The sequence below is a fragment of the Perca flavescens genome, chromosome 6 (assembly GCF_004354835.1).
Source record: "Perca flavescens isolate YP-PL-M2 chromosome 6, PFLA_1.0, whole genome shotgun sequence".
NCBI classification, from domain to species: Eukaryota; Metazoa; Chordata; class Actinopteri; order Perciformes; family Percidae; genus Perca; species Perca flavescens.
In genome coordinates, this window is record NC_041336.1 from 18,453,795 (window position 1) to 18,513,662 (window position 59,868).

Genomic DNA, 59,868 nt, shown 5'->3' on the forward strand with positions numbered 1-59,868 from the left:
CCAGGGAGGGGGGCAGCGAACCCCCTGGGGAGGAGATGGGAGTGAGGGGGTCCTGAGTCGAGTTTCTACTGCCCCACAATCAGAGATGGGTTCAGAGGAGAGGTGCAGGGAGAGATTGATCAGTGTGTGGTTTATTAAAAGAGGTTGCGGTAAGGGTGTAAGAGGAACTGGGGATTGAGGGCGATAGGTAAGCATTCAGACAGGGGGATCTTTCACAACAGTTTTCAAGACATCAATGGTTTCATTATGTACTGTATTTGATTTTGTAACCATGTTACATAATCATGGGAATTGGTAAAGTCAGTGTGTGACTCACTTGACATTGACATTGGTACAGATGATATACTCAATGTCCTCTGAAAACGGGTTCTGGAAGGTGAAGGAGCTGGTTCTCATCCAGATCCATTCTCTCGATTTGGAGCGAAACCGAAACATCACTGACAGAACCTGCCCCTTCAGCTTCACCACCTGTGGACAATAATCCAGCATGCCAAAGTTATAATTAGGCGTTTTCATAATCAATGAGCAGTAGGTTTACATGCACACGAGAAACACAGTTATAGGTAGATATCAGCTAACACACCGGTAATTGAATTTTACCAATAGTCAACTTTTTAGCTGTAGAAAGTGGCTGATTTAGACTTATAGGAAGCTACTTTTAGTCTCATTTATTCTGATTACAAAATTGCTACATGTAGTCATCTATTCTTTTATTCTTGTAAGTGCATGTAAACACATTCACATGGTAGTACAAACACAAGAGACAAACAGAAATAAAAATCCTCAAAAAGCTGCACTTTTAGATAGTCCTACCTGTTGGAAGCTGTCTCTCAGTAAGCCCTGGTCTTCAGGGTGGGCAAGCTCGAGAATATTTTTCCCCAATAATTCCTGCAACACACAGCAGATAATAAAAGCACCACCATTACTTCTGGTGCAAAGATTTTTAGAGGATGCTGTCTGTCCCCGACATCTGCGCCAGCTGGGAGTCTTACCTGGGGCTGGTAGTCGACAGCAGCCACGCAGCGGTGGTCTACGAAGGTGAACATGCCCTGGCAGTTATGCCGTGAGATGAACTCCACTGGAACACTGATACTGTTGATGTCTGTGTCACCTGGGCAACAAGTCACCTAAAAAGGAGAAGAAAAAAAAAAAAAAGAAAATGAAACCCAATTTTTAGCATAAGCATTATAAGCTACCATCATAATGGTTAATGGGTCAAAACAAATTAGCTACTTTAAAAGCTGCATTGTGCATGAATCACATTAATTTATATTTTTATATGTTCAACTTCAACTGGTTATCTATGTATGAGTGTTCCTTACTCAAAAGTCATGACTATTATCAATGTTCTACAACCAACTGCTAACAGCAAAAATAATTTCAAAACTCACTGTAACAGTGCAAACGTGAGCCATAATCCACTTCAGATAAAACTGTAGATTGTGACCATGAAATACTGCCTTGTGGTAGATGTGTTTTCCAAAGAATACAACACCAGTAAAGGTAACTTTATTCTTAGATTGTTAATATAAGGGTGAAATATTACTGCTGTTTGTTGGAGATGAATATACATTTGCAGTTAAGATGTAAAAATCCATACCAAAGGTTACATTTACACAATTACACAACTTTTGTTTTCTTGTATCAAACATATACTACTCAATAATGATCTTCAATAATTAGTTAAAAATGATTGTCGCTGCTCAACTAGCTTCAGTGCAAAAGACACGTGCATATCTCTACACACAAGGCATCCATCATACCTGTAATCTCCCAATTGCAACCAGACAGTAGCGATTCCCCCGAGTGTTTTCCGATTCATCGTCTGTTAAAGATACTCCTGAAACATATTATGAAGCAAACTTAACAGATAGCTGTATAAGGCCAACCATTGGAAAATGACTAGTTTTACCTGAAGGGGGCCAGGACTTGATGTATCCTGTACAGTGGACCACAACATACTGGGGCTCCCCTTCCTTTGCTGTACCCAAACCATTCCTGAGGTGAAGGAAGAAATGACAGCATATGCTGCAACATCAGTCTATGCCAGAAATATTTTTGAAATTACGTGCATCTTATTGCTACTGGGTTACTCCAGGTATGCTTATTTTATGCACAGTAATCCCAATGCAATTAAAAAAATAAAAATAAAAAAGCAAAAGGAAAAACTGTTTGGTTTTGGTCACCTGTTTCTATTCTTAAGGAAGTTCAGTCTGTTCATGGACAACGGTTCCACGGGACAAGAGCCACACCTGCAAATACACACAGGCCACCACATGGAAAATGTATGCATCAAGACATACATCAATATACATAATGAACTAGATAATTGACTGTAGTATGACTCTCACCTCATTCTGCAAATGAATGATCGACGGGCTCCCATACTCATTCTGGCTGACGACTGCTGGCCTTCCTTTTTCACTGTTCCCGTCTTCAAGTCCAACATCCTCCCTTTAAATGTGAACAAAAGACAGAATTGACTCAATCGTGGGTCTAAAAAGGGGATCATTTGTTAAAAAAAAAAAAAAGTAGATTGACAAAAAGAGACGCTTTTGAGATAAATAGTAATAAAACAAATCTACTACTGTCAGCATATTTAGTGTATGTATATGCATCGTACCCGTGTTGTTATTCTCAGCAGTAGAGAGCTGCTCTCTCAGCTTTTCTGTGTCATCTGGGTGAAGCTGATCATAAAGGGAGGAGCCGAGCCAGTCAGACTGCGCCTGGTTGAGGACGGGTGTCAGGGAGTCAGAGACGTAAACAATGCGGCCAGTCTCACATGACACCACGAACAGGAAGCCGTCCGCTGCTTCCAGGATGAGGTGCTTCAGTTCCTATAGACACATGGCAGCAAAGACAAGCTAAGCAGTAAGGACAATGAGCTATCATTTTTTTACTTTTTTGTGACTACCCAAATACGTATATATAAATACCTTCAGGTGCTTATTCTGTATGTTATTAGGGGTGTCAGGTTTCGATTTTATGATCTTTTGATTTCGACTATCGACATCATAAGCAGGATTGGAGATTCCCCTAGTATTTTGTTCTCCCTCCACCCCCGCCTACTTGCTCTGCACACGTAGACAGACACAGCGTAGTTTACCGGCTGGTAGCATCGGAGTTGACGGAGAAACAACAGAACCGGAAAATCCTCCTGCTTCCTTGAAGTCACCGGTGTGGCACCATTTTGCCTTCCCCCGTGAGTAAGTTATGTAAACAAACAAAGCATGTGGGCTCCGACAGGACACAATGGTTCCATCAGGTGCACCTCATTAAACTAATGGTACATTCAATTGCACCCTGTAAACTCTGAGAAACTCAAACTGTTGTTGCAAAGCACCCTTCTGCCATCTAGTGGCTCTTTTTTGTAGCATTGCCACCCTGTTGAAAAATAACAATTTTAAATCGAAAATTGAATAGAATCGTGACCTTAAAATCACAAGTCAAATCGAATCGTCGATTTGGAGAATCGTGACACCCCTATATATTGTCTGCTGAAAGCATTACTTGTAAAAACACTTGTTGAATCCTACACAAGCAGTACGGCCTTGTTCAAAGTTGTTGCCTGCTTTGAACATGCTTTCAGCAAGTTCTAAGATTTCCCCACAATAAATTCAATCAAGTCGGAAAAAAAAATTGATATTACACATCTCATTTTTCTCCCTCTCAGTTGCTCATACCTGGTCAGTGAGAAAGGAAGGTTTGTATGACCCATCTGAGTTGGTATTGCCACTTCCTCTCAGAGACTTCATATGGGACACGGCCATTCGCAGGATGGTTAGTTTGTCTGGTTTCCGTGCTAGTGCACTGCAGGTGGGCACCATGTCCGACAATTCTGTGATGTAGGCAGTCATCTTGTTCCGCCTCCGCCTCTCAATCTCACTGTGGTTCTCCCTGAAGCGAGGAAACGAGGGAGGGAGGGTGGCAGAGGTGGAGAGAATAGGAGGGATCGAGATGGGGGAAACAGACGGGCAGGTGGACAACATGGAATAGAGTTTAGAGTTAATGCTGCAATGTAAGTATGCCAACTGGGAAGAAAAGGTGGGAATGAGAGAAGGTGAGTGAAATAATGGACGCACAAAACTATAAATCAATTATCTATAAAAATGATAATGAGAAAGAAAGAGAGTCTGGTCTTTCGAGCCCAGTTGGTGTGATAAAAGAGAGCAAATGCAGAAAGAGAAAGACCACTGGGATGTCCTGAGTGAGGGGAGAGAAAAGAGAGAAGACAGTTGCTCAAGAGGAAAGGATTACCAAAGTGTAAAAAGTCCCTGAGTCACACACAGCGTAGCAGTTAGTGACACATAAAACAGTGGTGGGCTGAGAGATACAACCAGCTGCCTTGGGCAAAGAAGCATAACATTCTGACAGGCACCAAAACAGATGCATAGAGTGGTGAAATATACCAGTAATTTTGTGCTGGCAAAATGACAATGTGCGGGGGGTCCTAGCAGGACAGGATAGTATTTGATCACTGCATTCAATATTAATATGGATACAAGCAGGAGAGGGAGCCTTCCACAGTGGTACAGGCCATACCTGGCTTGTTTTTCCTTATCTGCACAACTCTGATCTTCTTCCAAAAACCTGGAAATGAAACCAACCCACTAAAACACAGGCCCAAAATCATAACCAAAATAAAAACGTGTAAGAGGAAAAACAAAACTTTGAAAGGAAAGGGAGAGCAGCAGTAGGGGAAACCGTTGTATCAAAAGTGTTGCTCCCCTACACCCCCTTCACACACACACATCTATTTCTCATAATTAACCCTCCTACCTGGCAAAGCGCTCTTTGTCATTACCGCCTCCTGTTTCATCGTCACACCTGAGGAAAAACATTGCTTGTTATTGCAGTAGCCCAGATAATCAAAACACTTGATATACCACCTCATCTTGCTTTATGACCGAACAGACAGACAAATGTACCTGAACAACTTGTTTCCTTCATCATCATCATCGTCATCAAAGTCTGGCCTGTAATAGTGAGACAAGAGACACATCAGTGGTTTCACACAAATAATCTCATAAGAATTTTGACCACAAGTGTCAAAAACAAAACCAGTCAGCAAATTCACATCAGCACAAAGGTGACCACCACACACACTTACGCAGCTCTTCTTTTGTTCCCTTTTGGTACAACAGCACTGCCACTTCCTTGGGTCCCACTTGCCCCCATACCCAGATTTGGGTCTGGTAACTCTATTAATAACACAGAGGCATAGACAGACGAAATGTATCAGAGATTGCAGGAGATTTCCTATTGAGCCTGAAGCACTCAAAAAGAAACTAAAACCACTCACTGGAGCCCATACTCAAAGGCCAAATCAGCATTAACGCACACAACTAACATCGGTTTTATTTCACATCCTGAACCTGTGTATTCAACATTAAGTTAGCTCCACATAAAATATTCTTAATTCGTGTTTGTAGATTGTAGATGCTAAAACAACCACGGCACTAAGCTAACGTTACATATCGCACACATATATCAATCTTGTGAGCCACATAACCTAAAAACAAACACATAAACCGAGCTAGCCAACCGCAACGTGGTAACGTAACTGTTAAGTTAGCTAATTTAGATTTATACATTTAACAGTGAGTTAGCCGCTAATGTAGCTGGCTAGCATTTTAGCAAGCTAACACTTAGCTAAGTTATGCAATAACCAGCTATCAATGCTGTGGCATTAGCTTTGCTACTAAGCTAACTTAGCTGATGCTGTCACGCTATCTTTAGGAAATTGTCCGCTTTAGCTCTGCGTGAGAAAAGCCCATAACCGATTAACAGTTGCGCAGTAACGTACTATGTGACTAAATTGCCACTGTGACTTGTATTGCAATTTACCTGGGTTTGAAGAGGACATGTCCGTTTGGAATAACATAAACAAACAACTTCGGCTGCGGAAAAAAAATAACCCTCAAGCCCCTCTCCTCCCCCTTGCTAGCTGGGTAGAGGCTAACAAGTGCCTTGCCGATTTCCTCACGTATACGCCTTAATTTTGTTATAAACGCCCAAAGACATAACTAAAACTGTTCAAGGGAAACCCGGGAAGATTTAGACACAGACAAAAATAACAGTTTATCTAATCCAATGACCCCTTTTTCTGTTTTCTCACGGTTTAAATCCCCTTTTATATTCAAGATGGCGTTTTGTTTCAGTTTAGAGCAAGCTGTCCGGGTCTACACATTGGGTCTACACTGTTTTCTTGTCTCCTCTTTCTATTGGACCTCACAGGCCAGATACAAATGACGTAAATGTTGGGAAATAAAATGTTTGCTCCGCCCCGCTGTCAGCGGAGGGACCATGGGAGGGACCCATTCATGTGATGTCGGAATAATGGAGTTATTTATCAACCCTGATAACATCTTCTTTGTAGCGGCCATGTTTTGCCCCACATTAAGACTAATTATATTATTATTATTAAGACTAAAAAGCTCGTGAACACACCGAAGTCGAAAGAACGATCTCCCAACTCTGGGACCTGAGTTGGGAGTAATGTGAATGCAGCATTAATACACCCCAGTTTACAGAGGCATATTATGCAAATAGGACAGGCTCTGACTCCTTGGTGGTTTAATGATTAAAGTTAAGTAAAAAAAAATAATTATCTAACAAGCTGGTCTGAAAGGTCATACGGTTAAGACATATTTGGCATTACATGCTTCTAACAGAGGTACTTGTATTTCTGCACTTTGCTTAGTAAAGGATCTGAGAACTTCTTCCAACAGATGGCATTGTTATTATATCTCAGCACTGTTGGAGGAGTTATTGAAATCTTTATCTTTAAGTTATACTAGCAATGTCTCGATGTAAAAACACTGTATTTTCAGGTAAAAGCCCTGTATTCACAACTTCACCTACTTTAAAGTGCACTGGTAAAGACGAGTTGTTCCTTTACTAAAGTATAAGTAACACCACACAATAAAAATACTTGTAACAATAGTAAAAGTCTTCATTTATAAAGTTTATATTGAAGTAACTAGGTACATAATGTATTATCAGGAAAAATCAAAGTATCAAAAGATTTTTTGTGCAGAAAGTAGTAAAAAGGTCAATATTTCTAGCTGAAATGTAGTAGAAAGTTGCAGGAAATATTCAAGTAAAGCACAAATACCTCAACATTGTACTTAAGAACAGTAATTGAGTAAATGTACTGGGTTTCCATTTCAAGTAGAAGTAGATAAGTAATTACAATAAAATGTGAGAGGTCGGATTTTATGGGGTAATCTTCTTAGATGATTTAACAGGATGACCTATTTTCTGCTAAAGGACTGTGTCCATGCTACTGTATTTTAACATTATGCCAGATAAGAGTTTCAAGGGACAAAATAATGTTTTATGGTCTCATGTCTTTTTGCACTGGAATTTATAAACTTAAAGATTTACTGTTTGCAGACATGATGTACAAAAAAGGAAAATAAAAATGCTTTCATTGTGATTCATGATCTTTGTTTTTATTGTTAATAACAATACTTAGGCATCATTGAACAAAAAAAATACAAAATAAGAAACAAATAACACTGTAATTAGGACAGCTGTTTCTTCTATATCACCGGGGGAAAAGAGGTTGCCGGTTGGTCTGGGTTAGTAAAAAAGAACGTGGTGGTGGAATGAGGGTGAGTTTGAAAGGAAGGTAATTTATGAAGAAGAGGAGTGATGGATGAGACAGTGGAGGTAGGAGATACTAGTCTTAGGGTTAGATCTGTCATGTGGAGACAGGAAAGAAAACAAGTGGACATGAAGACAGGACAGAGCTTCCAATACATTACTGATAAGGCACTTGACATACAACCAACTCTAAAGCATAACAACGAAACTGCAACATTCATTTCTTGAATTCCTCATAAGTCTCAAACACTAAATTGCTAAAAATTGATTTCAATATTTTTTAACATCAAAACCCGTTTTATACACACAATCATACCTAAAATCATTCACTTAGATCAACACGTAAATTCTAACCCAGGTTAACAAACATAACCCAGGCTACAAGGCAGTGAATTGAAGAAATCTGGCCCATAATTGTGAAATCCGGAATTGGTTAATCTGTCCCATTCCATTCTATTTAGTAAAACTCCTTTATTTCAACAAAGCATCCCAACTTTGCAATGATTTTGTTGAGTCATTGGTTTTCAGCAGGTGGCAGCATCAGCATGATTCAAGACTCAACTGTATCAAACAGCTTTAGCCAAACCAGAAAGGAAAAACATTCAGCTTTGTCAAAACTAGCAGGAAGCAGTGATTTATATTGCAGTGTTTGTGCTAAGCACTTGGGTATTTCTGCCTGCTCAAACAGCAAAGAACTGAGAATGAAGACCTTTGCAAATCAGAGATCATCTCTTTTGGAAGAATTTATTGTACAATACTAAATTAAGAATTGAACCGAAATTAAAACAAGAAAGCAAGATTTACTCTTTAAACCTTAAACAAGGTAAATTTATAAATAGCACGGGCTGCATTGGAGACCAGAGGCCATAGTCCTACTGTAAGTTATTACAGTATATAAGAGACACTGTGTTTGTGCAAAGACGTTGCAATATCAACACTTACATAATTGCATAGACAAGGAAAAAATTAGGGAATTAAATGCCCTATTATCTCACTTTCACTCTTTTGTTCTTTTATTAGAAAACAAAAAGGTGCAACAAAATAAAGCAACACAAGATTAAAGCAGAAAGCTTTTTAAAAATGGCATTTTACCAGCCATTAGCTGGCTCTAAGGCACAAAGAACAAGGAAAGCTAGAAGCAGTAGAAGCAGCATCACCCCCATCCTCCATCCATTTTCTTCCCTGCCTTATTGAAATTTTGTGACTGACACACTGACAATGATAATTTTTCTCTAATGACAAAGCAAAAAAGCCATGCCACCTAATGTAGTGTATATTATCTGCTGGATCTCTGTGCCCTCTAATAGTACGAATGAACATGTATGAGTGTTTGTGGTGTGCAAAAGTAACTGTCAAATTTCCTCAGGATACCTGCTGTTCTTGGTTTAAAGGGGATGACTTGGCCCCGCCCTAAACCACAATCCCCTCTTCTTTCTCTCGCCATCCCTCCCTCCTGCTCCCCTACAGAGGGATATGAGTCCTTCTCACATTCTTTTGTCCTGACACTTTTACTCTGTCTTGCGGTGGTTGTTGTTGTGGACTGTGTGACCGTTCTGCACTGGTCCATTTTTTTCCATGTACTTTTTATCCTCCTCTTCTTCTGATTCATCTGTTTCCTCTTTGTCACTCCTTTCATCGTCAACTTTTTCCTGAAAATAAAAAAACAACAAAAAACAGGCCGAAACATGTCATTAAATACTCAAACTGTACTGGAGCTCTGACCAGTGTCAGAACAAACCATCCAGTTGCATGCATGAAAGTGTGTGTGTGTGTGTGTGTGTGTGTGTGTGTGTGTGTGTGTGTGTGTGTGTGTGTGTGTGTGTGCAACTGGTTATGCACAAGAGGTCTGTAAAATCACATTTCTTTCATACCTTGTATGTATGTACATATGGAATATATTCTTATATTTCATTACATTACATCAACTGCTACTAGCTTAATGAACCCTAATCTCCAACTCAACTGTCAGCGGTCAAGTTGCATTGTAGGTAATGTAGGCACCAAGTTTTGACAAGTAAGAAGAATGTGTATAATAAAAAAAAAGACTACATCTCTGGTTCTGCTGCATCTATTTTTATCCTTTTTTTAAACTGTTCCCGACAATGTTACAGGACTGCAATGCAATAACTGAGTTCATCTTCTTTCTGTGATTACACCTATAGTGACACCCCAACTCCTTTCAAAGTTTACACTTGAAGGGAGACTCCAACCCCTTTTAGCTCTCAGGTCTTCACCCTTGAACAAAGTGTCTAAAGCCCCTCTAACTACTATTATACACGGCTTGCTCCAACTGCTTTTCAATTCTTGCACTTCAGTTGACACTGACATGGATTTTCTGTTCATACACTTGAACTGGCACTACTTTCTCTCAGGAGTTCCACTTCACTTGACTCTTTCAGCTCAGTTTCACTTTTCAAAACCTGTCAGCACTTTCACTTCAACTTTACTCAGCGCTACACTGAAACTTTAATTTCTTTGAGGACCTTCATTTTAACTTTAACTTCTTTTGGTATTTCAAATGTCTCAACTGCAGATTTTCAGTGTCAAATTTCAAATGTTTATTTCTTTTGCATTTTCTGGTATTTTATTTTATCTTGTTTACCTTTATTTATTGCTATTTGTGTTTTAACCAGTGCTGGAGGATGAAGATGTGAGCGCAGATGTGTCCATGATTCATCCATTAAATCATGGATTTAATGGATGAATTAACTAAATTTGAACTTTAAATTTGATTTTTTTCTTTGCTTACGTTATTGGTGAGGAAGCGGATTGCTATGCGTATGATGAGGATAGCCCAGAAGATATGTAGACACTGCAGAGTCATCAAAAGTCCGTTGAAAAAGTAGTAGCCAAAGAAGGGTTCATAGATGGTCACTGGGTAAACCCACGTACAGTAAATAATCCTGGAATAGAGATAGTGAGGATTAAGGAAAATGTAACTTAAACAACATACAGGTGTATATTGCGATAAGACATTAAAACAATTGCTTAAAACGTGTGTGTGTGTGTGTGTGTGAGCGTGTGAGTGTGTGTACCAGAAGGGGAAGATGACCAGCCGAGTGATAATGAAGATTGCAGCAAATACAATGAAGATGTAGTTACAGGCATTTCGCCACCCAGCATAGTTGAACATCTTTGCAGACTGTCAGATGGAGAAAGAAAGAATAAAGGAAGAAAGAATAAAAGGATAATGTATTTGTTTATATTATAATAAAAATGGAAGCCGGTTTGCCTCTATTCAACTAAAGATGACGTGAAGTTTAGTTTTCTCCACAAGTTGGCAGTGTGTCAGAATTTGTCTTACGGTAGTTGAAGTTGCATTGCAATCATGTGTGAACAAAACTTAAAACTCAGTAGGGATGCAGCATGTTAACACCATTTATTTATACTGACCCCATCTATATGTTTGCTTGCCAAAGTGCGCTAATCAAAATGAATAACTGTATGAATGACATTTACCTCAAGGAAGTAATCTGATGAGTCGTGAACCAGCATGATGAGAGTTCCAGCACGGATGTAATTAACACACCAGGAGAAGCTGATGAGGAGGATGGTCGCCACATGGTGAACTATCTGCTCCTTGAAGTCCTAAAGAGAAGGTGGAAAGACGACATAGAAGTTATGCTGCGAAAAGGAAACTGTTTGGAATATTTATTTGTGTGTTGTATGTTTTGTGTGTGGGTGTATGTGTGTGTGAAGTGGTAAATCCTGTTTAAGAGGCATCTAGGTTAGAATAATTTGTTGGAGGAACACAATGGCCCTCATTTATCATTCTTGCGTAGAAACGGGCGTATATGTTGGCGTAAGATTATGCTTACACTCCTCTCACCGCCTGATTTATGAAGCTGTGCGTACCTTTGAAATCCAGGTGTACGCAATACCTGCCCTTGATAAATGCCGCGGCTGAAAATGATCGTCATTAGAATAACACGCCCCAATATATTCTGGGTTTTGAGGCCTCGCCCCTACAATTCACGACATGGCGAGACGTAATCCGGCTGAGAAGCGGCACTTTTCAGAGGTGGAGATTGAAACCGTGATGTCTCCGTTTCATTTGCATTAAAAAGTGTACTATTTGGCAGCCTGAAAACTGGTATTACAGGCTGTAGAAAGAATGCGGAATGGAAGGAGATCACTGATGCGGTCAACAGTGTTGCCGTGGTAAATCGGACTCCAGCTGAAGTTTAGCCTATTTAATTTATACATCGACACATTTTCTATAGTCCTAATAGTAATATACAGGCTTCTATTGCAATCTCTTAGGCCTAAATATGTAGTTGTACTTATATTTAAATAAACACACGGTAGCAGAGTTTATGCAGGGTTTTTTATTTTACTCGTGTTTTTTTTTCATGAGTCGGAACGAGGCAACAGCTGAGGGAGAGCGCGTGTCCTCCGCCCCCCGTGCTGGACAATGTCTCCTGACAGCAGAGGGCCTGGAAAAACAAGCCAAAATAACTTGGTCAGTGGCAGAAATAAATCATTCACTTGAAAGAGAAACAAAAACCTGAAGAATAAATTAAAAAATATTGTGCATCGTCATGTTTCCTGTATTGAATATCATTGCCAAACATAACACTATAGGCTACCTTTTAAAAGCAAGGAATGATATCCTGTCTCCTTCGTATAGCCCCCAGTTAGGGCTGTTCTGGACACTGCTCTCCGGGCATTGGGTCATCTGGCTCCATCGCTACATTTATGGCACCGTGTTTTCCTGCGAGATGTTGTACAGAACCCCCCCAGGCTAAAACAGTGTTGCATACCGGCGCATAGAGGTCTTCTTTTAGTTTGCGTTTTGTGGTGTTAGGAATTGTTTTTCTGCGCATTTCCGCACTAACTCAAAACGTGCGTACATGTACACCATCTCCTGAGCTGGCGTAGGATTTGAGCGTGCCGTACGCCAACGTCCATATTGATAAATCTCAAAGTCACCGTGGTTTTGGGTGTACGCACTTTTGATAAATGAGGGCTATTGTGCCTCTTTGGCAAGATTTCCCCCCACTGTGCTTAGCTGACCCTGGCTGAGCAAAGTCCACACACACACACACACACACACACACACACACACACGTGTAACAACAGTCTAATGTCCAGCCCACAGTCAATGCCAGATGTCAATCTGATCAGTCAGTAAGAACAGACTTTGTCTTACTTGTGCGTACAGTTAATCATCATATATTAACCATAAAAGTGGTAAACCAAATACTGTTTGTATAAATTATATGTTTTCCATTAACAGCAATTGTTGTGTATATTTGTATTCTGTTCCCATGAAAGTCTTGTTGTTTACATAATACCACCTGAACAAAGGAGGTGAAGAGATCAATTCACTCACTTTGCGTTTCACGTCAGAAGCCACACTGAAGAGCAGAGAGCTGTAGAAACCTAGCTCAATCATGTAGTACCAATACTGAGATGGCAGGAGAGTCTGAAGGAGAGGAAACAGCTTTACTTTCAAAATCCATACACCAATGTGAGCAAATCTATATTCTGAACTAGGGCTGCAACTCAGCATTATCATCACTATTACTGAGTTAATCGTATTGTCATTATTCATTTGATCAACTGATTAATTGTTTGGTCTTGAAAATGTCCATTACAAGTTCCTAGAGCCCATGTTGAGTCAAAAACCTAAAGATATTTTGTTGATTATTACACATAGACCAACCAGTTAATTTTTAGCATTTTTGCTTAAAAACGTACTTAAACGACAAACCGATTATCTAAATGAATGGCGTAACTACTCATTTCAGCTCTATTTGGAACTCTGTAGAAGGAGGGCGTCTTGTGATATGTGCATCGGGGTTTCGGCAGTGTTCAACAAATTGAATTTAAGACCTTTTAAATACATCATAAAATGCAATGTAATACCCTTTTCACGGCCATATCGGTCAAACAATGACGCAAAACCAGTAGGGACAATAAGGCCTATTTATATTTATTAAGTACATATTTTTTATCGACATTTACATCACATCTTGTCAGTACTTCCTGGCTGTATAGAACAAGTCATATAATTAATCAATTAACATGGCCTGGAACCAGAGAAGGGGCAGAAAACTGAGGGATGGATTAACAAACTAGGTTTTTGCTAAAACTGACATTTATGAGTTGATGAGCTCCCTTGCTACTGTGGCTAGCAGTAGCAACAGTGTTTGCTACAGGTCTGATAATGCTGATTAAATCTCCATAAAAAAGGATTGAACAGCCTCCTGCTGCACAATCAAAACCAACCTGCACCAGTCTCACATGTGGTTTATAGAACTGTAACGTCTCCCAAAAGCCAACAACCACATTCAAAAAAACATTTGGTAGGCGAGAGAAAATATTCATTGAAAAAGACTTTTAAATAGCTTTAAAGGCCTTTTTGTGATGGAACTGAATTAAATGCTTTTTTAAAGACTTTTCTGCAGATACCCTGGGGTATTCAGTGTACCTAGCCATCCCAGAGACTTACCAGCACAGGGAAGCCTTGCCACATCTCTTTCAGGTCATACAGCCAAGGTTTCTGGAAGGAGAGATGCGTTGTGAATGAGACAGCAGAGCTCGACAGATGTATTTATATCAACTGACTCAGCATGGCAATGAGTCAACGCTGCACCTTGGACAGTGCGAGAGGCAGTCATCACAGCAAAAAAGACAGACAACCATGGAAACTGTCATGTTACGATGGCAAGACAGGTGATGAATGAGCATGTGAACATAAAGAGATGAGAGGTGGAGGAGGAGTCGAGGTTAACATGGCAGTACTCACATCGATGAGGGCGGCCAGGCCAGCAATGAAAGCAAGAAGGTAAAATGTAAATCTCCAACTGCAAGAGAACACACACACACACACAAACACACACACACACACACACACACACACACACACACACACACACACACACACACACACACACACACACACACGTTGTACTCGGTCAATGAGGAAGAGACAAGAGACACATTTTCTACCAGCAGACACTTAAACATACACACACACACACACACACACACACACACACACACACGAACACGTGCCATCACACACCGAGAGCTGTCAAACAATATTCCCTCTCAATATCCTGTAACAGAGCCGGTAAGAGTCCATTCCCACTACAGCCTCGTACAGGTGTAAAGAGGGGATTTCACAGCAGCAGAGAGACATGGACAGAGAAACACAAGAACAGAAAAGTGAACACAGAGAAAGAAGAGAGATTTATACCAGTGGGGAAAATAAGGGAGAGTAACAGAAGCCTATTGTGTGCACACAAACAACAGATTGATTCAGAAGACGCACAGTGAAAGACACACCATAACCAGAGAGCAACAAACATGCAGTCACATGTACGTCTTCTCACATCCACTCGAGCATCATATGCAGAACATCAATCTGCTTAAATATCATCTTCCACACATACAGTGGGGATAACAAGTATTTGATACACTGCCGATTTTGCATGTTTTCCTGCAAATGTTTATCATAGGTACACTTCAACTGTGAGAGGTGGAATCTAAAACAAAAATCCAGAAAATCACATTGTATGATTTTTAAATAATTAATTTGCATTGTATTGCATGACAGTATTTGATCACCTACCAACCAGTAAGAATTCCGGCTCTCACAGACCTGTTAGTTTTTCTTTAAGAAGCCCTCCTGTTCTCCACTCATTACCTGTATTAACTGCACCTGTTTGAACTCCTTACAGCTTACTTGTATAAAAGACACCTGTCCACACACTCAATCAAACAGACTCCAACCTCTCCACAACGGCCAAGACCAGAGAGCTATGTAAGGACATCAGGGATAAAATTGTAGACCTGCACAAGGCTGGGATGGGCTACAGGACAATAGGCAAGCAGCTTGGTGAGAAGGCAACAACTGTTGGCGCAATTATTAGAAAATGGAAGAAGTTCAAGATGACTGTCAATCTCCCTCGGTCTGGGGCTCCATGCAAGATCTCACCTCGTGGGGCATCAATGATCATGAGGAAGGTGAGGGATCAGCCCAGAACTACACGGCAGGACCTGGTCAATGACCTGAAGAGAGCTGGGACCACAGTCTCAAAGAAAACCATTAGTAACACACTACGCCGTCATGGATTAAAATCCTACAGCGCATGCAAGGTCCCCCTGCTCAAGCCAGCGCATGTCCAGGCCCGTCAGAAGTTTGCCAATGACCATCTGGATGATCCAGAGGAGGAATGGGAGAAGGTCATGTGGTCTGATGAGACAAAAATAAAGCTTTTTGGTCTAAACTCCACTTGCCGTGTTTGGAGGAAGAAGAAGGATGAGTACAACCCGAAGAACACCATCCCAACCGTGAAGCATGGAGGTGGAAACATCATTCTTTGGGGATGCTTTTCTGCAAAGGGGACACAGGGCTCCAGACTGCGACCAAATGGTTGCATTTTGCGACCAAAATTTGAGTGTGCGACTGAATTTAACATCCAGTCGCACATGTGCAACCAGCAAATTTGCCCCCATTTTTTACACGTTAAATGTCAAAATGTAGGTACCTGAGCGCGTAAGCGCAAGCTTATCTGTCCTCTCTGAAAATTGACAGAGAGCGGTGGTAACAAACACACACACTCGCACACACACGCAGAGGTGCGATCGGCGCAAACTACATCGGCTGTTTTGTTGAAGTCACAGTGAGTGATGCCGATAAAGTGGTTTCAAGTATGGTTACAGTTTTTAAAAACTTCATACAGACAGCGTTTGCTGCTATATAATATTAAAAACAGTCACGGTGCTGTTGACGTTACACTTCCTCTGAGACAAGCAGCAGGCACAACAGTGTGCAACTGTGCCCTGGTGACTGACTGACAGGCTGAGGTTTGAAGGCAAGGCAACTTTATTTCTACAGCAGCTTTCAGCAACAAGGCAACTCAAAGAGCTTTACATGAAACATTAAAGAGCAATTGAAAACGGTCATGATGAAAATACAACAAGCTAAACAAGTTACAGTGAGTAAGAAATGAATAATTATTCAATTTAATAGGTTGTAGGGATGGGTTTGGGAGGAGAGAGGGAGGGGTTTTATTTTTATTTTTGTTTAATTTCTTTAGAGTGTAACATATTCTTATAAAATAACATAATGTTCTAAGTACATAGGATAAATAGGTTTGGAATTATTTTTACAACTGAAATAATTGTTTTGTAATTACAGAGGGAAAGTACTGAAAAAATTTACCATAATTTCAGGTATCTGTACCAATATTGGTTCAGATAGCCTAAACAATACATGTTTAATTTTGAATTCATTGTAGTTGTAGATAGAGATGTTCCAATACCGATACAAGTATCGGTATCGGCTCCGATACTGCCTAAAACGCTGGTATCGGTATCGGGAAGTACTGGAGTTTATGCACCGATCCGATACCACGTAATAAAGTCCTAAAGATAATCTACATTAAAGTAGTTTATTTAGGTTCTTTTTCCGTTATAACTGACTGTCAAACTGGAGAATAAAAGAAAGTTCTGGGGCATTCATTGTTTGTGTTTGTTCATGTTTCACAAAGAGTTTAACCTGAGCCAGCCGACAACAAAGATAGAAATCATATCACATCCATACAGGGATAGTAGTATACACTTGTTAAAACATAATAAAATATATGACACTGGTATCGGATCGGTACTCGGTATTGGCCGATACGCAAGTTCAGGTATCGGAATCGGTATCGGGAAGCAAAAAAGTGGTATCGGGCCATCTCTAGTTGTAGACCAGAGCTGGTATATTTTTTAAATATTTTGTTTACTGTCATGACAGCAATGGTGCCTTCGATGTTGCATCTTCAAAAGTGACACTGAATTTGAAACAGCACATTGTAATTTCTGCATCTATTATCAAAGTATTTATTAGTAATACAGTGGAAATTAGTAGAAATGTGAATATTTGGTTAGCATGTTGATTTACGGTGTGTGCCCCTAAATTTTCTGGTTGTGCCCCTAAAATTTTCAGTAGGGGGTCACTGTGCTCCTAGTGAAAAAAGTTAGTCATGTGCCCTAGGACAGGACGACTGCACCGTATTGAGGGGAGGATGAATGGGGCCATGTATCGCGAGATCTTGGCCAACAACCTCCTTCCCTTAGTAAGAGCACTGAAGATGGGTCGTGGCTGGGTCTTCCAGCATGACAACGACCCGAAACACACAGCCAGGGCAACTAAGGAGTGGCTCTGTAAGAAGCATCTCAAGGTCCTGGAGTGGCCTAGCCAGTCTCCAGACCTGAACCCAATAGAAAATCTTTGGAGGGAGTTGAAAGTCCGTATTGCCCAGCGACAGCCCCAAAACCTGAAGGATCTGGAAAAGGTCTGTATGGAGGAGGGGGCCAAAATCCCTGCTGCAGTGTGTGCAAACCTGGTCAAGAACTACAGGAAACGTATGATCTCTGTAATTTCAAACAAAGGTTTTTGTACCAAATATTAAGTTCTGCTTTTCTGATGTATCAAATACTTATGTCATGCAATAAAATGCCAATTGCCAATCAACATAGAGGAAACACTGATATATATATATATTTTAAAGCTGCAGTAGCTAGAAAGCAACAAAAATGCCAGAATTTCAAGTAGAATGAGAGCTCTTTCTGCAGCTCTCCCTCTCCCCTCTCTGTCTGCATGTGCTGAACAGCCAATAGAAACACACTCTCTCTCTGAAATGCCCTGTGATTGGCCAAAATCTCCCGTCACGGACTACATTTTCTGAAGCCTGAAATCAGAGCCAAGCAGAGGTGCAGAAGTCTAGTTTTCTCTTAAAAACGACATCAAAAATATACTGCATACCACAGCTTTAAAGGTCCCATGGCATGAAAATTTCACTTTATGAGGTTTTTAATATGACAATATAACATTAATATGCGTTCCCCCAGCTTGCCCATGGTCCCCCAGTGGCTTGAAATGGCGATAGGTGTAAACCGAGCCCTGAAAGCTCAGTTGGGCCGATCTGGAATCTTGCTCCTTATGAGGTCATAAGGAGCAAGGTTACCTCCCCTTTCTCTGCTTTGCCCGCCCAGAGAATTTGGCCAACCCATGAGAGAGAGACATCATGGCTTTCAAATGGGCATGAAGTGGCAGTTGGTCAAGGCCACACCCCACCCTCCACCTTGCCCCCCCCTCTCCTCCTCAATAGCTACAGACACAGAAATGGCACATACTAAGAAAAGCTCATTGTGAGGCTGGCTCTAGTGGCTGTAATTCTGCACCAAGGCTGAATTTCAGGAAAGAGACTTCAGATACAGTATTAGGGGACCACTGGTCTATATAAAAGCATCCAAAGAGCACCATGTCATGGGACCTTTAATGTCCATTATTAACAGGAGAAATTATTACAGCAAGCTTATGGGCCTTTGAGGGCACCTGACTATTATTTTAAGACATACTGGAAAAAATCCCACTTATCCTTAGCTCAGAAAGCAATCTGCTCCAGAACAGCGACTGGGTAGACCTTGTGAGAAGATTATTTTTTGTCAACTACTGTTTCCAAAGTATATGACGGTTTTTATAGGGACTATTTCTTTAGTTCCAGCTCTCAGTTAGGTCAGTGTCTTCTCGTAATTTGGGTTAACTGACCCTTCAAGTCATGTAAAAAAAGCTTTTATGGATCTGTCGACACACATGTACAATGACCATGACAATGAAGCTAATGGTAACGTCCATACACAGAAGTTATACGTTGAACACAACACACTGTGTGGAATAATGCATTAACAGATCATCTAAGAAAGTGTTTGTCAGCAGTATTATGCTATCTGCTGCTGTTTATGGCACTCTTATAGATACGGTTATCTGTAATACTGTACATTGAGTCATCTGCCAGCTGACACTAGCTAGTTTCAGTAGCCTTGTGTTGTCAGGTGATCATGCTATAGGTTTAACTCAGGTAATGCTCACACATAAAAACAGCCAACAGTGGTGAGAGAACCCCTGTTGCAGAAGCCCTGTGCTAATGAGTGTGGATGGTTGGATTTGTCTGTGCATGTGTGAGAAGAGTTGGGGCAATGCTACAGGCATGGTAGCAGCATAGTGGCATTATAATAAGTGCATGTTAAAAATAGAGGGCTACTTTTGCCCTTAGAAATGTGCTCATATAGCCGGGGGAACGCAAGGGTAGGCAGCTGCTCCATAGCGCTATAGACATGTGTGCATATGTATGTGTGTGCGTGAGTTTACCTGGCCTCTCGAAACTTTTTGAGCAAACTCGGTCTGTCCTGGTTCCTTCGTCTCCTGAACCATCGCTGCACTTGTCTTTCTGAATAGCCAGTCTGCTTGCAAAGACTTGCTATTGAAGTCTGAGAACAACACAAATGTCAGATTTAAGTATTTAATTTCCTGGCAACACACACAGCACGCTACTCTGTCTTTTTTTAAGTGTGTATGGGTGCAAACATGTACCTGTGTGGGACTTTTGGTAATGTTACAGTAGTAGGACTCCAGTGTGGGGTTGTGAGGGACTTTGAGCCGCACTGTTTCTTTCACCCCGAGCAGAGAAGCCAGGGGTGTAGCCACCGTCCTGCAATCACAAAAACATTGTCGAGATTAAAAGGAGATGAAATGTAAAGAAGTTAAAGACAGTAAAGGGTGCAATCAAGGACATTATTTTAATGTGTGAGAAATGATCTACTCAAGTGTGAGATAAACAAAGCTAATAGACATAAAAAGCAAATAAAATCATTAGAGGTTAGGATGATGAAATTCAGGATGACGAGAAAGCCTCTCAGCCATGTGTAGCGTGATAACCCAAAGAGCAACAATTATCCTTCATGTTTATATATGTAAATGTTTGTTTGTCTTATCATATTCATAAAGTTTTCAGCTAGCCCACTTTATAATTTATCACTCTATGATTCGAATGGGATTTAGGAATAAAAAACAAATTTTGTCTTGATTTCTAAAAGATTAGCAACTAGAAACAGGAACACTGTACTTGTGTGATAAACAATGTGAATTACTTGAAAGAACTGGGCTGTACTTATAAACTAGGGCACAGCATAGTGAACATTAAATCATTGCTGGGATAGAAACTGCATTCTGGAAAAAAATAATGTAATTAGAGGTCAGAGTATGAGATAACCGATGGCCAGACTAGAGGAGAAAGAAAAGGAACAGAGGGAAACTATCAAGGGACAAAACAAGTTAGACTGGACAAAAGGACAGAAAATAAGTGTAAATATAGAGGAAGCAAATGTTTGAATTAATAACCAAAGACATAGATGAGGTTGCACAGATATCCAGTTAGACAGCATAAAAAATGGACTGACCTTTCAAAGATCTGACGCACAATGAGGAATATAAGGGCGATGGGTAGCGCCACCCACAAGTCGTGGGCTTTGGCGTATACTCGTCCATCCCGATCCTCCAGGTCAGCCCAGCCCAGGCCCTCTGGAAACCACAGCCGCTCCTGCCAGAACCACTCGCTCAGCCCAGACAGCATCCTGCAACATAGGACACACAAGGAGTCAGCAACCAACTCTTTGGGTTTATTACACATGTTCGAGAGGCAGAATCCACACCCTAAAAAACATGGTTCCCCCTAAAATCTGAACGCACAAGCAGTCTAAAGGAGCTTGCTCTAGGGGCTTTAAATACAAGCCTATGTATAGGGGAAGACATCTGTTAATGGGAATATTTTCTACCATGTAATTAAGAGGATTAGATGATGGCACCAATGTTTCCCTCTCATTGGAACAGAGCACAAGCAACATGCTGGGAGCTCAGCTCAGGAGGCCCACGTGAGGGAGGAGAAATCAGACCAACAACTGAGCTTCGTGCTTTCAACACCAGCTCTTTCCTAAACAGTTGACAGCCGCTGCGAACTATGCTTTTTTTATTCTCAGTGCAGAGAAGAATATTTCTGCTGCTAAGTTCAGGGAGTGGCAGAGAAAGAGAGTAAAAGGGAGAACTAGCAGCTGAGGGATGTGAGTCATGATTCATCCATATGTGCAGAGCAGCGGGGGCGCCCCCACACACTCATCTCTGGAGTCCCCTTGCAGATCTACAGTAACCCCCCCTTTTACACTCACTGTAGCTGTAAATGCCAAAGCCCTGTAACCACATCACTTCCACTCCCATCCCCACCCTGCTGCTCCCTGCCAGTAATCAAGAAAGATTCCTTCCTTGGCCCAGAGAGCTTAAGCAATGTGTATGTAATGTGCACCCTCCCTTGACTATCTTTAAAATATGCAGCTGGAATTAGACTTGAATGTAAAGAACTGAGGTTTGCCTAAAGAGAAGCTCTGTGGTAAAACAACTTTGACAAGGACTTTTAAACAAAGCAGCAGTGTACTTCATGCATAAGATTCACAAAAATAATACACTTTTAAAGAAAGTTAGAATTTTCGTCAATGCCCTTATCTTTGTCTTAGTCCCTGATTAGTTCTTTAAATACAAGGTTTTCAGATCAGTATTTGGTGTTTGACACCGATACACCACGCTTCATTAATTCAATCCTAAAGATAAAATAATATTGCTTCTAGTTTCAGCCTCTGACACTGTCCATGATTGAGTGTGTTGGTTATTTTCCACATCATGTCATGTTAGTCATGGCCCTCTTTTCCTGTTGCAACAGAATGGCTGGCCGAGCACTCGGCTTTCCTTTCTCTCTCTCTCTTTCCTCTCAGCACAGTGGATGGGAAGGGTGACATATTTTTCAAAGTTATTTTGCCAACACTTCCACTTCAGTAGCACTACATCTCACTTCTCCTGGAGTGTCCTGTCAGATCTTGTGAGTTTGTGTGCATGCAGGGTTCAAAATTAGCACAATTTACCTGCCAAATGCTGGTAAAATATGCAAGTGGCTGGTAGATTTGCTTCACTCACAAGCCAAAAAAACAAACAATGGTAATCTATTGAGTGGCTAGTAAAATTTGAACTTTCACTAGCCATTTGGCTGGTGGAATAAAAGTTCATTTTGAACCCTGTGGGCACGTCTGGCTCCATAAAAAGCAGTGTAATCTAACCCAAAACAGATAACTAAATGAGCTTCTGAGCACAAGTAAAGACAGTTCAAAGGGCAGAATGAATGAGGAATGCAGACAGACTGTGTTGACTTCTCTGCATATTAAATGATTTCATTTAATAAATTATTTCATTTAATAACAACAAACTACAAACTGTTAATACATATATTAGCTGTAATTAGGCTCAACATACAAACATGCACATATACCTAAATTAAACAATCAAGGAGGAAATGCTTGCAACTAAACATTATATTTTGCATGGCTGCCGCATGGAGATGATTTAGGATTCAAGAGGATATTTTTAGGGTTTCTAGTTGAGATCATCTGATGAATTCAGCATGTTAAAGCTTGTTTCCCCCCACAGCTTTCCTAACAACACATTCCATTGGCCCACAGGATCATATGACCAGACTCTGACCATTTCAAAGGTCCAATAAAAATAAAGCATGCCTTTGGCAGGGGAGGGAGAAAGGAAGTTCTCTGACTGTCTCCTCTCTCTTCCTCACTATGAATGTCCATTACAAGGATGTGGTGATTGTAAACACAGACCCAACATCAGGCTGGAAGAGTACAGCTCCAGATGCACTGATGTTTCATCTCAGCTCTACCTGAATCCTAAGCCATAATGCAGTTTCTCAAAAATGGATGAAATTAAAGGTCCAATGTGTAGGAATTTCTCCCATCTAGCATAGAGATCATATATCGCAATTAACTCTCTTGCACCACGCAGTTCAAAGTACGTATTACAGCTACGGTAGCATTCACCCTTCAAAAAGCCAGTCTCTTGCTCTTTTCAATATCCTTTTTCTGGGCGAAGAAGACTCCTGTTCCTGAAATTTGGATTTTGAATACGTGTGGTCCTCCATGTTTCCTTCTTCAAACTTGCCGGAGCCGAGAAGCTACAATACCCATTAGCAGTACCTGTGAGTTTATCATGTGACAGCAAAAACGCAAACACGGAGCAGTATGTCCTGAATGTCCTTTACCGGCTAACATATTTCAAGATGCCGCATGAATATGGAGCGTCTACCCCAGTTCATGCGAATGCAAATGTAAAATTTTAAGCCAAAAAGGAATACTTGGAATTGATGGTGGCGGTAAATATTCATGAAAAAGGACAAGTTTGTGAATGGGCAACACAGATTTTGATAATGAACAACTAAACACGATACACACTGGACCGTTTAGGGAACAAGCCTCAGAGGAAAACCTAAACAGACCAGACTGGAACCTGGTACAGAGTCCAGGAATATTTAGAGAATGTAAACACACTGCCACCATACCAGGGGGATGCTCCAGTTTTCCCATTCACTTTCCATGGATGAATAACATCTTATGGAGTTTAACAGACACCCAATACTTTGTTTATCTGAATGACAGGAGACTGAGTCGAAAAAAGGAACATAAGTCACGAGACTGTAGCAGTGAGTCATTCATAACATACCATCTATGTGTGCATAACTACCTATTAGGGCTGCTTGATTATGGAAAAAAATATAATCACGATTATTTCAGTCAATATTGAAATCACGATAATTTAACATGATTACTCGTTGACTTCTGGAAACATGTTGCAATTATTGAACTTAAAAAACTGGAAAAAGTTAAATAAATCAACAGTAAAAAAAACACATACAACTGTGAAATTTGCCATAATACTTTACTATTTAAACTGTATTTTTTCATTCAGATCACAAAGAAAATAAGAGTTTACTTGCAAAACGTAATGAGCTAAATAATTGTTTTTTCTCGATTATTCTGTTTTGTGATCATTGGGAGCCAAAATCATAATCACAATTACATTTTGATTAATTGCACAGAGCTACTACCTGTTTACTCATATCCATCCATACTTAAGCTGTTCACTTACAGTTGACTCATTCCAACGTCAACTTTAAAAAAAAATGACTAGGACACAGACAGCCTGGACAACATACACAATAAGAGGTCAAAGCTTAGTTTTCAGTACCTCAAGTTTGGAGGTTTGATAAGTCAGAGACAGAACGGCACATCAATTACATGCTGATATCACAAAGGGTCACAAGACAAAAGAGTCAAAATGTCAGCAGTCCTGAATTATTTCATGGCCTTGAACATTGCTGTAGCTCATATTAGGTTTTAAAAACATTACAGTATTGTATGGACAAAAAATCAATATTGTCAATATTGTTTTAAGTAAAGATCTGTCAGGTACTACAAGTTGGCATTGAATACTTTGATATTTCCTGAATTTGTTGATATCTTGCTGATTTTAGACTTAATTTTATGTTTTGTTTCTATGTAGATGCTTTAAATTAAGATAAAATTAAACACTGTGTTTCTGCCGGAAAAACTATTTTATATTCCTCATTGTGAGGTTATGAAGAAAGTACAATTAGGTATCAGTGCCAAAACTCAGGTATTATATTAGCACCAGTATAAATAGATCTGGAATGATACCCTATAAACCTGCAATTCCATAATGCACATTTCACTGATAAAGCTAACTGTTTTGCAAATTGATTTAAATATTGTAATAAATTCATGTAATGGGTCACCTTTCCTGACAGGGTTGATAATCTTTCATTTAATTAGTATGCTATTTAGTGTAGGATTAAGGTAATAGAGCTGAAACTATTAGTCAAAATCAATTGACCGAAATTAATTAAGCAAATTTGGATAATCAATCTAACATTCGAGTCATTTTTCAAGCATAAAACATAAACATATAAACATTCACTGCTCCAGCTTCTCAAATGTGAATATTTTCATATGATCAGTCATATGATGGTAACTGAATATACTTGGATATGGACTGTTGGTTGAATACATCTACCTATTTGAATAGGTCACGTTGACCCGAAGAGGCGGCTGGCATGCTCTCTGCAAATCAGCTGTAACTCAAGTCATGCCTTGGACATTTTGAGGGGTTTCTGAGGGTGAGTCAGGCACATCCTTCACATTTTAAACATTCTTCTGGATCTTGGTTTGACTGAAAACGGTTGTGTCATTTTTAATAAAGTACAAGATAGTAGATACAATGGTATACTGCAAAAGGGAGAACATGTCAAATCATTACAGGGGCAGACAGCCTGTTTGCAGTGATCTGTTTCATCACTCTCCTCCAATCTTCTGTGTTATAGATAAGAGATCCCAAGAAAGTCAACTACAATACCTGTGACCCCCATGAATTGTTAATGAGAGATTCAATCATGCAGCAGAGTGATTTGAATAGGCCTCTTCAGGGGGTGTAAGGGTAATATTGTCATGTTGATTCTCACGGATCCCCACAGGATTCAGGCCCATATATGCCCTTTATGTTGAGTACAGTTACCTTGCCCAGAGCAATTAGATGGCCCTTGGGTATATATGAGGCTTTCATTTTAAATGGTAATGATTCATGTATTTAACTGAATTACTGATTAGTTAGTAAACAGAGCTAAATCAGTAGAATTTGTAAATATTGACAGATGATAGTTGAAGTTATGTTCTGTTCAGGTTAGGGAAAGATAGAAGTTATATTCTGTATTCCTCCTCTAGACTGTCAGGGTTTTGTGGGGCTAACATAATGTTTGACCTGGATGCAGAGCTTTCATCAATAAGAGGGTTTCCCCTTCCCAATTAATTATTTAGTTAGTCTTTTAAATTGACAACCACAGATAGTAAGTAAGTATCTTGTGGTCTGGGGAACAATAACTAAACCATATAGCCCAATTATCATCTTTTAGATTAATTATTCTGTCTATGAAATTGAGCCTAACCATAACCCCAAAATACACAATTTGCAGTGTATATAACAGAGACAAGCCTAAAATCATCACATTCGAGAAGCTGGAACCATTACTTAATAAATAACTTAATAAACATTAATCAATTATCAAAATTTGTTGGTGATATATTTTCTCTTAATCGACTATTTAATTAATTGACTAACTGTTTCACAATAGTGTTGGTCTTTCACCCAAAGATTAACATGATGTTTGACCTGGATGCTTGACAACACATGCACACATATTTGCCTATTATTATGTCATAGATTTGCACACATTTGAGTATGAATGAGTGCTGATAGTGATATAAACAAATCTGGTTACAAACAAAACAACACTATTTCCATAATATTAATTAGGGCTTCCGGTGGCTGGATTATCCACCCTATCTCAATTTATGAGATTCTTATTCAGATATATTTTAAATTCGAGGGTGTTTTTCTGTCACCGTGGTGTTCATACTAGCTTAAATGTAGCTATTCAAAAAGGGAGATAGTGGAGAAGCTAGCTAAGTGAAGAACACAATGGTGGCAGCAGGAAGGGGTCCCACACCGAAACAAATCACTGTAATTAAAAAAACAGTCATTATGTAAAAGGTTCTAAACGTGCTATCACCCTGGGTATTTCTGTCTGTAAATCATGGTGTTGTATCCGCGGCCTGTAGTTGTGTAGTTACAGTGATAATGTGACATAATCTGCTGCTAGTTAGCAAACTTTAGAAACCGACCCACCACTGGGCCACGCGCCAGGCTGTGTTTTCAATATTATACAACAAAGGTTAACGGTTATTAACGTACTTTCAGACAGTTAAAACAATACACAGACATGCATGCGTTTATCCTGATAAAAACACAAATAAGAAGCCTGTTAGATATATTTAATTAACCGATTCCTACATGAATGCGTAATGACTTCTGAGAGAAGCGAGGATGCGGAGCATGCGCCCCCACTCACGCGCACATAAACCCTTATATATATATATATATATGTCAATGACATAAACGAATAACGTCTACTCTCCGACATGAAAGTGAAACAGTACTTACTTTGGTGTTTCCCCCCCCCGTAGTTAAAAGTGATATCCGGCTTGCAATTATATAAAAAAAATGTTTTTTCCACAAGCCGTCCAGGTCCCACTTAGCTAGCTAGCAATAACCTAACGGTCCTGTTGAGTGTCTGCCAGCCCGCTGGTTGTGCTCAGAAGGCACAGTTTGTGTCCAAGTTTAGTCTCCGGAATGATTTTTTACATATTTCCATGGCGTACAAAGTTTGTTTTTCCTCTTAAGAAAAACATTAATCTAAAAAAATGTCTACAGATTGGAGTATGTGCGAGATGCTGCAATGCGACCCGCTATTTTTCTTCTTTCTCTATCTCTCTCTCTATCTCGTCATGTCCGAGCTAAAAACAATTCCTCACTAGTGTGTCCCCGAGAGTCGGCGGGGTCTGTGGCCGGGCAGAGGCGGAGGAAGGGCCGGCACGAGAACGGAGGGAGAGGAGCAGACAGAGGGAGGAGTGAGGGAATAACGGAAAGGGAGGAACGCAGATGACGTCCTATAGCACATGAGAGCATTTGGCTGACACACGCACACACACACACACACACACGCGCGCGCACACACACACGCACGCACACACACACACACACACACACACACACACACATCTTTCTGTTATTTTATACTTGGATGATGAAACTACTTTTTCTCGGGTCACAGCTTGACTGCAGCAGACTTTCACCTCCTTGTTATTTGCAAACGTAGGATACTGTTGCACTCATTTACTGTGAATATTTAGCTAAAGGTAAAATACATTTATTGATTGTTATAATGGCAATGTTTATAGGGGTGGTTTATCAACCTTTTTGTCTTTTGCAGAATCACACCTTCATTTTTTTCTGTTTTATTTCTTAAGGTATTTAACTGTTCTTCAAAGCCCCTGGCCATCACTGTTTGTGATGAAACATTGCCTCAAATGATCTCCTGCCTGAGAACAGTTGTAGTCAGTAAATAAACAGGTTATTTTCAGTGCTGCATCTTGTGTTTGTACTAGAACATGTTTAGATGCTTTAAGGTTAAAAAAAAAAAAAAAAAAAACCCAAAACAGCCCAGTCTGCTCTGATTGGCCAGCGTGCTTCCTAGAAACTCCGGCTCCTCCATGTTTCACAAGTTGAACCCCATGGTTGAACCTGCAGGTACTGCAACACAGTATAGGACTTTGTACAGTGAAAAATCACCAATAAAGGCTTCTAAACATAGACTGTATATTAAGTCTATGCTTCTAAACCAAATATTACATAACCGGACATTTCCCAGCAGTAAAGTGACCGGAATTTGAAGAGAAATGACCAGCATTGGCCAAGATTACAGCTATGTCGCGTTAGCATGTAGCTAGTTAGCAGTTAAAGGAACCCACCGACTTATTGGGACTTTAGCTTATTCATCGTATCCCCCCCAAGTTAGACAAGTCGATACATACCCTTCTCATCTCTGTGCGTGTTGTAACTCTGTCTGACGGCCCCACCGCTAGCTTAGCCTAGCACAGATCCTGGAGGTAACCGGTTCCAACTAGCCTACTGCTCCGAATAAGTGACAAAATAATGCCAACATGTTCCTATTTACATGTTGTGATTTGTATAGTCGCAGGGTGTACAAATAACAACGTCACATGAGACACAGCCATATTCTAACCGTATACAAACTGGGAACTATATTCTCAGAAAGGTGAAGCATTGCTACTCTCTGCTCCTCACCGCGGGGCTTCTCAGGTGCTGCAAGCAAATCACTCCGCACAAGTAGCAGAAGTAGCAGTGCTTCGCCTTTCTGAGAATATAGTTCCCAGTTTGTATACGGTTAGAAGATGGCTGTGTCTCATGTGATGTTGTTATTTGTACACGCTGTGACTATACAAATCGCAACATGTAAATAGGAACATGTTGCCGTTATTTTGTCACTTATTCAGAGCAGTAGGCTAGTTGGAACCGGTTACCTCCAGGATCTGTGCTAGGCTAAGCTAGCAGTGGGGCAGAGTTACAACACGCACAGAGATGAGAAGGGTATGTATCGACTTGTCTAACTCTGGGGGATACGGTGATTAAGCTAAAGTCCCAATAACTTGGCGTGTTCCTTTAAAGGCTTCTGAACCAAAACGCTACTCAATCGGACACGTTTCAGCAGTAATGTGACCCGGAATTGGGGAGAATTTAACAACATTGGCAGCCCAGATGACATACTTTACTGCTGTTAGCTTTGCAGCTACTATAGTTAGCGGTGGACAATAATAGAATATAGCAGCAAATAAAGGCTTTTAAACCAGATACTAGCTACATAAACAAAACATGTTTCAGGAGAAATGTGACCCGGAATTGGGGAGAATTTAACGACACTGGCAGATGACATATTTTACTGCCGTTAGTATGTAGTTACATACGACAATGTTAACACCGCAGTGGCAAAAAAGAAAAACACTCCAGTCCTGCCTACTTGGAGCAGATGAACAATCATAAAAGGCCAGCTTAGAGTTGCGTAAGACTTGGCCAAGAGTAGAAAAAACTGTTGTTCAGTATAGGTTGTAGCTCACAGGGATTTGTCTAAAATACGTTTACCTAATTTTTTGAAGTTTTGGACACGTTTAACATGGAAATTATCATTATAACATTGTAGATAAGACAGAAAACACAGTAAAGCATAAAATGTCCCCTTTAAAAAAAACACATTTTTAAACAAACAATGTTTGCCTGTGCAGGGCAATGTACTTTTTCTGACATTTTGATACTGACATTTTGCACATGCGTGCGAAGGGGTCACATTGACAAGGTCAGTGAGTTTGCCACTGCTCCTCCAGAGGGAAGTTTTGTGACCTATAGGCTTATCAGTGATATTCAAAGTCTGGGTTGCAACTCATCAGTGGGTCATGGTAGATTTTGAATGAGTCAGGAAGTCAAGGGGTCAAGAATAAAAAAAAATATGAACCAACTGTTGACAATTAAACAGTTTATCATTAAAGTATGTTCTTTGCAACCGCCCCATAAAATCTTTATGAAATCGAAAAATGTTCTGGAATTAAACTTTAAAATAAGCTCAATGAAGACGCTTTACGTTGAGTCTAATCGCCAAAGCTTTTGCCTGTTGCTAACCTCAATTAATATACACCTCCAATTGATTTCTCCTCATAGAAATATGTATATGGAACTTGAAATTACAATCACATCAGTAGATGAACAATATGTTTTCTTTCTTTAACGTGTTTCTAAAGTAGGCCTAGAGCAATTTAAAACGTTTGAAAACCACAGGGCTGAAATATTGTATTATGTAGTTAGTCATCAAGCTCAGTAATAATCTTATCTCTACTCATAATTTTGCCTGAGCACATGTTCTTTCTCTTTTGGTAAATCGATCCTGAGATCAACTTAGCAAGCAAAAAAATGTGTAATACCTTCGTCCCAGAGGGAGGAGAGTTTGCCGGAAATGGGTTCACAAAGATAAAAACAAATACAGCATTTCATTTAGCTGACAAATTAGTAGCCTATTCCCATAAACGAATAAAGGAGATAACAAACTTGGAGCATCAGCTTATTGTGGGTGAAAACGCTGTATTTCATTCTCTGGTTACATGCTCTCTACTTATGCCCCCTTCTGGTCAAAAGATGGATGTGAGCTCTCACTTCTGTGGCAAAAAAAAAAAGTCACAATCACACATCACACATACAAACACATACACACTTAACAAATCACATTAGGACATTTAGTATGATACTTTTTATTTTAACTTAAAAAGAGAGTGGATCAAAAACAGGATTCAATAAATTAGAAATAAATATAATTGCTGTAATAATTAATACATACATTATAATTACTCGATTGCAAGAGTCTGACAGAAACAGGCCCTTAAAAGGTTTTCTCTAGAAAATTCTAAAATCAAAATATTGCAACCCACTCCAACCCCGTCTCCCAATAAACAAAATAATTGATAAATTAGTAAATAAATAAAAAATAGCTCAAATATTAAAACCCCCCCTCCCCCGAGTTTCACCTAAAATCTAAGTAGAAATTTAAAATAGGTTAGTGATTTCCCATTTTACAATTTGGAATGTAATATCCCTTTATGAGGATGATGATGTTACTAGTGGTAATAATAATAATAATAATAATAATAATCATAATAATAATCATAATCATAATAATAATAATGTCGCTGTGTCCTGTTCAGTGTTTATCTAAAGTAGTATTCTTTTTGCATTTTTTCTTGTTTTTTTAAATGCTGCTCTTTGTAAACTAAATTATTTACAGGTCATTAGGATTTTCTCCAAAGTCTCTCTAACCTACTCATTTAGACATCTTTTTGTATTTTCTTTCTTTTTTTATTATGAAACATCGGCCCCTCTATATTTGTCATGGAATAGACATGGTACAGACATGTTAAAGTCTATTGAAGTGATATATCAGCATTTTTCATCAGTACCCTCCATACATGCTTGGTCTGAGTTATCTTACAGTAACTCTACAAAACACCCTGTTGGCAAACTCCACATAGACCGTGGTAAAACCAAGCCCTTGGCTGTATGGGTAAGATTACTGACTTGTGTGAACCGTGTGTGTTTTGTGTGAGTGTCTGCAGGCGTGTGTGTTTGTGCACTTTATGTACATTTGTATAACAGCCTTGTACCGTTCGAGGTTCAGTGTTGAGAGCGCATGTGTATTCGTGTGAGTGTGTGTCAGTGTGTGTGGCTGCACTCCCCGGACACTCAAAGGTAGCAGACAGTCTGAAAGCACTATGAACCCTGGGATTCCACATCGGCTGGACTCTGAAAGGTCACCTGTGAAGGGAGGGAGAGTTGGGGGGTAGAGGGAATGATACATAAACAAGGAGGGAGGGACAGAGAAGGAGGGAGGATATGTTAGAACGCAAAGTTATAAATACACTGGAGCTCCATGTTTCTGTCTGATCTTTACATCTGGTCAAACATGCTCCTCCCGTCAAAAAAAAATCTTGTAGGCATGACTTGAAATGTTTTTATAAGTCTGGAAGCAAATGGCACCTTAGGATGCTCCTAGCTTGGCTTTATTTCACTTTCATCTTGGTTAAAACAAGAAGGCATCATTCACAGTTATAAAGCTCTGTAATTCAACAGCAATAAATCATGGTGCTTTAACACATACACACACAGTGTCTGGATCATGCAACTCAATACAGTGAAAACCCTTTATTCGTGTCCTTGTGTGATTGAGTGTCTGGAGGTATGTATGTGTGTGTGTGTGTGTGTGTGTTTTTTTAAAGTTGATATGTGTTTATGTATGCATGTGCTGCACTCATGTGCCTTGGGGTCATGGCAAGCAAACACTACTACCGACATGCATCACTCTCTGGCATTTGCAGTATAGAAATTCTGGGTGATAATTTTAATCTGACGTAGGGGCACAGTGGTGGTTATCAGATAGGTCCATTGGATATGAAAGACCTTATTATTATTATTATCCACAAGGATTTGTTATGTAAAGGTTTGTCTAGAAATAGAAACAGAATCCTTTATTTATAATGTGTGCTGCCATGTGACGGTGCATCCACACACTGGTCTGACAGCAGCTACACATGTTCGCCTCTTTGGTTAAGGTTAGGGTTTGTGGAGGATTAAATTTACCTCAAACTTAAGATATCCTCTATTTCTCCCAGAATTCCTATAGTTGAAGGCTGTTCTCCAATAAGCAAGAGGCACTTGTCTTTCCACCATAACAACCACATACCCTTTACCTCAAAACACGAGCTAGAGGGATAGAAAGAGAAGGTTGGGATAAAGAGAAGCGAAGAAAGAATTTTACAGAGAAAAGGGGGAACAAGTAGGAGGAGAAAAGGGGACCAGAGAAGGAAGGGAGTAGTGAAGGACAGAGGGAGGAAACACCACAAAAGCACTGATAGAAGATGTAAAAGAGACCAAGAAAGAGAAACAAAGGAGCAAAAAACTAAAGTTCCACATTAAACAGGGTAACAAATCAGAATCCAGGAATATAAAACTCAGCCTATCAGAGTACAGATCAACAAAATGCATGCTCGCCTTAAAATAGTGTGCTTTTGCCATAAAACTCAGAAATCGGCTCTTTTCTATTCTACCTGCATTGCCATTTGGACCGGTTTGTAGCCATACTTAAACTTCTATGTACTGTACTGCATAATCATTTCATGCCAACATGGCCTTCCATTGTTGTATGTTGCATAATATCATACTAGCAGGTTACTTTCTCCATCAATATAATTTGCATATTTTGATGTAAACTGTACTGCTGTTCTACATTTCTCCACCAGTCCACTATGGAAACCTCTGGAAAACCTTTCTTTACGGATACCAGTACAACAAACATTTTGCACTCTTGCATTACACACTAACAGTGTAACACAGACACATATGTACACATAGATGCCCACGCTCACTACTTTACCCAAACAATTTGTTCAAATAATAATCACACCAAACAGAACACTACAGAAACTGATCAAAAACAAAGCTGCAAAAAAGTAACGAGCGTTGCTGCAGAATTTATCAAATGACTATACAATGATTAAGTGTATCAAATATCCAATTAAATCAATTGATTCTGAGTACAGTCCTGGCTATTGAAAGTTATTGATCAGTATGTGCACAGGTCAATACAAAATAAAGTCACAATGCACCAAACACAGTCTGTGGTCACTACAGCAACAGGACATGCAGGTCAACGCATGGCTGGTTGCTCGAGGTGACAGAACAAAAATTGCCAAGGGCAACCAACACAGGCAATCAATCGCCACAGCAACCCAAACACAGGCCAACCAATTAACTTACAACAATGCGAGAGGAAGGGGGGGTCAGGGCTTTATCGGTCACTAGGCAACCATTGCCATAGCGATGGGGTCCTCGTGAATTATGATTGGACGGAAGGATCTTGGGTGAGGTAAGTTGCCGTTTCAGGAAAAGATCAAAACAGCAGGAAAGAAAAATAAATAAGATTGTGAAAGAAAATAAAAAAGGAAAACAATATTTAGTATTTTCACTTTTCCTGAGTTGATTAGTTGTTTTCATATGAGTAACCCACTGTTACTATTCACTGATATGTCATGTTAAGCTTTTTTCTTTTTAACTTTGTACCATCAATTAGCATTGCAGTGTCAAAGCTAACGCTACCTTCTCCAGGTTTTTTCTTTTTTCTCTCTAACCTAATTTTATCCTCCTGCTCCCCCAACAAACAACACCTCACTTCTCTTCATGTCGTGTCACTCGTCACCTCACCTCTCTTTGTTTCTTCTTCCTCCTCTGTTGTCACTCAGTATGGGCGGTTGGCATCTTTGGGCCGTTTGAGCTGCACTTTCAGTCTTTTCATGCCGATCTGGAAGCCATTCATGGCCTGGATGGCAGCCTGAGCACTGGCTGGGTTGTCAAAACTCACAAATCCTGCAAGAGAAAGAAAAAGAAGAGTTATTTCAATCGAACCTCTCTTCTACACCGTGCCTTTGCCTCAACTTAACTAAGACACAACATTTAAACAGACACAATATCTTTTGTTACACGAAGTCACCCTGTCTTTTTCACTCGTCCTTTCCTTTCTCTGCTCTCCCCTTTCCCTCCTCCCTCTTTTTGTGTCTCACCGAAGCATTTGCTCTGATTGGTGGCACGGTCAACAAACACCTTAGCCGAAATGACATTGCCAAAGGGCAGGAACATCTGCAGCATCTCAGAGTCACTGAACTCTTGAGGCAGGTGGTAGATGAAGATGTTACAGCCCTCTGGACCTGAAACACACACACATACACACACACACTAGACATTAGAGTGTGATAAATTATCTCAGGCTGTAAAAACCTTGTGATAAACAACTTCATATAAGATCACTGGAGAGAGGGGTGTGGCCCCAGACAGACAGGAAGTCACATCACCTTCTCTCTGCTGCTGTTGCTGGGGCTGCTGGTGTTGCTGGGCAACCAGTGTTGGCTGCTGGGGGAATGGCTGCCCGACTAATCCGTAGGCAGCAGGGTACGCCGCTATTGGGAGAGACAGAAACAAAATCTGATTGGGTGACAACAACAGGTGGCAACATAGCAGTGTCCAATAGAATCATTTTGTTTGAACTGAAACGTCTCCTGCTGAAGGTGAAAACTATTAAATGTAACACTTGAATAGAGCAAGACACAACAACAATGACATTGTTGGTCTGAGTCTGGTATGCACACAGTACAGACAGTCCCCATTTACTTCATAAGTATGAATCATCAGTACGAATGAGGTAAAGGTATCATTAGCTGTATTACATTATTACCAGCCACGGATGTGTGTCTTGTGTGAAAATAAAATCAGATAAATCGTAACAAAATTAATTCAACCAATTGCCCTTGAAACACTTCCGTCCTTCAGACGATGGCAGTCAAACTTGTTCCTTATTTACATGTATCCTGATTTAACCTACTGCATGAGCTGCACATGAAGATATATTTGTGATTACACAACTGAATGTGAATTTGATATGTAGTGACATTTCATATTAGTGTGGCCAAATGTGTCTCATTACTGAACCTAAAGTGATTTTGAAAGCAATATGTGTGTGTATTTACATTTTTTTTTTTTTTTATACATTTAACATCTATCCATACATATGCCATTCCAACCCACAGCGAGAAGACGTCGCTCAATGCGCTTTATCTAAACATTCTTGTCACCTGTCTGTCCACTTACACCAACCTGTGTAGTGTTGCATGCCTGCATACGCCTGCTGTAGGGGGTCCAGGGCTGCTGCTGGGCTCTGAGCTGGAGAGCCAGAAAATACAAAAATAGTGAGAATAGAAAAAATACAAACAATGTGATAATAAATCTTGGATTTTCCTTAGTTTAATGTTTCAATTGCAATAGTCTATACATCTGTATGGTTGTTAGATTTTATAAAAATATCTTAATATTTCGTCCTATATATGTATATATATATATATATATATATATATATATATATATATATGTATATATATACATATATATATATATATGTGTGTATATATATATACATATATATATATGTGTATGTATATATATATATATATATATATATATATATATATATATATATATATATATAATATGTCCACCACGACACAGCATGTCAACACATGAACTACTGTGTTAGCCCGACTCTTCTTAAATGGAACCATGCCACCCCTCTGACACATGATAGAAGGATACAGGAAATCTTTCTTTTCTTTTTCTTTCCTTTCTTTTCTTCTTCCATTCTTTCTTTATTCATTTCAGGGTTTTTTGGGGGGAGGGGATGGATGGAGAGGTAAGGGTGGGGGAAACTGGAATGTTATACTACACACACTTTGTGAACCCAATAAAAATATGCAATAAAAAACTAAATATAGTAAAAACCTTGATATGGGTGAACGCCATTGGTGTATAGCGCTTCTGTTGCTTGTTGTCCATTGGTCGGGGCTGGCAGACTGCTGTAACCATTCACTCCTAGTGGCGGAGGGAGAGATGGCACAGGCGTTGCCGCCATAGTTGGTGGAGTGTTTGTACCTACAGACGCAGATTACAGTCCAGAAAACGAGTCTGTCATTGCAGCTCTTTTACTCTACCTCCTATATGACTACACCTGTATCTACACCTTCAAAATCCTTAGTTATTTATGCAATTATCTTGCTATACAAATGCAAAATACAGTAAAACTAATTAATAACTAAGTGCTTTAAACTTTGATTTTGATGAAGCATCTAAGGGAAAAGACTGCTGACCATTATAAAAATATGTTTTGTGTTACCATATACAGCTGATAACTTTATCTACAAACCACTATATTCTTTACAATACAGCTCCAGTGCATGTGTTTGACTATATACAAGTCCAAGAATGTTTTTTTTGTTTTTTTTAAGATTATTTTTTGGGTCTTTTCCCTTTATTAGAAAGTGGATATTTATGAAAGGGGGAGAGAGATAGGGGAAGATATGCAGCAAAGGGCAGCAGGCTGGATTCAAACCCTGCGCCGCTGCAGGACTCAGCCAACATGGGGCAAACGCTCATACTGGGTGAGCAGGAGGCCGCGCCGCAAGAATGTTTTTGAGTATGCATGGCATGTGATTGTGCGTGTGGTTTTGTGTGTGTGTGTGTGTGTGCCTGTGTTTGTGTGTGAGTGTGTGTGTGTGTGTGTGTTTGTCTGTGTGTGTGTGTGTGTGTGTGTGTGTGTGTGAGCCTACCCGAGGACGGCGTGATGGATGTAATGGGTGTGGCAATGATTCCATTGGCATTGAGCGCCGCCATCTGCTGCATCTGTACGGCGGCAACTGTTGCCACAGGAGACAAGTACGCTGACTGGGCAACCAAGGCCTGCTGTTGGACAAGCTGTAGACAGGGAAGGAAACAGACAGCGAGGAAGGGGATGGAGAAAAAGAGAGGGAGGGAGGGAGAAAGAGGGAAAAAAGTGAGCGAAAGAGAGAAGACAAAATGGATATGGGAAAAAGAGAGAGAGAGAGAGACAAAGAGAGGGGAAAAAGGAGAAAAAGGGTTAGGGAGAGGGAATGATGGAGGAACAGATGAATAAAGATCTAATTACAAGGCCATTATGTCCTGAGTCAGTGGGTTAATGGTTGTGTGTTGCGGGAAAGCTAATGCCAAATGACGTATGTTCTGTTGTCTAGGTAATAACATTAGCCCCAATTAGACCACCGATAGCCTCTTCAAACTTATTACATCCTTTCATAAGCACAGCACTCCCCTTACAAACTTGGTGTGTATGTGTGTGCAGTGCAATGAGTGTTTGTGCATTTGTATACTGCTTGCCTGTGCGTTGACTGCCTGTGTGTAGGCATTGTAGGCGGGGAAGTTGAGGGTCATGGGGCTAAATATGCCGAGCTGGGAGGCCACCTGCTGCATCCTCCTCAGCCCCCGCTCCTTCTCTGTGTCGGCAAACTTCACCACCAGACTGGACGACGCTCCCTGTCCGGCAAAAGAAGGAGACATAGAGTAAGTTTCAACTGCAATTACAAGTAATGTTACATGCTATCTTCTTTACGTGTTAATGGGACTGGGCTCCATGCTTACTAATTCATTCATTTTCTCCATACAATTAATTTATTTACGAATCATATGGGGCTCAGGCCTATACCAGCATGTAGATGATGCCCAGGACTACACCAAAGAAGAAAGATAATTACATTACTTACATTATAACCTACAGAAAAATTTTAACTGTCCCACGTGACTCATGCACATGTCTTTGGAACATGATATGTGTGTGTGTGTGTGTGTGTGTGTGTGTGTGTGTGTGTGTATGTTTTCCATAATTTTCCAATTTCATGCATGCAATTTACAGGCATTGTGCGGCTTCCATGCAAGCTGTTGATGGCAGCCTGGGCTTCAGCGTGTCCTTGGAATTTTACAAAAGCACACCCTGCAACAAAACAGAGTCAGTTACAGTACAAGGAATATATTAAATTACAACGTACAACTAAATTAAATAAGGTAGTTTGTGTGTGTTAGCATATGTACTGTATGTGTTTTACCTTTACTGGTGCCGTCGGGCCCTCTCAACACAGTACACTCATCTATGCTGCCAAAGGGCTCAAAAAGTCTTCTGACGTCCTCATCACTCTGTTGCTTTCCCAGCATGCCCACAAACAATTTCCTGTCCTCTGAGAGACCAACAATATGGAAGAAAGGAAAAGAAATGATAAGAACTTCAACTTTATTTCCCCTTAAACTGGTCACACCTCTGTTGATCAGACTATAGAAGTTGGAACAGAAATGGAAGCTACCATTTATGTCCACCAGAGAGCAGTATTGGCTATAGAGATGGGTAATGAGAGAGGGGAGTGGAAAGAGTGTGATTTGACTGTGTCTGTGTGTACATGTGTGTATTTAGCACCCCGTTGACTACTTTCCATCTCTATCTGATCCAACTTAACACCTACCCTTCTCTCTGTGACTGTCACACTAAAATGTGTGTGTGTGTGTGTGTGTGTGTGTGTGTGTGTGTGTGTGTGTGTGTGTGTGTGTGTGTGTTTGTGTGTGTGTGTGTGTGTAACTATGTTTAGGTACTTGTCTCACCTCCTCTACCCTCGCTGTCAGCTGGTTTAACCTGGATTGGCCGGTTCATCTGCGGAACAAACAAGAAGGAACATCAACACAGATGTTCGACAAAAACAAGTCTCTCTCTATTTGTCTTATCACAGGACATGTCTTTAGTATTGACTCCACTTACAGTAAACAGTCTCATAGCATTTGTTCCATGGTTATTTCATTATGTATTTAACATATTCATTCATATAAAGACAACGAACATGAATCAACATTTCTGTAAATGTGCCAGGGTTAAACACTTCTGAAACCCCAAAAAAGTGGCAAGTGAAATAAGAAACTAGTGGAAGATATTAATACCACTGTAAGAGTATCGTATAATAATTGACATTATATTAATTTCAGTCAGTGACTTGCATTAAATGGCTTTTAAATCAATAAAATAGTCATAGCAAAGGTGTGTGTGTGTTTTTAAGTCACTGATAAATAAAGTTTAGCAGGTGACAGGTGTGTCTGAACTGTGTCCCAGGCTGCTCTCTTTATGTGTCAAAGCACACACAACCTTGCCATCTCTGATATATCTCTCTTTCTCTCACACGCACGCACACACGCACACGCACACACACACACACACACACACACACACACACACACACACACACACACACACACACACACACACACACACACACACACACACACAGAATGGAGGGGGGATTGAGAAGTGACGAGATTAAGAATGCAGGCCAGTTGATCTGGATTACACAAGAACTACGGATTAGATGAGGGACAAGAGTAGATTGAGATAGAGAGAGGGGGCGGGGGGGGACAGGAGAGCAATGAGATGAGATGACAAGTGTGTGTGAAGCGAACAGGCGCAGTCAGCTAAAAATAAAAGGATGGAGAACGAGAGTCAGGCCTGGGGGACCCCGACTGACTTCGACCGACTACAAGGACAGGTGGAAGGCCAAGAGGAACCCAGGGAATGAATGGAAATGCTGAAAAAAGAAGTATTACATGAGGACTGAGACAGAGAGATGGAGAGTGGGAGGATAAAAGCAAAGCTGCCCCTGAGAGGATGATTCAAAAAGAATAGAAAGAAAAAGAGGGGGAGGAGTGCGGCGTGATTCGGTCGTGACTAGCTCCGTCTAAAAATGTCACGACTACAAAGATTTAATCTCAGAGTGCTAATGCATGTACGCACACTTGTTCTGAAAAGCCCTTCAATGCATATACTATCTACAGACACACAGGTTTGCCACAAACACAGAAAGGCAAACACAAACATACTATACACACTTAGTGCTTAGTCATAGCACTGAGGCAATGAGACAGAGTGTTAATCCAGAGGAGGGATTGAGCGAGGAAGGTTTGAAGAAGGGAGTGACATTGATACACAAAGTAAAGCCAAAAAGAGAAGAAGAAAACAGTGTGTTTGTGGGGTAGACACTCCTATTTTCTGATCCAAGCTTTGAAATGTTGCAAAACCAAATCCAAACAACCATCTTACATTTTTGAATATAACATCTTTATCAGTCAGGCTCAGACTTCCTCACTCAGCTGGGACAAAGTGTAAAATGTACTAATTAATGCCTTGTCTGTCTCACAGCCAGTCAAAAAGTGATTTGTAGATGTGTTTTGCATCTATGACAGAGAGGAGTAAAACTCAGAGGAAAGAATAGAGGATGAGAAAAGGGACGGGGAGGGACAAAGAGGAGGAGGGTGGAGAAGGAATGGAAAAGGGAGGGGATAAGGAGGAAGAATGGAGAGAGGTCCCAGTGGGGTGTTAAGGCAATGTAATGAAGCTGGTAATTGAGGAGAGGGCAGAGCAGAGAGACAGATCCATACATTTGATTAATCAGCTCTTAGCTGTCACCACAACGCTATTGATCTAAGGCAAGGCCATCACACACACACACACACACACACACACACACACACACACACACACACACACACAGAAGGTCTGCAGAGGAAGGAATGACCTACATTTTTAACCCTGCACCTTTATTGACTTGAGATGCTGGCATAAACATAAACTTACAGATACACACACTCTCAAAGTTTTCAGTGACCTTGGATTCAAACTGTTCATCCATCCATCCATCCCATCCCATCCCATCCATCCAACCATCCATCCATCCATCCATCCATCCATCCATCCATCCATCCATCATATCCCAGTCCTGGTGCTATTGCTATCCATCCACGCTGCCATCCATCTAGCACTATCAACTCATCGATCACTCCAGTCTTGTTCATTGATTTCGGCCTGTGTTGTAGAGCAGGCTGATTGTAGCAAGATTTGCGCCCACTAACCCTTTCTCTATCCTTGTATCCATCCATCACATCATCCATTACTTCCTTCATTAGCCCTATTCAGGCTTATCCTTGTGACTGTCAAACAGACTGAACAGAAGAACCTATTTTTTCCCAACTACAACTTATCAATCAAGGCTTATTGATCTGTTTCTGAGTATGTTTGTGTATGTGTATGCTTGATAAGTCCTGACCTTTTGATGATTTAAAGCAACCACATAATATAAAGTTCATATGATGCATTGAGAAAGATGAGAGGGAGAATCAAAGGAGATGGAGAAAAAGCCAGAGAAACTGAACACAAGACAGCAGGTGAGGAGTGCATACTGCTGATACGAAGACAACACAATGGCATCGGAAAATTGGCATGGCAACTAGCTCGTTGTCATGGCAATCATATGACGGCACACTGGGTAAGTAAACAAGGATGCTGGTTACCAAGGGCGACTGCTGTGCTCTTTGGGTAAACAAAAAATTTGTGCTGGAGAGTGCTTTGTTGGCTTCATGCTATCCTCCTTATCATCTCCTTTATCTCTCTTTGACTTAATGTAAGAAAGGAAAAATGAGCATAGAGAAAAAATGTATGAGAACAAGGATATGAACAGGACAGAAGATTTATGAGAGATGTGGGCAGTATCCAGAGGAAGAAGTAAGTATAATTTGGTTCTGAGCAAGAGAAGGAGAGGGAGAAGGTGAGGGAACTGAATCTATATTGTATTAGAGTAATTAAAATTCCTTTGAGCCTGAGATGAAAAAATTAAAATAAAGTACAACCCATGCTAGTCAGTCACACTGTACTCCACTCTTTTCTCTTCCTTCACTCCAACACACATGAACAGCCATACGCTCCTTTCAAGTAAAAGTATCCTCTCATTACTTACGTTCCAATTAAGACGTAATTATCAGAAACCATCTGCAAACGCGTGTCATACTGTAGCGAGGTCTGATCCGTCCTGCTAAATACTAAGAAGCCCTTTTTTGTGTCTCTAAGAAAAGTGAATTTGTATGTGAGCAGCAGCGCAGCGATGTATGAGGGCGAGATATGTGATATATGATCGTTTGTGAGCTTGCATGACCACTCGCAGTGGAGGCACGTCCACTTACACATGCCTGACCAAACTTTGCATGCAAACACAGGTCCATTTGCATGCACACACACAGTACATGTCACTCACATATGGACGCACACGCACACGCACACACACTACACTTTTCCCCACACAGAGCACCCATCCTTTTGCCCACACAGAAATAAACACATACTACACACATACAGTTAATCTTACTCCCTGCAGTAACGCAGAGAGGATTGTGCCAGGATTAGGGGATATTAAATCCTTGGATTATCCAATCAAATCGTATTCTACCTCCTCCCCCACCTACGCAAAATCAGTGGAACAAACCATTGCACCACATCATGAGGTTAGGGGGTAGGATGTGTATTTAAATGTGTGTGTGTGTGCATGCGCTATTTGGAACATGGATTAAAGTATAGTGTTGAATCAATGTTATAATTTTGGCAATTCTCCACAAATGTTCCCGCAAACAGAAATATAAAACTGACACAGCATGGCAACAGACAATGGTGTGTGTGTGTGTGTGTGTGTGTGTGTGTGGGTATATGTGTGTGTGTGTGTACAGACACACAAAAACCCTCTCCTCACACACAAACGCACACACCCTTCCCCCTTCAATTTCCCTCTGGAACACTCCATCCACACAATTTCAGATGTCCATTTTCCAGAGTGCACAAGAAAGGAAAACTATTTTTATCCCTTCTCCACGATCTAGCATTATTTCACCCTCTTCCTCTTCCCCCATCCTCAGTTCCCCTCTTTCCACTCCATAATCCCTCCATACCCTGCCTGATGACATGGGCATTTCTGCTTTTTTATCTCTTTCCATCCGTTCCCTCCTTTATCTCATTCACTTCCTCCTTTTGTGTAGCTACTACTCTCCCTCTCATTTTTTCTTCATCATTGCTGTCACATGCCTTGCAGGCCTACAGACTCATTATCATCAGTATAGTGAACCCTTATGTTGATTTGGCAAAACCAAAATTGAGCTAAATAGCCCAACTGTTCACCTCATATTTGTCTCTCTTAAAAAACATTGTTTTTACATAAAACTACATGAATGTTTAACATAATTCTGCCTTGATTTTGAACTACACAATATACCTTCTTGGGTACCAAAAAATTTCATTTTCATTCTGATCAATGCAAAATCATATAGAAAAGATACTGTAATGATTAAAAGTCTGTTGTTTCTGCTCCAGTATAATTGGAATGGCTTAGACTGTACTTGGTGTTATGCTAGAGAGCTGGGCAATACTTACAAAATAAAATATATTATATTTCTGATTGAATAACTTGATGATTATGACTGCTGGTGATAAGATATTGACACACGTTTGACAAACAATAATCAATCAATTCATCATTTAAGATGTGTCTTTGAAGCAAGAACTGCAAAAAAAAATCCAAAATTGAATAACTTCAGTTAAATGACTATCATTGGGCTTTGGACTGTAGGTTGGACAAAAAAATGTCAAGCTGTCACATTGGACTCTGGGACCATGTGATGGGCTTAGACCAAATGATTAATCAATAAATAGAGAGGAAAAAATGGCACATTAATTGATAAAGAAAATTATAATAATAATCACATTATCTGTGATATATATCAGCTCTATCGAGTGTATCATCTGCGTGTTTTAAGCGTGTTTATAGTTCAGGAAAACAGGAACACCCTGACTCCCTGATGACACTGAGTATATGGCTCTCATTCACAGCTGGATGAAAACACAGAGATGTGAGAAACAGAGCGAGTGAGCGGGAAGGTGGAGCAGCCCAGCAGCACAGCTCCACCCCACCTCTCTCTCATCTCTCTATCGCACCACGTTAAGGCTTTGCATCCCCCAGGTTACCTAGCAACCTGGCATCTCGCTCAGCTCCGTTGCCTGGCAACGGGAGCCTGCAACTATAATACAAGCTCCTGAGCGGCCCATCCCCCTGCTCTCATCCCTCCTTCCCCTGTCTCTCTCATTCCATTCTTCACACCTGAGAAGTCTGCCCTCCTTCCCATCCACTCAATACTTTATCTGGCTGTTAACCCTTCATCAGCCTCTCTACTGGAGCATGGATTACCAGCATATTCTCCTTTCTCTCTCCCTCTCTTTTTGCCTTCATTACTCTCCATAGTAATGGTATCAAACCATGCATAACGCAGAACTAACTACCCTGTTGATCCCTATAATATTATGCTGTTTTTGTCAAACCCCAATGAGAACATTCTGCATGCAGCAGTGGAGCACTCACTGAAATTTGATCCTTTGGATTTAGTCCAACGTAATCCAACAGCACTATAGCGGATAACTGTTAGACCTATGCACTTGGACCTTCTTTCTATTTTAGGGAGAGTAAGTCCTTTGGGAAATGAGCTGGTGAATTAAAAAGGCTGCTCAAAGCCATACAAATTCATGATTGCAAAAACCTCATATTCACTGAGATTACATTCAATACAGTGCCAGTAACACATTTCTGGATGCTCAGATAGTTCCAGTGTTAGGCAGGATCCCATAAAATTTAGACAAGTCAAATATGCAAATAACCTGTATGTTCTTATAAAGGCTTAATCCAAAGGACAACATAGCTTAATATTGACTCTGACTGTTTTTGTGCACACCATAGGAGTAAAATCTATTTATAGTGCTCTGTTTTTTTATTTGATCTTAACACTACTTGCTTCTATTTCATTGGGGTACAACTAAAATTAACAATATTAAAATTCACTTTACCAACATGATAAATAATTGGCTGATTAGTTCCAAGATCACTCTAACACCAAATCTATCCAAGAAATGTTGAGTTTGCTTTGTAAATTTTGTTAAATTCTCCTGCAGTTGTTTTCTATTAACTCTCTACGATTTGACATAATTGTACATTAATCAACACAATTATATATAGTATTCAGATTGAAGTCATACACTCAATACACAGGCCTATGGGTGTATATACCTAAAGATTACATGTCTGGCTTATCCATTAGAAGTTATACCCAAACCTAAATCTTATTTAATTGTGATCAACCTCACCTTTAAACCTTAACATGTAATAAACCACACACAGAAAGTGAAGGAGTATACACAACCCTACATTCAATAACAACAAATCTGCTTTAAAATCCAAATGTACATGAACTGAACAAGACCTTTGTGTGCATTATTAAAACAAGGCTTAACTCGCTCATTAACAAACCAAATACCACTGAGCTACACAAGCCCTGTTGGCCTATTCTCTTATCTTCTGTTGTTGGAGGGAGCATTGTGAATTGTGTCGATCTACAATAGTGTAATTTTGTCTCTGAAGCTCCAGCTTTTCCCTTAGGTCAGTGTGAAAAGGCCATTATCGAGACAGCAGGTTGAAGTGTGGTTAAAGAGGAGACCTCAGAGCGGAGGTCGCACCCCAGGTGCAACTAAAGTCCCTTCAACCCCTTTGCTTGCCTAATCACACACACACACACACACACACACACACACACACACACACACACACCAGTAACCCCCTCTGACAGATGTCTCTGTTTAAACTGACAGAAGTACGCCCGGACACCCTCCCACTCCACCACCCAGAAAACCCTTTTCTTCCACACAGCACCCGCCTGTCCCTTCCTCTACGCTCATTATGGCAAACTTTTGTCTTGCTTCCTCCTTCCCTCTAACTCGACCTCCTCTGCTCCTCCCCTGTCTCGCCCTACCCCCTCCCTGTCTATACACTCCTATTCATGCCAAACCTCCTTATGGCCCTCCTCCACTACTCTTTACCCCCCTTTTCATTCAGACAAATTCACACTCATTCACCACCATTGTATGTGCCCTGCTCCATACGTCCAGCTTAGTGCAGACATATACATATTACATGCTGAGACAATGCATGTATATTGCAGAGGATTTTCTTTGCTTTACTTGAAATCTAGACTCTGGGAGTTCAGTACATGCATGCAACTGATGTAAAAAGTAAGTGATGCTTGCTATATGATCTGGCACTGGAAATCAGTGACACTGCTCAGTGATCAAAGCCATACCCAATACCCGGGCATCTGTTAAGCTTGCTGCATTTAAAGGATTTCTTGGCACACTCTGCTTTCTGGCACTTGTTTACTTTCTTTATAATCCCTTAAAAAACCCAAATACATAAATGAAAGACATCCCCTCTTGTGTGCTTACAATAATGAGTCAAATGTATCCGTCAATGTATATCTATATTTAATGTCTAATTTAAATATGGGGACTTTACCACTGAACATGCTTTGATTTCTAAATTCATTGCCTTAAGTGTGCACCTTGCGATAAGCCAAACGTGAATCCCACACTGAAGCTGTCCATGCTGTGCTTCACTCCAGGTTTAAAGCCAGCTATAAGTTGCAAGAACAAAGCACGTCCAACATCAGATGCAATAATGATGACATATAATTGCAACTAAACAGTTCTTTTTAATCTATAAATGTGGGAACTAGGCCCTGCAGATTTTTGTAGCTGGCTGGATTTCCAAAACAGATGGTGTGTGATATGAACTCAACTCCACTTTGGGCTACTTTAGGGCTCAGCATCTGAGAGACACAGAATTGGCAGTGAACAATCACATAACCTAGTAATCATGTGTCCACACAAACATAATCAAACTGGCCAAGATACAAATGTTCCTGTGTGTGTGTGTGTGTGTGTGTGTGTGTGTGTGTGTGTGTGTGTGTGTGTGTGTGTGTGTGTGTGTGTGTGTGTGTGTGTGTGTGGGTGGGGGGTGGGGGGCCTTAGAGAGGCAGGCGCTCTCCAGGGTCAGGCTTTTATGAGGCTATGATTAGATTCTGCCTCAATTTTGTGGTGAAATATGAGGCAGGCTCTCTTTCTCTGTCCCTGTTGCATGCACATACAAGCACACGCACATACAAGCACACGCACACACACACACACACACACACACACACACACACACACACACACACACACACACACACACACACACACACACACACAGTTAAGACTTTTGTTTAAAACTAACAAGCTAAATCCACCTTGGTTTTATTTGTACACAACCCAACACCCCTCTATTCTGCATACCCCTCTGTATCACTCTCTCTGGCTCCTCTTCTTTCTCTCTACTTCTTGCACACACAAATACACACTTTTTTGTACACCTGTCCCTCTTCTCCCTTCCCATCCCACACACAGTGAGGATAAAAATAGAGAGCACCACGAGGGAGGGGGGAGCGATACACATCACAAACCCCATCAGGCGTTGAGAGATAGAGGCAGGGGGACGGCAGAGAGGGAAGAGACGGAGAGAAAATGAAAGAGAGAGAGAAAGAGAGAGGGAACTGGGGTCTGTTCTGAATTGAAAGTGCAGCAGTAAGCAGTGAAGGTGAATAGTAAACAGTGCTGCTGACCACATAAATATGGTAAATTAGCCTACAAAGTCGCCCCAGTGGATAATTGCTCATCATAGCTTTGCCCCATAGGGAGGCTGCCTGCCAGGCATCTTAGATTACACATGGAAAAACACAGAACATACACAACACGCACACATTACACATCCTGAATGGATCTGATGAACATCAACTACAAGGACTGGATGATGGACGCATGAAAAGATTGTGTTCTTCCCAGTCATTCTCATTTTAACACTAAAAACACACTAAAGGAACAAATGTTTTTTTTTTTCAAGAATTAAGTTATATAGCGCTGAAAGTAGCACTGGCATCACTACTGAGCTGCTGCACCTTGAAAGTCTATGTGAATCCATACTGTGCATGCAAATAAATATAGCCTTTTCAGCCCCAGGACATAAATAACAAATTCTCTCTCTCTCTCTCTCTCTCTCTCTCTCTCTCTCTTCAGTCCAGGCTCAATAAAATACATCACAGCTTCCATTATGTTTGCATGATCAAGCACTAACAATGGAACAATTCCAATTCATTTAATTCATATTTTTCAAAAGTGTATCGATCTGTGTATCAGTTATTGTTAACTACTAAACTGTGACGCTTCTTCTGCCTTTTTAATAATTCATTAGGCCCGCGCATGTGTGTGTGTGTGTGTGTGTGTGTGTGTGTGTGTGTGTAGGCTTCGGTTAGGCTCTATTCAAAGAACAGGGAGCAGAGTGCTGCCTGGAGAGCAGTGAAGCGTGACAACACACACCTGGTAAGCAGCTTATCACACTTTAATTTCACCTACACTGAGATCTGCGGATGCCAGCGTGACCAAACAGATGTGTGTGAGTGTGTTTGTGTGTGTGTGTGTGTGTGATCGTGTACATGTATGTGTGTATGTACGAACACTTGTGTTTGAAGTAGAACAAAGATGAAGGGAGTGATAAACGCAGAGAGAAGAGAGTGCAGATTAAATGGAGAGAGAGATATCAACGACAGAGAACAAAAGAAAAAGATAAGGGGAAAGATAAGGGAGGAAATACAGCGGCAGTAGGCATTGGAGAGATGGAGCGATAGAGAGGGGGAGGGAGATGTGAGGTTAAAGTCTAAACTGGCCGGGAGTAAAGTGTGGCCTGAGACAGAGGAAGCAAGGATGGAGATTAGGATGAAGCAAGGATAGTTTTGTATGAATGATTACTGTAAATGTTGTGTTATCAGGAGTACAAAATATACCAGTTCCTTTTTACTAAAATATAGACAAATTGTCAATGACATTCAAGCCTGGGACGTGAACATCAATCATTTTAAAGTGACCAACGTAACACCATAACAATTCACAAGTTTACTACTACAGTACTGTAAAGTTATTGAAAAACCAGCATGTCAAACAAATTATGCTGTACTTATGTTTTATCCAAAAGCATAATAAATACCAAAGACAAGAAAAAAAATTATGAATAAACATTCCGTATCCAAACTTTCAATTCACCATCCCCCTCCTGTCACCCTGTTTTTACAGCTCTGAGACCAGCCACCCTGTATTTGTTGACTAGAGGCTGAGCCCTGACCTCTGACCTTGGACACACTGCCACCAACCCTCTGTACTAACAAGACAATAGCCATGGTACAACATATGTTCCTGTGTTTCCAAAAAAATCTATGTCATGTATGTGGATGTGATGAAAAAAATATTAAATACATTGACACAACTGCTTATTGGCTGTTGATGGAGATTCTTATTTGTATCGTTTACTTGCTTATTTGTCCTGTCCTGTTCACCCACTTAGCAATATTAGTCATGCTTTTAGTTAAGCATCAATGAGGTAAAACAAAAATGTACATTTTATAGGAGCATATTTTTACATCGCTGAATATTTTCCTCATTATTCCCATTTGGTGCGACCTCTGCATACAAATGAGAAATTCAATTTTCAAGTGCAAATTAGGACTGATATGCGACAGCTAAACATGAGCTCTTTCGTGTGGATGCATCCCAGGGGGGATATCTGTACCACATCTAATACACCAAAACATCTGTGTGCTACAGTGGGACTTGCTAGTAGTTCCACTGGTAAATTTCTGCTAGTGTGACTAATATAATGTAACTCTCTCCTTCTCTTCGTTTCGTGCTCTCTCTGTGCTTCTCCTTCCCTCTCTGTGTCCAAATTAAACACAAGGCGCAGGACACTCTGATAAGGCCATCTGTTCATCTCTTTCTTTCTCTCACAATCCCTCTATCCTTTTCCTCGTTTTCCAATCTGACAGTCGACTGCCCCTGCTGAAGCTAGCGGGGGACATTTGAGGTACAGTTTCTCTGCAGCTCTCTCTGTGTTTGTCTTCTTCCTTTCATTCCTCTACTGGCTGGTTGGAACCGTTAAATCAGCGTTAAATCCCATCAGTGAGTGACAGACAGAGCACTCTGTAGCATTGGACTTGTCTCCAAACCTTTAATTGCTTGGCCATGGTGTAAGAGAAACACATCTGTATGAGTGTGTGATGCTACAGCTCTATTAAAGTTGTATGAGGTGCCTGACGTTCCAGCAGTACCCGCATTTAGGAGCAATTCCAAGATTCAAGACTGCCATGTACACACACACGCACGCACGCACATACACATGCACATGCACACGCACACACACACACACACACACACACACCTCAGCCCCCTTGCCCCATGGTGAGCCCAGGATCTGACTATGAAAATGAGTTTGTGAGAAACTAATCATGCAGCTTAACAAGTGGAGCTGGGAAAGAAGGGGAGGAGGGGGAGGAGATAGAGGAGACGGGGGTGTGAAACGGTCAAAAGGGTCAACTAATCAAGAGGAGGGGAAATGAGAAGAGGGGGAGAGGAACTGCGAGGGGGGGGAGGGAGAAAGAGGGCTAGGGACTGACGTTGAGAGGAGGACTTTTTAGAAGAAGGGTTGCCATAAATGACTGTGAAATGAGAATCCTAGCAGGAAGCGTGAGTGTGCAGTGAGGGGGGGAAAATGAGTGAAAGACAGCAGGAAGGGAAAAGCAGGGATGAAAGAGGGATACCATGAAGAGATTTTAGAGAGGAAAAGGAGTGTGCGATGAAAGGTTTGGGGTAGTGAAGAGAACATTCTGTAATATGCTACTGGTGCAGAGAAACTGAGGGACGTGATGGGAGGAGTTGAACAGAGGACGGAGGGGATTTGAGGGGAAAAAAAGAGATAAAATGGAAAGCATGGAGGGAAAATAAAAGGAGGAATAAGGAAGAGATGAAAAAGCAATTTTTAGGTAAAGAAAAGAATGGGACAATGGGATAATGTATGAAAGGGAGAGAGAAATCATCTTAAGTCATTTCTAAATCCTGTCAAAGAAGGCAATGGACAGGCAAAGGGAGGAAGACACACAGGATAAAGGAAGAGTATAGCCAGGTAGTGGAAAGTGATAGCAGTGCTAAACCTTAGAGAAGATACAGGGAGGGGAGGCCTTCAAGTTCAAATATAACCACCAAAATTATCCCTTGGAATTATTTGGAGAAGTTAGGGTTTGATTTATCCTTTAAAAAACTCAGGCAGTGGTCAACATACCAGAGGGGATGTTAGTTAATGAGTCAGAAATATGTGTGAGTGCTTTGAATAAAGTAAAGTGTTTTTGAAAAACTGTGTACATTCTAGCTTCTATTCACTGTTTTTCATCAACCACTTCACTGAACTCAGATAAACATGTTGAAATAAGGTCTTCATCAAATCATTTTTCATATTCTTAAGAGTACTTTACTCTGAAGACTTTTGCCTCAAACTGGACAGAATAAGAGACAATATCTCTTTCATATAAACCTCTAAGGGGAACCAAATTGAGGAAAGCCACATGCGGAAACAGTAATATTGCTCATTGAAAGTCCAGGCTAATTGAAAACCCAGCACGCAACAGCCACACCCTCGATTCAGCACTAGGTCCTTCTCAGGGGAGTGGTAGTGCTTCTGATTGTTTCTTGCTGGCTGATAAATCTGTACCGCTAATGAGTATCCTCCCTGCAAATGTTTCCTCCTTGTGTCCAGAATATTCATCACAATTTATCTGGAAATTCACTGCTACTGCAACGAGCTGGTTATCATCTACAGGGAAGGATAAAAGTAAAACCCAGGGGAGAGGGTTAGAGGGATGAGTCAAAGGACAAAGGGCAGCACGAGAGGGAGAAACAAGACACAGCAGACAGTGGAGAGGTGATTTTCGCAGAAAGGTCAGACTTCTTAGCAGGCCCTAATTGGATTAATGTCATTTTTAACATGCTGTGTTTGTACGTGTGACTGTGTGTGTGCAAGTGCAGGGGCATTTTTCAGCTGCATGGAAAAGCATGCATGATTGCAATATATATTAGGGATTTGTGTTTGTCAGAACATTTCCCCTCCCCCAAAGCCTTTTTCTTCAGGCTCTCCTCCAACCATTTTATAACAAAGATCTTATCAACAACCCCAGCTTGCAGAGAAGGTGGAGGAACTGAAACTCCGATCAGTGGCAGGGCTGCACAGAGAGAATGAGATAGAGAAAGGCTCATAGATGGGGAAGGTACATTCACTATTCTGTTATAACTACTGCAAATCAGAGTATAGATAATGCACGGAAAAATGTCATCTCTACAAAACGCCCTATACTTCAACAGCACTCTCTTGGCTAGGTAGTGGTGCACCCTACTTTCAGTGTAAAAATGCAACATGTTTAAAAACAGCCTTTGTAAAATCTGTTTACAACTGTAGTGAAAACCAGGTCAGAGAGAAAAAAAGAGAGGTACAGCCTACAAGACAGACACAGATCTCGCACAGTGCCCCATCCATAATGAACAGTGTCCTACCCCTGCCCAGCCGCAGCACACGATCCCTCACAAGAGAGACTGAGGGAGACTGGGATAAGACAAAAGGGAATGGCCACATTAATTACACAGACTCTCTAGGCGGGAGCTATCACCAGAGGCTAACGGAGAGAGAGACAGAGAGATGGAGGGACAGAGAAAGATGGAGAAATGGAGATGATTTTGCTCACGGAGTACCCTACGTGTCTCCGGTGAGAGGGAGTGTTTGTCCTTAGCAGACGCCTGCTGGCTGCTGAATTATGTCACAGTGTTACTAATGGGAGCTGAATCTCCAATAGCACAGACACACACTGATCTGAGACCACTTGTGTGTTTGTGTATACAAGGTAGCGTCTGTGCATGTAGGTGGGGGGAGGGGGCTTCTGTGATATGAGTGTATGTGCAAGATTGTGTGAATTGTTGCATAAGTGTGAACTGTTTGGGATGTGTGTCTGTATGCAATGTGCACTTACCCCTGGTAGTGTTTTCTGCTCGTGTAGAGCGCTCTGAGCTTTCAGTGCCGACTCTCTCGCACAGTACGTCAGAAACGCACATCCTGTCAGATAGAGAGAGAGAGACGGGAAAAAGAAAAAAAGAAGGGAAAGGAGTAACGGTAATAAAGGTCAGTTAGTAGCTCTAATACTTGTCATTCTCTATCACTGTTTCTGTATCTGTATCACCTCCTACAAAAACACACAAAGCTACACCATTTAAATGTCTCCTTTTCTGGTGCCTTCCCTGAGTAATTGTCACCTATTCTGATTTATCACTAGACTAACTGTGCAAGAGGGTTAAAAAATATATATTCATGCACTGTAACTAAACTTGACAACACCATGATGATGCACTCTAGGGCAGAGAAGGACACTCCACGGCACGGCACATTTCAGAACGGCACGGCACGAGTCAGCACACATGACAGCACCACAGACGTGTGCGTGGGGCTAACAAGGCCTTACAGGCTGGGCACAGTCAGGATTTTGCCCTAAACCAACCACTATGCATGCCTCACGATCACTCCAAATACACTGCCTCTGTTTTCCTATGTGCTGTACCTGTGTCTGTGTGTGTGAGGGAGGGGTAGGTAGCAGAACTGGCTGGCCAGAGCTGTTTACTACACCTGTCACCAGCACTAAGACAACAAGATTAGCAGCAGGTTAGCATTCCGGTGACATCTCAGACAGACTAATGTAGATTCAGAGTAAAGAAGAGAAGATTTGACGATTAGGATGGAGACATTCACACATAGTGTACACCTGAAGACTTGAGAATGACTCACATAATAACACAAACACACACACAGACACACGTGCATTTTATGGTCCATCTCATTGCTTTTAAGAGGGGCTTACTGTGGCCATGGGGATTCTCAAAACAACGGATTCTTTCCCCTGTGTCACCCAGGCTTAAAGGCCCATTACACTGATTGGAGCATACAGCCTAATCTGGTTCATAACACACAGGACCCCAGGTCATTGTGTGTGTGTGTGTGAGTGTATGTTTCTGCTATAGTTTATCACCGATCTATTGTTATAAGGGGCCATTAGTTAAAGCCTCCTAATCATTAACACCATTAGGAGTCTCCCAACTCTATACACCATATATTATATGACACCTTTATATAGTATCCTTAGTAAATTTTGGCACAAGCATACTCATGCATACAGTACATAAGCACATTTTTGATTCACAGTGAAATTGTAGTTTGTTTGCCTGTCTTCATAATCTCTCGTTGCAGTGTTAACAGGAGATGGAGACGAGATGAGGTGTGACAGTTTCCATGGTGACATGTGACTCTCAGCACAGGAAAACCCACCCATCTATCTGCCTTACTGTCACACGTCTATCTATCTAGTATCTACGTATATGTCTATCTATCTAGCTGTCTTTCTATGTTTAGGCTGTGTTATAATGGCGACACCTACCTTTGTGCATGCCAGTGTATTTGTCCTTTATCACAGTTAGCTCATAGATTTTGCCAAACTGCTCGAAGATAGGCTTAAGGTCCTTCTCTTCCAGATTCCGAGGAATCTGCCCTACGAACAGCTTGATGGCGTCTGCCTCCTTCATCAGGACACAGTGGAGAGGAGGACTGGGTACTGCAGGGGCTGAGGGGCAAACAGATCAGGAGCAGGTAACCCTGGAGAGGAGCAACCGATGCTGGATGAGTCTTCGGGTCACAGCCAGAGAAGTCGACAATAACACAATAATACTCACAATATTAACCCTAAAATATTTTTCGTTTTTATATTTATTTAGTGACGTATAATATATTTAGTGGTATCTAATAATGATTTTATAATTAAAACACCTTAAAACTCCTATGGCATCACGATAATATTTGTAGTATTACCTCAGAAGCTTATGTTTATAATATGTAATGTATTACATTTTTTTATAGTGTTATATTTGTAGTTGTAAGATTTAAAAATTAAGAATACAAAAAAATCTAAATAAATTCTAAATACAATTTCTCACTTGACTGCTTGCAGGCTATAAAACGTGTGCCCCATTAAGTAAATAAATGTAAAAATGATTTGCGTGGTAATTTTTAGTATTTATCGCTCAGCCTGATGACAAAGGGCTTCATAGCTTCTGGAAAAACAATTATGCAAATGTTAATTAGCCAATCAAAAAACAATAATGGGACTTTTTCCCCTACCCAATTAAATATATATGTATATATATATTTATATAAATTGAAAATATTTGTAAGCATTCATTACCTTTTGGTGGATAAACAGCGTTCAGGAACCCTACACATAAAAAAGAGAGGAAACAGCGTGATTGGGGGTAAGTCATTGCAATAGAGCGGTTTCTTTGTTTAGCCAGCTGTAGGTTACAGCATACACACGGATGTCATGGGGCTCCCTTGCTCTTTGTCCGATCCCCCTTAATGCACACACACACACACACACACACACACACACACACACACACACACACACACACACACACACACACACACACACACACCAGAACAAAACAACACAAGGAAATATACAGGCTACATACATCAAAGCTCTTACCGTTTATTGCTTATGGGCAGAGTGTTGCCTGTGCAGATCAGAAATTAAAGAGGGATGCTCTCTGTTAGGTCCCCGTTGTTGTCCTCACCGCGCTCTCTCTGTCCCGTCCTCCAAGTTCCTCCCCTCTCACTGGATGCTCTTCGCTCTTTGTGCCTTCCCTCCTCCTCCTCGTATATATAGATACTAGAGGCTCGGCTGTGTTTTTACAAAAACCCGGTTTTCCCGGTCTGGAGGTGGCAAAGTAAAGTCAACGTTAGCAGGTGAGTCCAAATCACAGCTTGTCACCGGTCCCGCTGAAATGTAGCTAGTCAACCTCTCGAACCTCAAAATCCAGAGTGGAAGGAGCTTGCTAACGTTAGTTAGTTTTCACTTTCACCAAAGCCTACTCTAATTCTTATCTCATAACAAAGTGATAACAGACCATCCAGCCGCTTAAATTCGGGTAACATACAACAGTTTAAACTTGCTTGGTCTCTTGAGACTTTTTCAGCCTTGCCGTTATTGTTCCAAACATTAATCGAGGCTATTCCTACTTAACGTAACTATTCTTGCTATTTTCTTGTTGCGTCTTCCCCGTCCAACGGCTGGATGGCTTTCACGTCCGATGCCGGTATCTCCTCTACTCTTTCTCTCCCTCCCCCTCCTCTCACCAAAGCGGTTGCTAGCCTGTGACGTAACTCCCAGGGACCGTCGATAAATATGTTCGCCTCACTCACACGAAGAAAAACAAAAAATGTCCACTACTCACTCAATCTGCTTTACAGCTCCACCCATCAAACTCAGTGATATATGTACTATTTTATATAATATTTATATCATTTTCAGAGGTACTTGAAGTGTTTTAAGCTCTTTGCCCGAGCGACGGTTTGCGGGTGAAACCTTTTTACACGTTGCCTAGGCGACACCGTACCCAGAGCCGCCTATTGTTCTAGCCGCGAGCCCTGGCCTTGGTGCTGAAACGATGCCTCTTGAGGTGAAGCCGAAGCGCGCCGCCGCTGTCGTGCACGCAGTCACGACTACTACAGCTGTTCACGCCCGAGCCCGAAATCACGCTCACACCCACTCAGAGTAAAATGTGTGACAGAGAAGGAGATATAGCTCGGGGTTGGAGTTGGCCTACTTTGCAGTCTGTACTTTGGAAAACCGGCCGACATTGGGCTATTTCACTTAGATAGGCCTATGTAAAGACAGGCAGCGTCCAATGTTAATGCTAAACAAACTCAGCCAGATGACACTATTTTGTATTATTATCTTTGATGAGTGTGTGCGTGCAGAGAGAGTCTTGGAAGAAGAGAGATTGAGTAAAAAGAGAGTCATCAGGTTCATGGTAATTTACTCCAAAGGTCACCATCTGCCTGCCTTGCCTCGTGCCCTCTGTGAGCCAGCATCCCCCGCCACATTCATCCACCATATAGTAGCCTAGGCTACACCCCTCCCACAAAGCACACACACTGGCATGTATAGGCTATATCGTCGCACTAGGGGCTTAAGAACAGCACAGCACCGGCAGAGGAGGCACGCAGCGCCCTGAGGTTGTGAACAGTGTAGAGGCAGCGGGCAGCACGCCACCGGAACTGTTAAGCCTTCCTGCACGATGGAGAAGAAACAGCTATAACGCACGCAAGTGCAAGAGCAGGGATGCTGAGGTGGAAAACCCCAAACTTTATGTTATGCTTTTTTTGTAACCAGAGCAGACTAATGTTGCACATAGGCTTTAGTTTCGAATTGGCCTTCTACAGATATGCCATTGCCTACAGCAGTAAGTGTTTTATCAAACTAATGTATGTCAGTAGGCTAATGTAGGCTATGTCAATATCACTTGTTTGGGCCTATGTATGTAAATAATCCCATTGTTTAAAATATAATAAATACCTTATGTCCAGAAACACCCTAGCCTGGGAAAACCCTGACGAACGAGTTACAACTGAGAAGGGTCTGGTGTCAAACCAGGCTAGAAACACCCCAGAAATTCTGGCAGGGCCTTTGGCTACTGCTACAGAGGTCACTCTTCTGTTATTTATTACCTGGGGGAAGTTTTGATTACTGATGACTGATTTTATGGTGCCATTTTGGCCAGCTAACAGATAATGCATCTCAAGAGACTTCCTGGTCAGTACTAAAAAAAATTTAATAATAACAATACTTTTTTTTTTTTTTGGGATGACCATATAAAATGTGTAAGAAAAGCCTCACTTAATATTTCGACAATAACACTATTATTATTTAAAAAAAATAAACAAACAAGTCACAATGCAGACTTGACACCAAGAAGAGACATTTCCCTGTAGGCCACTTATTTCTCAGGAAAACTATGAACTATGCCTGTTCATTCCTGTATTAGACTCAACAGTGCCATCGTTTGGAGGAAACTAGCTATCACCCTTAATCACTGGGCAAAAGTAAACATGACACACCACTTCATTTCTGTGTTGTTTTTATTTAAAATGAAGCTTTGAGATAATAATTTTTCCACACTGTTGATTTGTTTTTGTATGATAAAAAAAAAGTCTCTGTATCAACAATAACAATCTTATAAACTCTGGTGGTAACAAAGAAAATTTGATACAGCTTCATAAAAGAAAATAAATTACATGTTCTTTAGATAATAGATAAATTACTATCCTGTTTTGTTTTTATATAAAAAGTAATTTTTACTAAGAGGGATTAGAGACAAGAATGACACAGTCAAAGCCACGCATTCACACACACACACACACGCAACACACACACACACACACACACACACACACACACACACACACACACACAAAACATCCCAAACACACAAGGACAATAAAGTCAATGATTCTCTTGTCAAATGTAAAATAGTTATATGACAGCTAGGTGTGAATAAATGCAGTCTACAACAACACTTCTGATAAATCTACTGAGTAATAAAACATAAGTGCCTACTATGTTCAAAGAAATTATAGACATTAAAACATATCTGACAAATATACAGACTCCTCACCTTTGAGTGGGCAGGGTGTAATGTAATGTGTTTGTCTTCATGGGAGTTGCGGGAGGAGAAAAAGAGCAAAGTAGAAACAGTCGATGTAAGAGAAAGAGAGAAAAAGCGAGTACTTACACACATATACAGAGGTTTACTTCCAGGTCAAAGCAGAATTATTGCATTTGATCCGTATCATAAGCTAACTTATTAAAAGACTTTTGTAAGAAAGCAGCTTTCTCAGTCTACATGAGGTTTCCTAATTATGGCATCACCTACTCTCATAGGACAGATTCATCATTGCTTCCCAAAAAGGAGACGACGGATGCAAAAAGAAAAGATTTTGAGATGAGGTGAGGAAACAGTGAGGACAATCGTCATAGAGCCCTGATCACTAATATGCTTAATTAGGTCAGTGAGGAGTGAATTATTTTACATCTCCAAACCTGTGCATCACCAAGTTCGAGCTTAAAGGTGTTATTCTATATATTTCTTATTGTCAATAAATCCCAGTAATCCCTGTGACATAGAGCTCCATTGTTTAAAGTAAGTACTATGAAAGTGCTCATACTATGCTTTTTGGCTTTTTCCCTTTCCTTTATTGTGTTATATATCTTTTTTGTATATGTAATAGGTTTACAAGGTGAAAAAGCCCAAAGTCCACCCCAAAGGGACTTACCATCTCCAACAGAAAACACTGTTCACAAACTGTTCCAAACAGCTCTATTGTAGTCCAGCCTTTACTGCCGTGATGAATGTGCGTCACTTTGTAACACACGTTATAATACTCGCCTAGCTGCTAGCATGGCACGCCCTCATACTCTGCTTCTGACTGGCTGGTAGTTCTGACCTAGGTACTGCACATGTGCGTCTCCCAAAAAAGATGGAACAGAAGTACGATGTCTCACTCTGTAGCTAAAACAGAGAGCTCAATACACAGGGTGAAAAGAGGAGCTGCAGCAATGTGCAGTACAACAAATATATGGTGTTTTTTGAAAATTAAACCATGTAAACC

At 40.7% G+C, this 59,868-nt stretch overlaps 3 protein-coding genes across 10 annotated transcripts in view; all 3 read right to left on the reverse strand.

The window, feature by feature from the left end:
• arnt (aryl hydrocarbon receptor nuclear translocator) overlaps nt 1-6,205 on the reverse strand; it is an 11,186-nt gene extending 4,981 nt beyond the window's left edge. For 2 of the 7 annotated variants that reach the window (XM_028580275.1, XM_028580272.1), the window contains exons 1-15: nt 5,848-6,205; nt 5,111-5,201; nt 4,929-4,976; nt 4,780-4,827; nt 4,543-4,590; nt 3,684-3,897; nt 2,624-2,837; nt 2,352-2,454; nt 2,187-2,252; nt 1,913-1,998; nt 1,764-1,840; nt 993-1,127; nt 814-888; nt 317-468; nt 1-68 (exon numbers count right to left, since the gene is read on the reverse strand). The exon at nt 1-68 is cut by the window's left edge and continues 58 nt beyond it. In XM_028580275.1, the coding sequence (XP_028436076.1) occupies nt 1-68; nt 317-468; nt 814-888; nt 993-1,127; nt 1,764-1,840; nt 1,913-1,998; nt 2,187-2,252; nt 2,352-2,454; nt 2,624-2,837; nt 3,684-3,897; nt 4,543-4,590; nt 4,780-4,827; nt 4,929-4,976; nt 5,111-5,201; nt 5,848-5,884 (1,462 nt within the window). In that variant the 5' untranslated portion in view covers nt 5,885-6,205. The remainder of the gene's footprint in view (nt 69-316; nt 469-813; nt 889-992; nt 1,128-1,763; nt 1,841-1,912; nt 1,999-2,186; nt 2,253-2,351; nt 2,455-2,623; nt 2,838-3,683; nt 3,898-4,542; nt 4,591-4,779; nt 4,828-4,928; nt 4,977-5,110; nt 5,202-5,847) is intronic. The other 5 variants (XM_028580274.1, XM_028580277.1, XM_028580276.1 and 2 more) reach the window with 5 other exon arrangements.
• Nucleotides 6,206-7,435: 1,230 nt separating this feature from the next.
• Nucleotides 7,436-27,813, reverse strand: cers2b (ceramide synthase 2b). Its single transcript, XM_028580197.1, has 11 exons — nt 27,347-27,813; nt 20,851-21,024; nt 19,985-20,102; nt 19,763-19,881; nt 14,366-14,423; nt 14,069-14,119; nt 12,947-13,039; nt 11,071-11,199; nt 10,647-10,753; nt 10,361-10,514; nt 7,436-9,260 (listed from the first exon to the last, which is right to left on the reverse strand). Exons 2-11 carry the CDS (start codon nt 21,021-21,023, stop codon nt 9,120-9,122), a joined length of 1,143 nt encoding a protein of 380 aa, XP_028435998.1. The 5' UTR covers nt 21,024; nt 27,347-27,813; the 3' UTR covers nt 7,436-9,119.
• A 3,345-nt stretch (nt 27,814-31,158) lies between these two features.
• LOC114556888 (CUGBP Elav-like family member 3) lies at nt 31,159-56,752 on the reverse strand. Of its 2 annotated transcripts, XM_028579996.1 has the most exons (16): nt 56,652-56,752; nt 55,904-56,130; nt 55,601-55,630; nt 54,800-55,014; nt 53,348-53,430; nt 39,350-39,398; nt 38,806-38,934; nt 38,614-38,693; nt 38,084-38,239; nt 37,501-37,645; nt 36,677-36,826; nt 35,993-36,064; nt 35,200-35,304; nt 34,912-35,055; nt 34,556-34,717; nt 31,159-32,113 (listed from the first exon to the last, which is right to left on the reverse strand). In XM_028579996.1, the coding sequence occupies exons 4-15, from the start codon at nt 54,942-54,944 to the stop codon at nt 34,590-34,592; spliced, it is 1,386 nt and encodes a 461-aa protein (XP_028435797.1). In that variant the 5' UTR covers nt 54,945-55,014; nt 55,601-55,630; nt 55,904-56,130; nt 56,652-56,752; the 3' UTR covers nt 31,159-32,113; nt 34,556-34,589. The 2 variants fall into 2 exon arrangements, with proteins under 2 accessions (XP_028435797.1, XP_028435798.1); XM_028579997.1 differs by lacking the exon at nt 56,652-56,752 and having other exon boundaries at nt 35,999-36,064; nt 55,904-56,552.
• Between the last annotated feature and the right edge of the window lie 3,116 nt (nt 56,753-59,868).

What these genes read in the sequence shown, in the direction of transcription:
- cers2b (XM_028580197.1), bottom strand. Translation starts at nt 21,023, where the DNA reads ATGCTGTCTGGGCTGAGCGAGTGGTTCTGGCAGGAGCGGCTGTGGTTT. An exon ending in CTGGTCATCTTCCCCTTCTG is followed by an intron (nt 10,515 to 10,646) that starts GTACACACACTC and finishes TCTCTATTCCAG; the next exon opens with GATTATTTACTGTACGTGGG. An exon ending in TCCGCTTCCTCACCAATAAC is followed by an intron (nt 9,261 to 10,360) that starts GTAAGCAAAGAA and finishes TTTTATTTTCAG; the next exon opens with GAAAAAGTTGACGATGAAAG.
- LOC114556888 (XM_028579996.1), bottom strand. Translation starts at nt 54,944, where the DNA reads ATGAAGGAGGCAGACGCCATCAAGCTGTTCGTAGGGCAGATTCCTCGG. An exon ending in AGCAGAAAACACTACCAGGG is followed by an intron (nt 39,399 to 53,347) that starts GTAAGTGCACAT and finishes TTTGTTCCGCAG; the next exon opens with ATGAACCGGCCAATCCAGGT. An exon ending in CACAGGCAGTCAACGCACAG is followed by an intron (nt 37,646 to 38,083) that starts GCAAGCAGTATA and finishes CCCTGTCTACAG; the next exon opens with CTTGTCCAACAGCAGGCCTT.